Source organism: Quercus lobata, chromosome 11, assembly GCF_001633185.2.
Source record: "Quercus lobata isolate SW786 chromosome 11, ValleyOak3.0 Primary Assembly, whole genome shotgun sequence".
In the NCBI taxonomy this organism is placed as follows: Eukaryota; Viridiplantae; Streptophyta; class Magnoliopsida; order Fagales; family Fagaceae; genus Quercus; species Quercus lobata.
Window position 1 is genome coordinate 25,911,203 of NC_044914.1, and position 72,089 is coordinate 25,983,291.

General features: G+C 36.5%; 3 protein-coding genes across 4 annotated transcripts; 1 reads left to right on the forward strand and 2 right to left on the reverse strand.

Annotated features, from left to right (window-relative positions):
• Window positions 1-12,216: 12,216 nt before the first annotated feature.
• LOC115969273 (protein FLOURY 1-like) lies at window positions 12,217-13,604 on the reverse strand. Of its 2 annotated transcripts, XM_031088890.1 has the most exons (2): window positions 13,250-13,604; window positions 12,218-12,947 (listed from the first exon to the last, which is right to left on the reverse strand). In XM_031088890.1, the coding sequence occupies exon 2, from the start codon at window positions 12,872-12,874 to the stop codon at window positions 12,293-12,295; it is 582 nt and encodes a 193-aa protein (XP_030944750.1). In that variant the 5' UTR covers window positions 12,875-12,947; window positions 13,250-13,604; the 3' UTR covers window positions 12,218-12,292. The 2 variants fall into 2 exon arrangements, with proteins under 2 accessions (XP_030944749.1, XP_030944750.1); XM_031088889.1 differs by having other exon boundaries at window positions 12,217-13,604.
• Window positions 13,605-37,409: 23,805 nt separating this feature from the next.
• On the reverse strand, window positions 37,410-39,445 carry LOC115967491 (L-type lectin-domain containing receptor kinase IX.1-like). Its single transcript, XM_031086596.1, has one exon. It carries the CDS (start codon window positions 39,443-39,445, stop codon window positions 37,421-37,423), a length of 2,025 nt encoding a protein of 674 aa, XP_030942456.1. The 3' UTR covers window positions 37,410-37,420.
• A 14,517-nt stretch (window positions 39,446-53,962) lies between these two features.
• LOC115967489 (calcium-dependent protein kinase 16-like) lies at window positions 53,963-56,492 on the forward strand. Its single transcript, XM_031086592.1, has 4 exons — window positions 53,963-54,029; window positions 54,819-54,888; window positions 55,333-55,380; window positions 56,223-56,492. Exons 1-4 carry the CDS (start codon window positions 54,001-54,003, stop codon window positions 56,358-56,360), a joined length of 285 nt encoding a protein of 94 aa, XP_030942452.1. The 5' UTR covers window positions 53,963-54,000; the 3' UTR covers window positions 56,361-56,492.
• Window positions 56,493-72,089: the final 15,597 nt, after the last annotated feature.

Below are 72,089 nucleotides of genomic sequence, written 5' to 3' on the forward strand. Positions count from 1 at the left end.
AGTTCTCCTTCTCCAAAACCTCCATCCTGGATGCTAGAGACGCCACCTTAGCCTCTTGAGTAAGACACTCTGAAGCAAGGTGAAGACTCTCCCCCAACACCTGATGAAGGAAACTAAGTCCGTCAGTAAAAAAAAAAAAGGAAAAAAAAAAGAAGGGGAACAAAGTAAATGCAGAAGTATTTTACCTGGACGATCCTGTGCACGTGCTGACTCGCAACTGTGTTGAGTGGCACCCCGGAAAAGACCTTGAGGTCCTCATCATTCACAACACCGTGTGCCCACTCCACGGCCATACCCTCGTCATCCCAAACGGAGGAACCAACTCTCTCCTTTTCCTTCTCCTTACCTGACACTCGTTGCCTTTTCGAGGAAGGGGTAGGGATCTCTTCAACCGAGGTAGTCGGAGAAGCCGTCCTTACGTTCTCAACTCCAGAGACGATGGGAGTGGCGTCCGTAGCTGGGAGAACGGACGGACCCTTCCCCGTGACGCGAACCACCTTCTTCCTAATATTCGCCAAAGGCTCGTCCTTCTTGGACCTCATCTTGGTGTACATGTCCTTATTAAACCTGGTCATCATCTCTACACCCAAAAAAAAAAAAAAAAAAACCCTTAGAGATCCATACTGGCGAAGTCAATACTTACTCTTTTTTCCCTCAATGTCGATGTTGCGCAAGATGTAGGGAGATGGGTCCGGGCCTAGGCAATAGAATGCAAGCGTCTGTGGGTCTACAAGGTCCTCCCAACTTTCAATCGAACTGGCGTACTCTATCGCCTTTTCAACACGACCCTGGTATTTGCTTTTTAACTTGGGACGTCTTTTAACTGCCAAAGAAATGACTAAAGGGGTTAGAGACGACCACATAAGCAAAATGAAGATTAACAGACGAGGAGAAACATTGATGCACCTAAGTTTGGGGTTCTCCACCGATGGAGCAACCTTGGGATATCACCCCAAGCCTCGCTAGAAGGGGTCTCAAAACTGTCCCTGGACACAAAAAAGAAATGGGACTTCCAATACCTGAATGACGAGGGTAAACCCTTGACAATCCTAGTCCTCCTCGCCCAAGGGACTAACTCATAATATCCATACTCTTTTGACTCTTTTAGACGGTAAAGGTAGACGAGCTCACTCACCTTGATCATATCCTCGTTAGCGGGCAACCATATCTCCATACAGTTGATCACTATCCTCCATGAATTGGGCATAAGTTGCCCAGGAGCAATACCAAAGTAACCCAAAAGCTCCATCACCAACGGATGGACGGGTAGCTTAAGCCCACAAGTGAAAACAACCTTGTAGAAGCATACCTCATCAAGGAAGAAGTGGCAGGCTCAATCCTCACTACTGGGCCGACGAACACGAACCCGCTCAGGAAACTGAAATCTATCCTTGAACCTAGCTAGAGTATCAGCATCCAGCCCACACGCCTCCCCAAGGGCGTAAAAAGCCCTAACTGGACGAGGGGCGGAGACGGCCGTATCGCCCTCCACTGGGCCTTCGCTGGATGACAACCTAGTTTCGAGTTCGCTAGATCTCACCTCCGACATCCTCTTCGTTTCACCCTCAAACCAAGCAAGTGACTGGCCTAATATTGGAGATAGCTCCCCTAAAACTACACTCAACCCACAACCTTCAAAAATAAAGTCCTCAACCAAAGGGAAAAAGTCACCGGAAACACCCAAAGCCGCCCCTAAGCGAGCAAAAAAGAAAGAGACCGAGGGGCAAGCTACCCTAACCTCAGAAGAACTGACCATGAAAAGGGGAATAAAATCCTAGAAACCTGAAAATCAAACACAACAACAACAAAAGCAAAGGGCAAAGAAAAAATCAGGAACTCATAAAAAGATTATGAAGGAAAGGGGAACAAAAGAGGAAGAAAAGAGGAACGTGCCTTGAAGAATGAACGATTGAAACCAGAAAAACTTGAAAGATATCACCGGAGCAAGGTCGGAGTGGTCGCAGGAATAAACGGAAAAAATAAAACTCGGAACAAAAGATTAAAGTGAAGGAAAGGAAAAGTTTTGAAACCAAGACCCAAGAAAACCGAAAAGAAAAAGCGGGAAACCCAAGGGTCATGCCATTAACTCCACTGATCAGCACGTGCCACGTGGCCACATTGCGTGTAGCGCCACCACTACGCATTAAATTCAGAGCAAAACCCCAAGAGTCATAGACAGCTCAAGAAAACTTTTCATCTTCTATGGTTCTCATGACACGTCATAAATGACCACAGAACCTGGGGGGCAACTAATGGGAATGACGAGATTACATCCCATAAACGAAGCCAACACTCATGACGAAGTCGTCCTGAATGATGAAGAAACCAGCCATCACTGACGAGGACAGGGAAATCATTCGATGTGGTCAATCGATGACCTAGGCAGTTACAAAACCAGCTAGGCAGACCGTTGGGAACCTATTAAAAGCCCCATTATTGGGCAAGAGGCGTTACTAAGAAAGGCATTAACGACCACAACGGCTAGCAGCCAAAGCCACATATATAAAGCCCTCACATTGTCAACAGAAGGTACATACACACTCTAAGAAACACCTATTATTGTCTTGCTTATCCATTTCATTTCACAAAGTGCTTTTCTGTTCTAACTTTGGCATCAGAGGCGTTGTGGCAAGCACCACACCGGTGACCATCTTAGAGGATACATTTGCGCTGACAGGAGGCCGGTTCCATCTACCCATCTCGACTGACGAATTCACGCTTCATCATTATACAATACATTAGGAATACAATAATGTCGTACTTCCTCCTTTCATATGATAGTTAACATACTAATTAAATTCCTAGTGAGATTTACTATTTATGTAAGAGGAGAAAATATAATATTATTCTACTCTTAGAGTATTGTATATCTTTCTTTAAATTAATTATTAGTTCATGCAATAGTTGGAAACTAAGGTAGGGACTGCTTTGAAATTAGTAAGAATTTTGTTGGTATTTATTAGTAATAAAAAGTTATGCATGATTTCCCTAAAAGAAAAAAGAGTCATCAAATCTTTAAAAGAAATTTGAAAAAGATCTGTCTAATTGAGGTTTTGCAAAAACGCATGTTAAAATAGGTTAGTAGAAAAAAGAAAAGGAAACAGAAAAAGTAGCACCCTATAATTGAAAAATAAAAACAAAAAACCTATAAAATGGCACTATCATAGTATCATAAATTTAAATTCAGTTTACCGTACACATGAGATTTCACTCCCAACTATGATTGACAAGTGCATAATAGTATATGTGTGTGTGTGTGTGTGAGAGAGAGAGAGAGAGAGAGAGAGAGAGAGAACCCTCTTAGCAATTAGCATGCACAAAGTATATGCAATGGGAATGGTTTTATAATGTCTAAGCCTAGTCTCTACACACAATCTACATTCGTGTTCATAATTTTTTTTTTATATATAAAAAGGACATTTTAAAAAAAGAATTAAAAATTAAAATTCTTCACAAGTTAGATTTAAAAAATAATAATAAATAAATAAATAAAAACTAAACTAAACAATATATGAATGCTAACTAAAAAAAAGAAGAAGAGAAATCCCTCGTTTGCTCTAGTGTCATCTTAATCTTAAATACATATTAGAGGTTTTTATTTTTTATTTTTATTTTATTTTATTATTATTATTTTTTAACATAGATAGTTTAGATGAGGAAAAAAACCCAAAGATGTCGAATATGGACTATGGACACCTTTAGTATATATCTATAGATAAAATTATATCAAATTAAGGTGGGTTTATGTACATTAATATGCTTCACATGACTCCTTAAATTACTTAATAGATACGAATTCTGAAGCAAATTTGCAATTCAACTTACTATCTTTAGAGTTTTGTTTTTTATTTTTCATTTTTTACATCAATAGTTAGGAGTAAGGGGATTTGAGACCTAGCCATCTTAGTTGGAAACATAAAAAATTGCCAATGAAGTTGAACTACAGGACTCTTGACAATTTTATAATTGTTCATAAATTACTTTTTTTTTTCTTTTTCCCACTTTTATCCCCACCTGCATAGAATGGATATTTTTTACAATTTGGGCAAGTTTATTGAGTTTCCCAAGCTAGAAGTCTAGAGAGGATTACAACTAAAGACTCGGTCGCTCACTAAACAAAGGATCACCAACTACTTTATGACTATGCTTTGAAGCTTCCTCTAGAACTCTAGGGGAGTGTGGTACCTTGAACCATGAATCCCTCTTCTATTTATAAGGGGGACCTTTTGATGAGTTTTGGACGAGCATGGGACTCTCCAAACTAATTGGCTTGGATTTCAATTTCAAAATTTATCCAATTAAGAGTATCAATTAATATTCTACAAAGGGTAATTTTATAAATATTATATAGGAATAATTTAAAATTACCCACCTAAGATTAGGCTCAATTTGATGTTGTTTATCTCATTTGAATGAGTTAAGGGTGCCTCTATTTATAACAGTTTCTTAGATGCATCCTACTTTATTAGATCAATCTATTTGAAACTAGGTGATTAATTTTGATTGGTCCACAATTAAATAAGGTGGCAAGTTGTGACTGATGTATGATAAGAGTGATGTCTATGGTGGTCCCATGTAAAAGTGATGTACTAATTAAAATCTACCATCTCATATGTTGTGAAAAAGGTTGTCAACAAAATTTGTTGGGTACGTAGCATTTACAAACATCACCATAAATGATTGTCAATTTGGTCATATAGTTTGCTTGTAGATGATTAAATAGTTAAACTTTAAAGGCACCAAAAACAAATATAAGTGGTCACTAGACCTTTAATTAGGAAAGGTTTAAGCTTTTAAATGCGTAATAATGACATGATGAGTTGTGCCTAACCATTAACAATCATTTATAAAATTCTTATAAAATTATATCATTTTTTTTAATACAAGATAGAATTTCTACTTTAGCCTAATCTAAGTGTATATGTGTGTGAAACTCCCTCTTGGAGACTTGAACCCTAACTCTTACCCCCCACACCCCATAAGCATTTATACTTGTGGAGTGACCACTACACTAAGAGTGTGCAATGGTTATAAGTTAAAGAAAATAACGTTAGAATTTCCGGCCTTAGTAATGAGTCCAATAGGTTAAAAATAGCTATTATAATTATTAAAAAAAAAAAAAAAGAAGCAAAGATCAAATGTGTATATCTCAATGTCCATTGAATTAAATTATCCTTTGTTTGGTGCCTACAAAGTGTAAATTGGATTAGAATAAAGTGAATGTGGATGTTACTTGGCCGAAAGATGGGAAGGCAATTGTGATTGTGGCATCTTATAACCATATGGAAAAAAATATTTGTATTGAGATTCAATAGGTATAAATCTCTATTCGAGAATTAGATGTGCTCAAAGCATAGGCTGTGAGGAAGGTTATTGAATTGGTGACCCAAATGAATTTTGAAAAGGTGAGCATTGAAGAGTGATGCTGCTTAGATCATTAAGATACCCTAAACCTTAAAAAGAAAATATAAAGTAAAAAATTTAACCATTCAAGAGATTCAATTTCTAATTATAAATAAAGGATGTCTGATTAACAGGCGTCCTTATGACATTTGTCAATAAACAATTTTAGAAAAGTTTTGATATTATTTTTATGCGAAATATTAAAAATTGTAAAAAAAAAAATCAGTTACTTTTTTTCTTTTTCCTCAAAAAATTCCTAAAAATATTTTTTTAACTTTTCCCAATAAAAAAACAATTAAGAGTAGCGCAAAGAAAGTTTTTAACACAAAAAACATATAAAAATGACAATAAAGTATTGAAGATGGATTTTCACTCATTACTAATACTAATAAAAGAGTTATTTTTTCCATACTTAGGACAAAAGTTAACAGCATCCTAAACAACACTCTATATATTATTATTGTCTCAAATCATAATATGAACATATACATAATAATTGTTATTTTTATTCTTGATTTTTTTTTTTCAAAATATATCAGTCAAATTTTTTATGTTCCTTATGTATATACATGAACCTTGCGACTCACCCAGTCGCGAAACACCCAGAATCAACTTTTTAAAGAGCTTTTTCGTGAGAAACCTGTTTTAAACCTCTCCCATTCTCTTTTAAACCCCTCTTTCAATATTTTTACATCAAAACCCAATCAATTTGAATGGTTTTTCATTTCATTAACATCTCTAAGGTAATTATAAACTCTTTTTATTAATTTTGATTTTGAGATTATGTTTTGGAGAGTTTTGTGCTCTTGGTTGGGATTTTCATCATTGGGATTGGGAAAACTTAATTTTTGTCAAATTTTTTCATGGGATTGGTTTCTTTTGTTGATTTGCATTGGATGTTGGCCCCTTGTGGCATAAAGAACTTGTATTAAGGGTGGATTTCATGATGTTCATGCATTGTTTTACTTTGTTGTTCATATTGTGCACGTTAGGTGTTTGATAAAATGCCTCTTAGGCATTTTCTCACTTGTTTGGACTCCGATGAGTACCAAACATTAGGGTTTCTCATGTTTCCTTACTAGAATCATGTTTGGTTCATTGGTTGTGTATTTAACACACCTTGTCCCACATGTGCATTTTCCATGCATTATTCATGCATTGCACATAACCACCTCTTGCACACACATTTGCTACTCTTGTCATGCATTGGTCTATACTTTCTTCATCCTAGCATGTCATGTTTACCTTGTGCTTTGTAGCATTTTGATTTGTTTTAGGTTTGAGCTTCATTTTTTCATTCATCTCGCACTCCTCATGCATCATTATCATTGTTCGTACCTTCATTTCTTGCCCTCTTTTCTCCTTAACCCCTTTGTCTATTCATGTTAAAAAGGGGGAGAGTATACTCTAGAGTAGTATACCGGAGAGTTTTGTCATTTCTATATGACTCTTGTGCACATCCTTAAGGGAAGAAATTCTATTTCTTGTGCACATTTGTAGGGGAAGAGATATTTCATAGGGGAGATGCATATACCAAGTTGTTTGTTTTATGGTGCTTTGAGTTATGTTTGGTATCTATGTTTTGTTGTTTTCATTGCATCGTGTTTGTGTATCAAGTTGCTCACATGTTTCACATCATGTTTTACTTGATCGCAATTTATTTATTACATTATACTTGTCCTTTTATTACTTGCTTTACTTTAAGGGTTTAATGTGTTTTGTGCAAGTGTTTCTGGTTACAGGTATTTATGTTCCAGGTTCATCACAGCTCCTATGACTCTGATAGGGGGAGTGATATGATAAGGGAAGTGTTTATATTTGTACCCTTGCTTATGTAGCTTTTAATTTGTACCCATGTTGCTTTTGTAAGCTTTTAGGGTTTGTTTCCATGTGATTTGTAGGCTTTTATGGTTTGTATCATGCTTATGCAGTCTTTATGCTTTGTTGCCTAGTACTTCTAGCTAAATGTTATGCATTTCCTTTAAGTTCTCTCACTCTTGTGCCCTAGTAGGATCTTGTTCCTAGATGCATATACTTTTTGTATTGTGCATTGGCTGAGTGTTGGACATGCAAGTAATTTGCATTGAGCTTGTTAGCTTGTATGTCCGGATGTTCATTCCAAGTGTAAATGAGCATTGTGATCACTATTTTATAGTGATTGCTTGTATGGTCAAACCATGGTTTATTACTTAATTCCATTTTGCTTGATCACATTGTGCTTGCCTCATATGTATTGCAAGTTTTTCTACATACAATGATCATATTGTGTTATTGTGTTTCAGGAGATTCTTGTTCATATGATTCAAGAGCTACATAGATTCTAGAGTTAGGTGTGAGTGAGTTTTGTTCAATTGTTCCCAACTCACATGTTAAGTCTAGAGTTTGTTTTAGGGTTTTGTCACGGAATAGTCAAAGGGGGAGATTGTAAGGTTGAAATTTTATCAACCATCTTGTTGGCTTTATTCCGTGCCAAATTTGCTTGTATTTTAGCAATTAGTAATTCTGTATTTAGGTGGGAATCATGCAAGGGTAGTGTGTGAGAGAGTGTGAAGAAATGCTCAAGATTGTGCAAAGAAGCAGGGACTCGCGACTGGATCTCGCAGGTGGCTCGCGGCTTGCAAGCTGCTAGAAGTTGCACACGTACCAAGCATGCCAGAAGTTGAAGCGTAATGCCAGCTGGAGCATTACAGGACAAAAAATACAGACTGGCCATTTAGTTATCTCGCGGCTGGAACTCGCGGCTCAGTCAAGTCACGAGGCCAAACCGCCAGCCAGCTCTGTTTTGAAAAACCTTACTCTTTGCATTCCTTTTTCACCCTAGTATATATATCCCTTATACCCACGAAATGTAGAGAGCTTCCAGAGAGAATTTTGAGAGAGAAACCTTAGAGAAAAACAAGATTCACTCATCCCCAATTTTCACATAGAGACTCCTCAAATTCTTCTACTCTCACCCTCTCCATTGTTACATCCTTGAGAGGTACATTACCAAAACCTTTTTCTCATCATACTCACATCTGTGAGAAGGCCATTTGGTGTTTGGGAAGTAGTTAGGAAGGGACAATTTCATATTGATTGATTCTATGGGCTATAGTGGAATTCGGTAAGCTAAAGAAGAAATAGGTTCGGCATAACCTCGTTGGAGTAGGAGCTTGAAGGGCTTAGGTACACTGGGTAGATTAGGCTTGGAGGGTCTTCTGCTGTTCATGTATCCCAACTATATTCTTTAGTGGATTATTTACCGCTTGAAGGGCGGCGGAGAGGTTTTATGCCGAGAGCTTCGGTTTCCTCTTCAATAACACATCGTTGTGATTGTCCTTGTATTTGTATCTCTCTTCCCTTAATCTTTGCCATTTAATTTCTGTTGTGAATGTGATTTTATTTGGTTGAGATTGTTTATCAATTCTGTTATATGCTTATGTTCATATTCCGCACATTAATTGTTTAATAATAAGCTTAAATTGATAATTTGGAAATTGGGGTCTAAACTTTCATAGTGTTTTATACACTTATTGAACATTCATCCTTGTTGGAGTGTTGATAATATTCCCTTGTGTGTTGAAGACAAACACTCACAGATTGACCTTGGCCTTCACTGATGTTTGCTAAGTCATGGGAATGGATGTTTAGCATGTGGCTTTTTCTAAAGCCATATGTCAAAACCATCACATGCTTTAGGCTGCATAAAACAAAAGGAGAAGCATTATAGTTCATAGGAAACTTACCACAATTTTTAGTGTTCTTAAGCCGAAGTATCAAAATATCCACACTTTTTACAAAAGTATAACTTTTAGATCTTGATTTCTTTGAACCACAATTTCATGTACGAATTATTTTATTGAATATTTATATTCTATTAATCATGTTTATTTAAATAATTTTGTCCATTATAGTAGATTTTTCAAATTAAAGTGTTGAAAATAATTTCTAATATTAATACTGTATTTATTATTGAAAATGTATATAAACGTTTCTATATTTTAGAACGTGAAAATTTTAAAAATAAACGTATTATATCTATTGTGGGGGGTAAAAGACCAGTAAGCCCATGTCAATGCCTACATTGGGCCAATGGCCCAGTCCAAGGAAAAGTCCCTCCTCGGCCATGGGGAGAATCCTCCTCGGCATGGGTGTGGTTGAGGATAAAGAAGGCAACCCGCCATTGGTAGTGACACTCTATATCGTCCCACGGAGCAGGAAAAATACTAAAGACAAGAAAGGACAACGGAGAAAACGGAAGTGCCTAAGGGAAAGGCTGCCATTATTGCATTCAGTGCCTTGTGTCTGACACGGCCATACTTCTCTGTCCTTACAACCACTTCCAACAACTGGAGGAAAGGGCTGATGAGACAAGTACCTGTCCTAGGGACCCCATTCAGGAGGAAGGAAACTACTATAAAAAGGGAGTAAAGAGAGATAGGAGGGCGGGGCTGAGACCCCCCGCCCCCCCACACACACTAGAGGTGCCAGAAAAAACTCCTCGGATCGTACCGAGGACCAATTCTCTCTGATAAACTCGGTCCATGAAGAACACCGTGATGACTGTTGTCCATACACTAAAGCCTAGCTCTTTGGCCCACTCTCTACAAATTTATTATACCGGGCTCACTAGTCTAAAGTCTCATGCATCTTGGGCTTGGCTAGAAAAACGTGACCCTACACCTATACTATATATGTATCATTCTTTTTTCGTTTTCATTTTTTCTTTTGCCAAAAGTTTTAAATGCATTTTTTGTGAAAATGCCAAATTTTTTTTTTTTTTGAAAATGCCAAATTATACCCACTAGTATATTTACTGACATTACTGTATTATATATAACATATTTTACTAACTATGGTACTGAGTGTTGTTTTGGCTTTTCGGGATAGTTTTGTTAAACGATTTACTCATATAGTGTTGACGGTTGGGTTTAAAAATGAAGACGTTTTTTATTTTTTATTTTTTAAGTGGTTATGACTCATGACTCATGGAAAATTATTCGATACTCCTAGAGTACCATAAATGCGTACTCCCTCCTTTCACATGAATGGTAGGTCTCACCATAAATTTAATTAGTGAGACCCACCATTCATGTGAGAGGAGGGAGTACGTATTTATGATACTCCGGGAGTACACAATAATTTCCCCTGACTCATAAGTTTGCAAAATTTGGTTGGCATAATTGTCCTCCTCTCTCTTGAGGATTGGAAGAATGACACTCCACCACAAACCTGAAGAAAAAAAACATTCCCCTTCTTTGAAATATTAGTAATGAAATATTCTAAAAACATTCTCCTTTTTTTTTTTTTTTTTAATATTAGTAATGAAATATTCTAAATTTTTATAAGAATCTCTTTACAAAAATATAATCATGATTAGTAAAAAAATAACTGATAGATTTAGAATAACATGCAAAATTTATCAAGTGCCAAAACACTTGCAATGGAAAGTCTCTTCATAACTCGTTGAAAAAAGAAAAGAAAAGAGCAAAAAAGCAAAATTCATACTTAATATTTTAAAATACACTTTAATTAAAATTTTAAAACAGTGAATTTTAATTATGAAATAAGATAATTTTGGAAACTTGCCATTAAGTAAATGGGAGGTTAGTACAAAACATTTTAAATATTTTTTTTAAAAAAAACTTTTGTAATATTAATTTAACAAAGTTTGGTCAATTAGATGTCAAAGAGGAAAGATTTTTTTTTTTTCTTTTTCCCATCAAGTTTGGTGCGGTGTGTCATTTTTACACTCTCAAGAAATGAGAGTGTAAAAATAAATGCACTAATGTGAGGGTTTAAGTGATAATGCAATGGTAATAGCATGCTTGATGGTGTCCCATGTATCTAGTTCGAATGCAACCTCTCCCCACTTGCTATCTAACAAAACAAAAAGATTGCACGTCATCAAATTAAATCCGCTAGACTTGACTAGAAAATATGAACAAAATATTTGATTTGTGACTAAGCTGGTATCTATGAAATTAATTATTCAAATTAAAATTTCAGGAGATTAATTGTTAAAATCAAATGTTTATGGTCTATAAGCTGATAAAAAAAAGAAAAAGAGAGCAATGTTTCTGAGACCTCAGATTTGTTTGAGATAAAATTATAAACGGTATCAAGATATGAAATTTATTTGAAAGAAAAGGAGAAAAAAAAATGTCAAGGACCATTGGACCTAGTTAATGGCATTCTACCTATCTCCAAGGTTATAATATACTGTTTTTTTTTTTTTTTTTTTTAGAAACAATATACCATGTGTTTGAGATATAATATTATAATTGTTTGATTCAAAAACTGAATTCCCTTATGCTAATAAAAAAAACTGAATTCCCCGGACTTTCTTTCGCCAAAGTATAATTTTCTGAACTTTCGTTTTCAGTTCTCACTAGAAAATAATAAAGTAATTGTTCAAAATTCTTAAAAATAAGCCCTATTTTCATTTTCTAGAATCTACGTCCAAAATTTTGAGTTTTTGAGTCATGGAAACAGTCATCCAAAATCAAGTCAAATACTGTGTCATTCATAGGACCCACTTGGTTTGGATGATACATCATGAAAATTTAGTGGTACTTGTTCACAGTTCTTAAAAATAAGTCATGTTTTCATTTTCCAGAATCCACGTCTAAAATTTTGAGTTTTTGAGTTATAGAAACAGTCATCCAAAATCAAGCCAAACAGTTTGCCATCCATGGGACCCTCTCGGTTTGGACGATGATCATGAAAATAGAATGATATAATTTATTTTTCATGATATACAAACAAGCTCTTAGTCACACTTTCTAAAATTTAAATTACCGAATCAAAGGCAAAACAAAAGGAAGGCTAAATTTACATTTATAAACTAAAATTTATATTGGAAGAAAGGATACATCAATGTATTATTATTCAAGATATGCACAATAACTTACAACATTGAGGAATCCATGTCAAGAGAACTAATTAGCATATCATCAAAACCATGTTCTGTACTGGAATTCAAAAATCTCATACTTGCATCAACTCCTTCAGGTCCATGATCCACTTCATTTCCCTTCATAGTACAAAGCTTCAACTTTTGCCTACAAAACCTCAATTGATCTTCCAACAAACTCCTATTAGACTCGTGTTTCATCACAATCCATCGCAAAGATTGTATCACTTCTTGGTCATATTGCTGCTTCTGCTCAGCCAATCTGCGGTATTGATTGGCTTGAATTTCTATTGAGCTTTTCTCTCTTTGAAGCCGCAAAATCATGGCCATTGCCTCCTCTGCTGCTGATGCAGCCGCCATTCTTTCCTTCTCAAGCTCTGCATAAGAGCCATTTGCTCGCTGCCTCTCTATCTTCAACAATTTTCTCAACGCCATTACATCAAATTCTTCATCTTCACCATGGCATTCTTTTTTGTCATCATCATTCTCTTCCAAAGCATCACCATTTGAATTCACAGCCTGTTTCTGTGACTTTGAATTCTCCAACAATTTCAACGATTCACGCTCACAAGGCATAATCTTTGAATCAGATACTTCACCCGCACCACTTTTTAGAGGAACCCCATTTCTAAAACCACTTGATTTCCCTCTGAATTCACACAAAAATTGCATCAAATCCTTACCGTGCCAACCAAATTGCAAAAACTTCAAACACAAACCAATTATATAAAACAACCCCAAAAAATTGAAAACATGTGAGAAATACCCAAACACGAAAAACCCACAACCAAACCCATTTCCCTGATTCAGAAACGTCAAACATGAAGCGCAGTCCATAACCAGAAACCCCAAAAAGCTTTGCAAAAACCTCTTATGCAAATTAAAAACAGTGCAAATGACAACCAATAAACAAAAATGTCTCAGAATCTGCATGTGGGTCTAATGGCTTACACTTTAAGATCCTTGATTTCAATGTTGGAATGCTCAAACTTTTGGTATAAGCAAGAAACAAAAAAGAAACTTTATGATTTTCTTTACAAAAAAAAAAAAGAAAAAAGAAAAAGAAAAAGAGAATTTGGGAAAAAGGAACGAAAGACAAAGAAATGCAATACGAGTTTCTATTTGGAACCGTGGAGAAGGAAGGTACACAGAGGAGTAGAAGTATGGGACCACTAACATTCTACAGTAGAGAGAGAGAGAGATGGGAATGTATCTATCGTGTCAGTGAGGGAGAGAGTGTGGAGATATATATTGGACGGACTGCCAGGATGCTCCGACAAATCAACATGTTGAGTCAGTTCAGTTATCCAATAAGTTTGATATAGTATTTATTTTTTATTTTTTTTAGAATCTAGTATTTAATTTCTGAGTATCTGCATTTATTTATTTATTTTAAAAAATGTTGGTTAGAATGAGTGTTTTAGCCTTTTAGGTCCTGGTTTGGTTTGAGTGATTTTTATCATTTATTACTCAATTCTCATCATCAATAATTTACTTTTCATGAGCCTCACATCAGCTCTATCTGTTTGGTTTAATTTTTTTTTTCTCAATTTTCACCACCCATTACTTAAAAAAAATGAGTTTGAGTTATTAAAAATGAAAACAAAATTTTAGTGTTTTCATATTATGAAATATGAGTTATGATGACAAAGTTGTAAAAAAAACTAAATTGATAGGATCACCGTCTTGATTTAAGTCACAAGATATACGAAGATAAATTTCAAATTGACACTTTTAGTTTTTATTGTATATGTATACAAAATATTTAGGTTGTCTCATGCATTTAGATTTGGAGCTCATCTAAAATCCAAAAAAAAACTTATGTAGAGTAAACGTAAGAGTAAGACATCCTAAAATTTGATATATATCAAGAACAAGAAATATAAAGATAAAATTTGTAGAAAATAAAAATATGATATGTAAATAAATGACATAGATCTAGTCTAGTTATAAAAATAGAGATAGACCTAATTACATCAGAAATATCACCATAAAGAAGAAAATCAAATGTATTTGATGGAGATTAATAAACTTTGAATTTAATATTATTGCAGAGGTTATTATTTGCAAGCAATTAATCTATAATCTATGCCGAGTAATGCCATGTACACAAACTTTTTTATAATATTTTTACAAATTATTAACATTACAAATTATTAACATTACAAATTCTTATCGATTCCCATTTGGACTCACAATTGATATCATTTTTTTACTGTTCAATAACTATCCATCACTTCATCAGTTTGTAGAAAAATTTATATAATAGTTTGAGAATTTAACTATCCACAACATTTTTACAAACTATTGATGTGACAAATTCTTATTAGTTTTAATATGGGTCCACTGTTAACATCACATTTATGTTTACCAATAATTATTTGAAAATTACTAAAGTCACGTCAGCAGTTTGTAAAAATATTATAAAATAGTTTATGTCTGTACCATTATTCTTCCTAAGTGCAAATAGTCTTTTTAATCTTTGTTTTTACTTTTTAATGCCTTTTACTGTTGAAGGCTAGGAGTCTTGGCCACATAGTACAACGGTACACCCAAAGACGGGTATGTCATTAACTCCACTTGTGCGAGAGTGGCAAATTCGTTATTTTAGGGAAAGATCATGGGTACTCTGTAGAACAAAATTTCTCTTCAAAGAGTGGCAAATTCGTTATTTTAGGGAAAGATCATGGGTACCCCGTAGAACAAAGTTTCTCTCCAAACTAGTTTGGAGGGAAACTCTACAAACTCCTCATATATCTCTATATTGAGTGTAAATTTTGAAAATCTAACCGTTAGATTGCATGTTCTTATTATATTCTTCATGCATGTAAAATTTCAAGAAAATCAAAGATCAATTACTATCTCATCAAACAAATGTTAAAATTTCAAAATTTTATGATCTAAAATTGTATATACAAAATAAGTTTATTGATCGAATAGTAAATAATATCCAATTTGAACGAAATTTGATATGCATGTTAAGAACATAAGGAACATGAAATTCAATGGTTAGATTTTCAAAATTCACACAAATAAAAAAGAGATATATGAGAAGTTTGAAAAGTTTCTTTCCAAACTAGTTTGGAGAGAAACTTTGTTCTACTCTGTATCTCTACATGTGATTTTTTTAAGGCCACCAGGTTATGTAAAGTGTCTTTTGGCGGTGGCAAATAATTCTCTTTTCTTTTTTTTTTCTTTTTTGGTGCTATATGGTATGATAGGGATTGAGATTCAATGCACCATGCAATTTACGCTCCTTTCTCTCACAATATTTTTTGAGCAAAGATTTACTGCAACTTTGGCCTGCATAATGGTGGATGTGGCAATATATTAGAATGACATATGTCAATGCAAATTTAAAGAAATTTTATGTTAGTGTTTCTCACCCCTCTCTCTCTCCACTCACCCCTTTCTCTCTCTCTCTCCCACGTTTCCACATTATGCAGGATTTGCTGCAACCATCCTTGCCCATATTTTTTTTTACTCATCTTACTTTTTTTACTTTTTCTTATTTTTTTATTCAATGGTTGAGATTTAAAGTTACTTTTTGTAACTTAAAATCTCAGTCACTCACACCAATTACATTAGGTATAATACCCTAGGTATTGCACCTAATCTCAATCCATATTCTAGTAGTATCTTGATCAATCATATAGGCATGATCCCGACTGTTAATTGATTCACATCATGAGTAAGAGATCAGATAGTTTGGTGTAATTTTAGCATTCCCTTTTGTTGCTCTCAAGTGTTTCTTGTACAGTTAAAAAAGAAGAAGTGTTTCTTGTTATTTAACATCCTCAATCCAAACTAAAAAAACCATAAAAATGAATTGTTCTCCTAGCTAAGGCAAGGGAATTGTTTCTTGTAATTTGATACTTATTCTGTCCCATTTTGTAAGGTTTATTCAAAAATATAAATTTGTAAAGGAGCATCATTATGTATTGTCATTTACATAAAAAGTACTAGTTTTCAAAACTATCCTCCTTAAACTTTAATTTAGTCAAAGAAAAATATTGACTTTTAAAATAAAGTAAGAGTATATTAGGAAATTTATATATTAATTTTTCAAAGAGAACTTCATTTTGGGATATTTTAGATTGGAATATAAGAATATATTTCCATAAAAACAAAAAAGAATATAAAGAATATGTTGTGACAATGGAGGATGAGTTTAGGTTTTGTCCTGATCTTGGACTCTTTGATGTAATCTTTGAATGAGATGATTTGGTTTCAGTCAAAGTGATTCAGTCTAGAACAAACTCTATCACTACATATATGGTCATATTTTGGATGTCATTTAGGAAGACATGCATTTTAGTGATACTTTATTCGTATGTCAATCTTTTAATAGTGTTGCTTACCAAAAATGAAAATAACAAGCAAATAAGGCTAAATACTTGGTTGTTGAATATGTTTGATTGGAGGATTTACCTCCTTGTTTTATAACTCTTCTTGAATCTGATTTATTGTAATCGTGTTTTAATTATAAAATTTTAAAACCCTTTTAACCTTTTATCAAAAAAAGAAAACGAAAAAAAAGTAAACTTCTTTTTCTCAACTCTATAAATGATAGAGTTTTAATAAAGAATGCTCTAAGTGCATATGTAGAGGAATAATAAATAATTTAATAATGAATTGTAATGCAATTTTTTTAATGATAAAAAGAAAGCCAATTATAGGTAATAATTAATGTCAACCTAATTACATTCCTACTAAATTCAACCTTAACTGGTACAAATTAATACACTTTTATAGTTGACAAGAGTCATGTAGCTTTGCACAACCTCCTCTTCCCCCATTATTACAAATTACAATGTTTGAATTATCAAAAATAATAATAAATAACCACCGCACACCTTTGGTGTGTTGGTTACTCTACAAGTATAAGTGTTTGTGGGGTGTGGGGGGCAAGGGTCGGGGTTTAATTTTTCAGGAGAGAGCTTTACACACATATACACTTAGATTAGACTAGAGTAGAAATTTTATCTTGTATAAATAATAATAATAAATAAATAAATGAAGAAAGAGATAGTAGACAATGTGACAAGGAAAAGTGGAGTAGCGGAAGATTGTGACCATCTTGTTGTGATTGCATTTACCTTAATTAACATTTTCAACGGCCAAAATGGGGTTTTACCTCTTTCTCACAAACATTCCTGTAAAATGCCCCTCTGTCTGAAACTATTTAAGAATGTGCCCCTATTTTGAAACTTGATTTTTGGAAAATCGAGTTTCAATGTAAAATTCGATTTTTGGACAATCAAGTTATAGCAAAATGAAACTTAAAAAAAAAAAAAAAAAATTTGTGGAACTCAAGTTCATGGAACTCAAGTTCCACTTGAATATTTTCAAGGAACCCGAGTTCCACAATTTTTTTATTTTTTATTTTAAAGTTTCATTTCTCTATAACTTGATTGTCCAAAAATCGAGTTTTACATTTGAAACTTGATTTTTAGAAAATCGAGTTTCAAACACAGGAGCACATCCCCAAATAGTTTCAGATAAGAGAAATTTTGCTGGAAATTTTGTGAGAAATGGGTATTTTGCCATTTTGGCTAATTTTCAATGCTAAAAGTATTATAGCTCAATTGGAATTTTTTAATGTTTTCAAATCTCCTCTCCTTCGTTATAGTTACCAAACTTAAAAAAAAAAAAAAAAAAAATGCTACCTTCATTGAAGAAAGCTAATTTTGAAATTTCATGTGATAAAAAGGCAAATTGAGAACTTCAATAATATAGTAGTGGAGATATTGGAGTTCATCAATTGTCTTCTGGTTCAATGGTATATGTAGTTTGACTATAACCTCGAAGGAGAAAAGCACCAACTTTAATGATCAAATGGTTAAATAAGGTGTTTCTTAAAAAAAAAAAAAACAAAAAAGGAGGATAAAATAAGTATAGTACATTTTGAGTCATTGACTATGAGTAAAAATTGAAGTAATTAGTAATTACAGTATTTCTTTTTGTAAAGTTGTGATTTACAACTATGTATTTTGTTGGCTTTTATTTCGTGCCAAATTTGATTGTAATTTTATTTAATCTTTTGTATCTTGTATTTATTGTGGGACTTGATTGTAAGGGTTGTGTGATAGAGAGAGAGAGAGTGTGTGAAGACTTAAGCTATTGAAGATTGAAGAGGTTTTCGCGGATATCTCATGACTTAGCATCCCGTGAAGTAATGCATGTGCTCTGCACATGACTGGAATGCGAAGAGTTAGTACAGCTAGAGACAAATGTGTCTCGCGGGTAAGGCCTTCCTGTGAGACACCCACGAGACATTCTGTTTTGCCAGATTGTACTATCTGATACACATTTTCTATACCCACACTATATTTACCCACATTACTCACAAATGTTAAGGAGTGCTTCTGAGAGAAAACCCTAACCAAACACCTTGAGAGTTAGAGATTGTTATACCCACAAGCCTTTACATAATAGCTTGTGGATTTTCCTCAACTTCTATCTCTCCATTTTCATACTATTGAGAAGTTGATAGCCCAAACACTTATCACACCCTTTCAGAGTGTAAAGTGATCGTTGGTGCTGCTGGGAAATATTGGAAGAAGCCAAGGATGACAGATGCAACATGGAGCCTGTTGCGGGATCCGGAGAGCTAGATAAGACACAGTTTCGAGAAGCCTTGTTAGAGTAGGAGCTTGGAGGGCTTAGGTACAGTGGGTAGATTAGGCTTGGAGGGCCTCTTGCTAACCCATCCCAACTGATTGTTTAGTGGATCGATTATCGCTTGGAGGGCGGCAGAGAGGCTTTTTGCCGAGTTTTTCGGTTTCCTTTTCGATAACACATTGGCGTGTTATCTGTGTTTGCATTCTTTTTCCTTACTCTTTTACAGTTCATTTTACTGCTGTGATTATATGAATATGTGTTAGAGTAGCTTGTTTATTTATTTGCTCACATTTACATTATTCCGCACTTAGAATTAAGTTAGTGTAAAATCTATTGAGCTGTAACTTTTATTTGGGGGTCTAAACAGCTCTTGTGTTTTTAACACATTTTCGAGCTTTCAATTCTAATACAGGAAAGGAATGATGCATGGTTTGAGCAACAACAATCGATTAACATCTAATAATTATCCTAAAAAGAATTAACATCTAATTACGAAACTCATGTTTTTCAGATGTGTTCTACAGTTCTAGCCCAACTCATGATCAGATTACTTTTAAGATTTATCTGGTCAAAATAAGTTATTCCAATTACCAAACATAAAGCCATAAAGGGTTGTATTTGTGTGGGAAAAAGAAAAAGAAAAAGAAAAAAAATCAGAACTTCTGCAAAGGAAAAGGAAAGGACTTTTTTTTTTTTTTTAATAGAGAGAGAGAGAGAGAGAGAGAGAGTTGTAGGAGTGGTAAATGGTTTACATGGCAAGAAATTCAGTGCAATATAAAGCACGAGAAAATGAATTCTTTTTAGGCTGAATCCCAAACTCGACACCATAAACAAAAAAATGTCTCCCGTACTTATAGCAAGCATAATCCACCACATTTTGTTTTGGGAAGTGGATATTATCATCAATGTAAATGACAAATTCAACTTTACCTAGAAAGATATCTTTTCCTGTGCAGACTAAACAGGATTGACTCATCCACTGTGTAACCAAACCTAAAAAGAGATCAATTCCTATCTCTCTTTAAAGGAATGTAAATGATCTTATTTCGTTCATTTTAGTTAGTGCTCACTGCTGCATAGATTCGTTAAAGGTATTTGTTGATATTGAGGATATTCACAGTGAACTATTCGACCAAATAGAGTTTTGGAAGACTTGAATATAAGATCACATTATTAGAGTGATATGTGGTGTTGGCTTAAATGATTAGAAGTATGTGGTTAAATGATTAAAACTACTTTATTACAACAAATAAGCTTTTAAATAATCGGTAATTTAACATAGTATTAGAGCAAGAAGTTCTGAGTTTGAACATCTTTTTTTTTTTTTTTTTTTTTTGAGAAAAAGGTAAGAGAGGCTTTATTAAATAGAGAAAAACTCTTGACCAAATTACATCGCAAAATCACCCTGGAATACAGCATCCAGGTCCTCGGGTAGTTCTTCCACCCAAACATCCACATCTGCAGATAAAACTGCTCTACGAGCAAGGGAATGGGCTAACTTATTACCATCCCTCTTCACATGATGAAAACTACAAAGCTCTAAACACAAACCCAGTCGGCGAGTCTCCTCTGCCACATGACCAAACATAGTAAGGTAGCTGCCCTGTCCGCTCAAAGCCTGAATAACACGCAAGCAGTCTCCCTCAACCATGACCTTGAAGATGCTCAGTTCAGCTGCCAAAATGACCGCCCGCCTGGCTGCCAATGCTTCTGCGAGCTCCACCGATTGGGGCAGTTTTATCTTCTCACTCAAGGCTGCGATAACATTGCCACCTGAGTCCCGAATCACCACACCCAACCCAGCTAGACCCACATGCTCAAACAGGGCCGCGTCAAAGTTAGCCTTGTAAACAGGTTCCGGCGGTGGCGTCCACTTGACTGGGGGATGAATGATACTCTGTTTCATTGCTCTGTTCTGCACATCAAAAAACTCTTCCACCAGGTTGCACGCACGTCGACCCACATCCAGCAGTGGCCACGTTGGCTGACGTTCCCTCAAGCAGTTTCGTCGCTTCCATAGGCTCCACGCAATAGTTGCAAACCATGCAACGTTGAAGCTTGAATTCATCTTCTGCACGCTCGCAAACAGGTCCAAGAATGATCTGTGGTGTTTCTCGTACAGTACCACAAAACATCTTTCTGACCGCCACACTGCTTGGGCTTGCTCACAGAACCACAGGCTATGAAGAGTAGATTCCTGAGCTTCTTCACAGAGAGGGCAGAGAACATCTCCCACTACATGTCGTCGGCACAGATTCATCTTCGTTGGAAGCGAATCCTTTACAGCTCTCCACATGAAATGCCGAACACGATTTGGTGCACGGATTCGCCAAATTCCTTTCCACACCTCTTTAGCTCCCTCTGAAGATGACGAACTAGCTTTGGATTGCAGAGCGGCATTTGATAACCTGTGATACGCACTCTTAACAGAATAAACCCCACTTGGAGTTAGGGGCCAGGTAAGTTTGTCTTCACCCGTGTCTTCACTCACATAAATCCTTTTGATCTCATTAGCTTCCCAAGGATAAAACACTCTATCAATGAGGTCCATATTCCACTGTCTGGGATTATGCAGTAACAAGTCACTAACCTTATTAAGGTTGACATCCGGTCTAGGAGACATGACCAGCCCATGGGTATGTTCAGACAGCCACCTGTGGTTCCAGATATCGATCAAATGACCATTCCCTACTCGCCATACCGCCCCATGTTGGATGACTTCTCGTGCTTGCAAGATACTTTTCCAAGCGTAGGAACATTTTGGGTGAATAGGAGCATCCAATATGTTGCCATTAGGAAAATATTTAGCACTAAAAACTCGGAACAACAAAGTGTCTCTTTGGTGGAAGAGACGCCAAACTTGCTTAGCCAACATAGCATTATTAAATCTTTGAATATCCCGGAAACCCAAACCTCCCACAGACTTAGAGTCGCACAAAGTACTCCAATTAATCCAATGTATCTTCCTATTTTCACCTTGGCCCCACCAAAACTTCCGTATCATAGCTTCAATATCCTTACATAATCCCATTGGTAGCTTGAAAACACTCATAGAGTAAGTGGGTATAGATTGGACAACGGCCTTAATCATGATCTCCTTCCCGGCTTGTGAGAGCAACTTCTCCTTCCAACCTTGCATCTTGGCCCAAATCCGTTCCTTGATTTGTGTAAAACAAGCCTTCTTATTCCTGCCAATAAAAGAGGGCAAGCCCAAATATTTCTCGTAGTGGTGGATTGCAGGAACACCAAGGGAATTTTTTATTACTTCTTGTACATGCACATCGGTATTTTTGCTTAAGAACAGAGTAGTTTTATCTGTGTTCACCATTTGACCCGAGGCTTCCTCATAGCATGTCAATAACTCCTTAATTTTCTCACACTCCTCCAAGGATGATCTACAAAACAAAAGACAGTCATCTGCAAAAAATAAATGGGTTAATTTTGGCCCATTTCTGCAGATAGAAAAGCCTTGTATTTTACCATCCACCGCTGCCTTCTGAAAAATAGCATTGAGGCCTTCCGCACAGAACAGAAAAAGATATGGTGAGAGAGGGTCCCCTTGCCGTAAACCCCTTGACGGGGTTATCAAGCCTTTTGGTTCCCCATTCACCAAAATCGAATAAGTTACCGAGGTGATGCACTCCATAATCAAACTCACCCAAGACTCCTGAAAACCCAACTTCAGCAATACTTTCTCAAGGAAAGACCACTCCGCTCTATCGTAGGCTTTGCTCATGTCTAACTTTAGGGCCATAAAACCTGTCTTCCCTGTACAGTTATTTTTCATATGATGCAGAGACTCGAAGGCAATGAGAACATTATCAGTGATAAGCCGATCAGCTATAAAGGCACTTTGTGTATCAGAAATAATAGAGTTAAGCAAAGGTTTCAGGCGATTTGCAATCACCTTGCTTACAATCTTATACAGCACATTACACAGACTAATCAGTCTAAATTCAGTCACTTTTTCTGGATTTTTAACTTTGGGAATTAAAGTTATAAAAGTGTGGTTTATAGATTTCAAAACAGATCCAGAATTTAAACAAGATAATACAGCCTGAGTAGTATCCATACCGACATCTGACCAGTAGGTTTGATAGAACAATGGGGGCATCCCATCTGGCCCTGGAGCTTTTAAGGGTGCCATATCTTTTATCGCCCTTTCCACCTCATCTGCGGAATATGGTTTTGCCAAATCTGCATTCATGGAATCAGTCACCACCTTTTGAACCCCATCCACTACTCTGTCCATATTTTGAGGATTTGATGACTTGAAAAGCTTTTCATAAAAATCTATAAGCAAACCCGAAAAGCTCTGCTCCTCACTGTGCCAAACTTCATTTTCATCTCTGAGCCCTTTGATAAAATTTTGTCTCTTCCTACATGTGGCTGCACCATGAAAAAACCTTGTGTTCTGATCACCACATTGAAGCCATTGTACCCTTGAACGTTGATGCCACATTTTTTCTTCTTTCTCCAACAAGCCATGCAATTCGGCCTTGAGATTTTCAACTGTCCCTTGGTCACCACTTTGTACAGATTGAACCTCTGCCACCCACAACTTCTCTTTTACCACCTTTATTTGTTCCTTCACATTCCCAAAAGTTTCTTTACTCCATCTCTTTAGCCGCTTCTTGCATTCTTTTATTTTAGAAGTAACATTTAACATAGGTGTCCCTCTCTGTGGACTAGCCCAAGCTTCTGCAACAGTGACTTTGCAACCCGGATTTGACACCCACATCGATTCAAAGCGAAAAGGTTTCCTCCGCCACCTCTGCCGTTCTCCATTTGAGTCTAGAGAGAGCAAAAGCGGTCTATGATCAGATGTGTAGAAATGTAGGTGCTGCACTCTACCTGTGGGAAACCTGGCCATCCATTCGTAGTTCACAACTCCACGATCCAGCCTCTCCCAAATCATTTCTCCTCGCCTACGCCCATGCCAAGTGAAATCCGGCCCTGAAAAACCCAAGTCCACGAAGCCACAACTGTCCAGAGCATCTCGGAATGACTGCATTTGCGTATGGGATCGAGGCACTCCACCACGTTTATCACTCACCTCAAGAAGCTCATTGAAATCTCCAATACAACACCAAGGGAGTTTTGGCTTTGAGCTGAGCATACGGAGCATAGCCCAACCTTCATGCCGTCGACTTGTTTCAGGCTCCCCGTAGAAGCCTGTCAACCTCCACGCATTTTCTGACCCACCGTTCACAATGGCATCGATGTGATACTTAGAGAAGCTGTCCACCCATACAGTCACATTATTCTTCCATAATAAGGCTAGTCCTCCTCCTCCTTGGTCATCACTTGGTACAACAAATAAACCCATAAACTCCAATCTATTTCTAATCCTTGTCATTTGTGTCTTTCTTGACCGTGTCTCCGAGAGAAACACGATTGCGGGATCTTTAGCTTGTATAAGTTCACCAAGCTCATTCTCTGCGCGGCGGTTCCCAAGCCCCCGGCAGTTCCATGCTAAGGTTTTCATTGTGCTCGGTGGGGCTGGGAACCAGCCTCCACCGCTTCTGCATCTGTCGCCTCTGTTTTCTTTTTCTTCCCCTGCACACCAGCTTCCTCATCCTCGTAAAAATCACGTACAAACCTCTTGGATAAAATAGAATCATGTTGGATCAGCCCCTTATCAGTCCTAGACAGCCCACGTGCTTTATAAGTAGTTTTTCCTTTTGCTGGACCTGTGTGGCCAGCCTCCTTCTCATTAAAGCTTGGCCCACATGTTTTTCCTGAGGTTTGATGGCCCATTATCTCAGGCCCATGCAAATCCACTTCCTGACTTCCAGCTACATGTCCATGCAACGGCTCAACCTTATTATCGTATCTTGCCAGCTCACTGTCTATCTCCTCTAGCTGCGCCTAAAAATCTGCCCTATGATTAATCTCAGTAATAATTTCATTATTATGAGACGTTACCTCCGTCTTAACATCTTAACTTGACAATAAAGAGTAATGCTAAGTTTCAAACTTTAGCATTTTCCATAAAAATATATCTCCTCCGTGACCCTACTTTCCGTCAGCCTATTCTTTCTTTCTATTAGTTTTGAGCCCAATCTTGACTTTTGATAATTTTCTTTGGATTTATTTCATGACAAAGCCCAGCTAGGTGGAACTTTTTTTTAAAAATATTTTTTTTAAAGTTATTTGACCAGGTAGACGGGTCAAGCTTAAGTGCTTAATTTATAATAATATAAATTTAATACTTCATATTTAATCACAAGAAGCTTATCTGATCCGTTGGTCATGTTATTAGCCAAAATGCTAAATGGGGGTAAGAGCAATCACATTAGTTCGTCTAAAATTTTTCATCTAGTATAAGAATCTACTTTTTCTATTTTACATAACCATTTTGCAAAAGACCCACATCAAATTATCTATTGCAAAATTGGCTTACAGGTTTTGTTTACCAAAAAATGGCCATGGTTACCAAAAATGGTCAATGGTCCTTGATCAATGTTTTTATTTTATTTTAATTTTTTCCGAAAATGACCATTCATAGTCTCATCTCTCCCCCTCTTTTCTCTCCCTCTCTCTCTCTTGCCAATTTTTCTAATTTTTACAAAAATGGCTTATGGGTTCTGGTTACCAAAAATGGTCATGGTTACTAATCAAATGTCTCTTTCTCTTCTTTTCTCTTTTATTTATTTATTTTTTTTGAAAATGATCATTTGGACTCTCTCTCTCTCTCTCTCTCTCTCATTTACATTTTCGGCAGACATAGCTATGGGAGTAGCATTTTCTCTCTTTTGACTCTGTTGCCTCCTCCATGCAAGAGAATTGCAACTAACTCCTTTGGGTTAGAGTGAAGCAAAGGTGCCACTAAAACTCTGGGGATTGTGGGTGCTGTTGTTGTGGTCATTCTTTTGCTAGGGATCATCCACTTTTGTTGGAAGAAGTGTCACACCACACAACCTGAACATGCCAACATACAGCTTGTTCCTCTGCCTCCTTTGCCAAAACTCCCACAATGAGCTTTTTATACCAATGCAGGATTAATCACCAAAATTTCCCTATTTGCCTTGGGGAGTTTGTGGAGGGTGAGAGTGTTGATGAGGTTTTTGCATGTAGCCATGCATTCCATGTTGAGTGTATCCAGAGAGATAGGCTTGCAAATATAGATAATTTTGGAATTTGATTAATTGTATATACAATGCAAAGACACTTGTTCATGTTTTTTTTTTTTTTTTTTTTTTTTTTTTTTTTTTTTTTTTTTTTTTTTTTTTGAGAGCACTAAACACTTAGAAAAACCAGCCTATCCTACAAATGGGACAAGGATTATCATGGTTGCATTATATATACAATTAATCAAATTCCAAAATTTCCTATATTTGCAAGCCTATCTCTCTATTTCTAGCTTTATTCTTAATTATTGACCAAACCTCTCTCAAAATTTCGTTGAAGTAGAGTTTTGTTACAATAAATTTGTTGCAATTGTAGACACTCAATTTTTTACCCATGATTTAATCAAGGAGAATAACTTGAATGACCATCCATGTACCACAAAAATCATGATTGCATTACATGCATCAATTTGTTCTTGCATTACATGCATCAACTTGTCTTTGCATTACATGCATTAATTCATTCATTGCATATCATAAAAATGATCTTTTGATTCTAACGGTCACAACAGTGTTTCTGGTTTTCAAATTAGACCATTGAGTCGAAAGATATCGCATGATAGGGGTGTGCAGCCAACCCGCCGACCCGCCAAAACCGACCCGACCCAACCAGCCGGGTTAGGTTGGTTTTTAGGGCTTGGTGGGTTGGGTTGGGTTACAAAAAAAAATTTTGATAGCGGGTCGAGTTTGGTTTGGGTCATAAAATTTCAAACCCGCCAAACTTGACGCAACCCACCCATATATTTAATTAGATATTTAAAATATATTACATAATTAATAAAATTTTTTAAAATAACCAGCTCTTCCTATCTTATATAAAAACCAATTAGTTTATACAAACTTTAGTAAATTACTATTGTTGTTTAGTCATTAGTGTTGTTTGCCTTTAAGGAGTTACATTGATACTAATTTTTGGGTTTTTTTTTAATATATTTATATTTGTATTTTTTTCTACTCAATTTAATAATAATAATAAAAAAAAAAAATTTGTCCAACTTATTGGTTCAACTTGACCGAACCCGACCCATGTGGGTTGGATTGGATTTAAGTGATGGGTTGGGTTGAATATTTTTTGACCCACCATGGTGGGTTGGGTCAAAAAATCTCCTTAACTCAACCCATGCCCACCCCTATCGCATGATCAAGTTTGTATGGTCAATATGCACTGTGTCTAGGTAAGGTCAACTACACATGATCAGTTTAAATTAATTCTGATTGGTTAAGCCATTAAAATTAATTAAATAATTTTGTGATAGGTTGATAATTAGTGTTTAAAATAGGATTGCATGCATAGAAATGAAAGGGGTGACTGGATAACAATAAAATTGTTGGTAATTTGAACTTTATCAATATTTATTTTAGGGTATTCTAGGTACAAGGACTGGCCAAAAAACCCTAGAAGAAGAGTCCAAATAGCACCCGAACACGAAAGAGTGTTCAGTGCCAAAAGGCCAATTCGGCACTCTAAAGGGGCCAAATTTTCCTTTGTTGGGCTTTGGCCCAACGGCCTTCGGGTGATGATAAGACACAACCTTTTCGATCCTTTCGCAAAAGGATGCGTTCGGATTCACATCCTAATCGTTTGTGCATATTTTTTAGAGTCCTCTGACCTTTGTAAATAGAGACTAAACCTCATAATTCAAAAATTTTTTATTTTATTTTTTTTACGCTCTGAGAGGCATATGTTTTAGGCTCTCAAATCGCTTATATTTTCTGATCCCATCTCTGAGTGTTGCTGTCTAAATCAGAGTTTTTAGGTTTCAAAGAGAATTGAACAAATTTCTTTGAACCCTAAAACATCCTCTCAAGAACAAAGTGTGCGCATGCAAGAGGTTGTTTTCTAACCCTTTTGTTTTTATGCTTTTCTTTATCATGATGATGCATGTTTAATTGTTTTAGATATTCGTATTCTACCTTGTTAGTTTAGCTTATGAAAATATGGTTTTTTTTTTTTGATTCCTTTATTGTTGATATAATCTGTTTCTTAGTTTTAAAGATCTACATGTAGTCAACTCTTTTTCTTCAAAATAAAATGGATCTACATCTTCCTTAGATGCAGATCAGCATTTTTCTTCAAATAAAATATATCTGCATCTTCCTTAGATGCAGATCTGAATTTTTCTTCAATAAAAAATAGATCTGCATCTTCCTTATATGTAGATTTGAATTTTCTTTAATCAAAACTGATTTGTATCTTCCTTAGATATATATTTGATTTTTTAATAAATGCAGATTTTTGAAATAAAGAAAAAGATTAAACATGATTGTGTTTGTGTTTGTTTTGTTTAATTCATGATTGCTTAAATTCATGTTATGAGTGAAACTCTCTTCTTAAAAAAAAAAAAAAAAAAAAAAAATCTTTTTCATTCTTTTTAAACATATAAAAACAGGTCTGATTTTTCTGTCATTAAAAACCAATTTTTTTTCATCACAAAACAGATCTGAATGTTTATCATCAAAAACCACTTTTTTCTAAATACTACAAAAATAGATCTGGTATTTTGGCAAATCAAGATAATTTTTTCTACCAGTCAAAATAGATCTGATTTTTTCTTTAAACAAAAGAAGAGACTTCATCCATAAATAAATTTATGTGATTTAGTTTTTTAATTCAACATATCATTCATGACATACATAAAATGGTACATTGGTCACAAGAGTCTAGAAGATCAGAAGATTTGAATTTTCTTTAATCAAAACTGATTTGTATCTTCCATAGATATATATTTGATTTTTTAATAAATGCATATTTTTGAAATAAAGAAAAAGATTAAACATGATTGTGTTTGTGTTTGTTTTGTTTAATTCATGATTGCTTAAATTCATGTTATGAGTGAAACTCTCTTCTTAAAAAAAAAAAAAAAAATCTTTTTCATTCTTTTTAAACATATAAAAACAGGTCTGATTTTTCTGTCATTAAAAACCAATTTTTTTTTCATCACAAAACAGATCTAAATGTTTATCATCAAAAACCACTTTTTCTAAATACTACAAAAATAGATCTGGTATTTTGGCAAATCAAGATAATTTTTTCTACCAATCAAAATAGATCCGATTTTTTCTTTAAACAAAAGAAGAGACTTCATCCATAAATAAATTTATGTGATTTAGTTTTTTAATTCAACATATCATTCATGACATACATAAAATGGTATATTGGTCACAAGAGTCTAGAAGATCAGACTCTGTTTGGGTGGAATGGGTGCCTAACATCTTCCCATTCCGTAACCTAGCCTCTGGATTTAGGTTATTGGTTAAGTATATCTAGCCATGTCTTTACTTTTATTTTTGGTAGATTGTAACTGTGGGGCGCAAATGATTTATGGGCCAGGCCCCTCTACCCGGGGAGAGTCCAAAGGCCCAGGCCGAGGAGGATTATGGCCCAAGTTCAACGAAATAGCCTTTGGGTACCGCCGAGGGTAGTTCAGTCCTCAGCAGACCCACAGTACCTCCAAAGGGAAGGGTAAAAACGGTATAGGACTGGAACATGGAAGAAAGATCTAAAATATCCAGGGAAAGCTGCTGTTATTGCCATTTAATGTTCTGAACCCGACAGAGCCGCATTCTTTGGCTTTTACAACCATCCCCAACGACTTTGAGTATGGACTGATGGGACAAGTATCAATCTTGGAAAGTTTAACCCTACGCGTGGACGAAGGACAGTGGACGCGAGCTAGTATAAAAGGAAGAGTAAGTAATCTATAGAGGTGGTTGGGAAAAATGGCCAGAAACCAGGGCCTCCCAGCCCACCTCCAGGAGAAAGACTCCAGGGGTGTAGAAAAGCTTAAGTTCATACGAACACCGCGAAAAACCCACCGCCTATCGAACAAGGCCTAGCCTTCCAAACCCACGCTCTACAAATGATATTGTTAGGGGCCTTTTCACGTGCGAACCCGACACTGTTACGGTCCGTCACGAATCGCGTCCTTACAGTAACTAGGACCCAAAACTATGTAATTTTCAAGTTTTTCTAGATACGTAATTTTTATTCAATCAATAAATGGAACAATTTAGTCATATATTTTATATCTAGTTTTTCTTATTTTTTGTATAAAAAATAAGTGGTGACTCCATATCACTTACCCAAAAAGAGAAGCGCCCTAAAAGGTATCCGAATCTCTTTTTTGAGGGACACTTTTTTTGAGGTCTCTCATAGCAATAAAATATGATTATTATTAAAAATACTTTATTGAAACAAAAAATATTGTTGCTATAATTTGTGGCAACAAAATTTTTGTTGCGATAGGTTACTGCAACAGTAATATTTGTCCCAATAAATTACCTTTGGAAACTTATTGCTACAAATCTCTTTATTGCGATAGGTTATTGCAACATTAATTTTTGATGCAATAAATTATCTATGTAAACTTATTGCAACAAAACATTTTGTTGCAATAGGTTACCGCAACTAACTCTTATGGGTCAGCGCGGAGCAATGGGGCCATTGAGACTCTGGGGATTGTGGTGCTGTTGGTGTGGTCATTCTTTTACTAGGGATCATCAACTTTTGCTGGAAGAAGTGTCGCTCCGCACAACCTGAACATGCTAATGTAGAACTTGTTCCTCTGCCGCCTTTGCCAAAACTCCCACATTGAGCTTTTCATGCTGGTGCTAGATTCATTACCACAGACTGCACTATCTACCTTGGAGAGTTTGTGGAGGGTGAGAGTGTTGCTAAGGTTCCTACATGTAGCCATGCATTCCATGCTGAGTGTATCCAGACATGGTTGGCTTATAGCAACCATGCTATTCCTTGTCTCATTTGTAGGGTAGGTTGGTCTATCTTAAATATTTAGTGATCTCAAAAATGTCTTAATTTGCATTTTTTATAAACTATAATAAAATTCTAAACTTCCTATATTTGCAAGTCTATCTCTCTGTTTCTAGCTTTATTTGTAATAATTGACTATGCCCCTCTCAAAATTTCGTTGCAATAGTGTTGTGTTGCAATAAATTTTTTGCAATAAAATATTATTATTATTAAAAATATTTTATTGCAACAAAAATTGTTTTTGCTATAATTTATTGCAACAAAATTTTTGTTGCGATAGATTATTGCAACAGTAATATTTGTTGCAATAAATTAACTTTGGAAATTTATGGCAACTTGGGGTGGCAAATGGGGGGGGGGGGGTTTGGGGGGGGCATAATTGGGTTGGGTATATAAAACCCATTTACCCATTAAAACCCATTTAACTAATTACTTCTAACTCAAATCCAACCCAACCCAATTATTGTGGGTAAACCTCAACTCACCCAATTACCCAATTATCAAAATTACCAAAGTGCCACTAAAGTGAAAATGACCAAAGTAGCCAATTGGAGGAGGAGGAGAACGAGGGATCCAGATCCTCTCCATTTCTATTTGAAATGGAGAGTGTCCAATTAAGGGTTAGGATTTGCTTAAAAAGAATCTAAGGTCTACAAAGTGCCACCTCATTTAAAAGTTTTTAACTTAACCAAAGAACAAATAACTATGGTAACCAAAGTCAACTATGGTTCAAAAACAAAAAAACGCCCCAGATCCTCATCCTTGTATATGGATTTTGGATTGTTCACAACTTTCTCAATCCCTGCACAAATAACCAAAATTCCTCAGCCTCCAAATGCAGCATTGTTAATATCATTGTCACAGAACTTACACAAGCAAAAAACCAAAATTTTAGCCATGTGTCTGTGGAGTCAACGACGACATGGGAGGAGTGGGTGGTGACCCAAGCTGAGCTTGCCCTAACATCGTCCATGGCGAACCTGAACCACACTGTGTGGAAGCTATGAGAAACTTTTGTTTTGAACCCTAAAAATGAAAAAAAAAAAAAGAGAGAAGAAGAGAGTATTTATTTACAATGTTGGTGTGGGCGGCTTGACAATGTGGTAGTTTTTTTCCTAATTTGAAGTTTCCCACTTTTGTTGGTTTCTCACTTTCTTTTTCTTTTCTCACCACAAGTTCATCATATTCAGAAACACCAAAAGACTAACGAAGCATCAAAAGTTGAATATATAAAACAAGCCATAAATCACAACCACAGAACATAAAATAAACATGAAATTCACGTCTTGCAGGGGCCGATAGTAGCGCAATAATATCGAAGATGGTGGCCGGTGGCTGATGGGCAGTCGGGATTGAAGAATTGAGTCTTGAAGGGGATCCAAAATCTAGATACAAGGATGAGGATCTGGGGCATTTTTTTTTTTTGAACCATAGTTAACTTTGGTTACCATAGTTATTTGTTATTTGGTTAAGTTAAAAACTTTTAAATGAGGTGGCACTTTGTAGACCTTAGATTCTTTTTAAGCAAATCCTAACCCTTAACTGGACACTATCCATTTCAAATAGAAATGGAGAGGATCCGAATCTGAGAACGAGGAGCTTTTATCCTCCACCATGAGTTCCAAGATTCTCAAACAAGCTTTGGCTCAGCAGAAAGAGATTCAGGACAAGGCTAACCTCCAAATCCCTAATAGTACCTTGCTTTTCGCTCAAGAATATGTCACCCCCAAGGGTGCCGCAGCCGATGATGCTCAAACCAACGGCGATGACATTGATGGCTTTGACGGCTTCTCTGCAACTCCGAGTCTATTTGGCGCCAATGATGTTAGTCACTCACTCGCTTTACTCAAATTTTTTTTTCTTTGGTACTATTTGGTTACTGGGAATCTGTGGGAAAATACAATTTTGTAGGAGGGGATTGACGAAGAGGATGAGAGAGTGTTCGAGGCGTTTTTAGCAAAAGATGCAGGTCCTCAATGCACTCTAAGGGCTAGGTTTCTTTTTTTATTATTTTGTGTGTGTGTGTGGGAAGGGTTAGGTTGAATTTGGATATATTGTTTTTGGGTTAAATGGGCTTCAATGAGTTTTTAGTTAAAACCCAATAATCACTGGGTCTAATTGGGTTAATGCCCATTTAACCCAACTAATGATTGGGTGGGTTTGAGTTTAATTAGAGTAGGTGGGTTTGGGTTGACAAATGAGTTTGAACTTACTTTGTTACCACTTGGCAACAAATCTCTTTATTGCGATAGGTTATTGCAACATTAATTTTTTTTGCAATAAATTATCTATGGAAACTTATTGAAACAAAACATTTTGTTGCAATAGGTTACCACAACTAACTCCTTTGGGTCAGAGTGGAGCAATGGTGCCATTGAGACTCTGGGGATTGTGGGTGCCGTTGTTGTGGTTATTCTTTTTCTAGGGATCATTTACTTTTGCTGGAAGAAGTTCCACTTCACACAACCTGAACATGCCAATGTAGAGCTTTTTCCTTTGCCCTCCTTTGCTAGAACTCCCAGAACGAGCCTTTCATGCCAGTGTTGGATTCATGCCCACAAACTGCCCTATTTGCCTTGGAGAGTTTATGGAGGGTGAGAGTGTTGCTGAGGTTCTTGCATGTAGTCATGCATTCCATGCTAGGTGTATCCAAACATGGTTAACTCATAGCCATGGTTGTTAAAATCCCGATCTGGATCTTGCGATCCTACGATTTTACGATCCCACCTTCCCAAAACGATCTAAATCTTTCAAGCATCTTTGCGATCGTTTAGGATCGGTAGGATCGTACGATTCTGATGATCCCAAACGACCTTGGTTTCTTGTAATCTTCTTTAACTTGATAGAAGGTTCAGTTGGACCAAAATGAAAAATTAAATCCCAATAGACCAAGTTTTTCCACTCTAATATAGAGAGAGTGTCAGTTAGATTCAAATAAACAATATTCCAATAGAATGTCACATTTTGAGATTTTTGGCATCTTTAAATAATGCTACAAGTGAATGTAATGATGTATGGTAATTATATCAATGAATGTATAATTTATATGATTATTTAACATACCAATGTGTATTTTTTGTTTTTTTTCTCAAATAATGTAGGATTTTACGATCCACGATCCATGATCCCACCTACCTTCCATGATCCTACGTAGGATCCCGATTTTGACAACCTTGCTCATAGCAACCATGATACTCCTTATCCCCTATTGCAAAATTTGTTTTTTTGCCCACTGTTGAAATAAAGTCTATAACAATAGGATATTGCAACAAAAATTCTATTCCAATAGCGTTTTGTTGCAATAAAATATTTTTTTATTATTAAAAAAACTTTATTGCAACAAAAAATATTGTTGCTATAATTTATTGCAACAAAAGTTTTGTTGCAATAGGTTACTGCAACAGTAATATTTATTGCAATAAATTATCTATAGAAACTTATTGCAACAAAACATTTTGTAGCAATAGATTACCGCAACAGTATTTTTTGTTGTAAAAAATTATCTTTAAACAAAAAAAAAAAAAAAAAAAAAATCTATTTTGTTTTCCACTAAGCACGTCATATTTAACATGTTAACAATATAAACACATCTTCAAAAAAAAAAAAGAAAAAAAAAGAAAAAAGAATCAATCTACAGAAGATGCAAAATGTATAATACCTCATCCATAACATATATACACACACAACTTGATCAATTTATGTTCAACCACATAAATTTATAGCTGGTTTTCTATATGTTGAGATAATGATTTGCTTAATGTCACAGCATGCATCGCAGTTTTTCGTTTAGCAACTATTTTATGTGGAGACAATAAACAGAGCTTTCCCTTGGTAGTATATGATTTAATTTCCACCGTTTGAAAAATATGTTTCAGGCTTGCAATAGATCATGCTGATTTGATCCTGTGGTTTACCTTACCAGATCTAAATACTTAATTGTAAACACCAAATCTGACATTCTCATTGAGGTTTGACCGGCTCAAACATCTTATATGCACAATAAAAATTACAAATTATGGCTACCTCTCACTAAAAAAAAAAATATTACTACATATTCTGGAGTCTAAAATTATACATAATAAGTTTATGAATCGAATAGTAAATAATATTTAATTGATACAAAATTTGACATTTGTGTTAAAAACATATATAAAGAGTGTGTAAAACTAGATTTTCAAAATATGTAATCATTCTAATTTTACTTAGTGGGAGTTTTAAGCATTGACTAAAAATTAGTTTGTAGCCAAACTTTTTCCTTAGTATTGTGCCAACCTTTACTTTTAGTCTTTCTTCTTCTTCTTCTTCTTCTTCTTTTTGTTGTTGTTGTTGTTGATAAAGTAGTTTTTCTTTCTTTGTTTTGATATGGTTTATATGAAAATCAATTTATTTTATGGCAAATACCTAGGTGTGTTTTAATTTTTTTTTTTTTTTTTTAAATCTCGGTTATTTTTTAGTCCACTTCATTTACCAATTGAAATTTGAACTTTCTTTCTTATTGACCAACTAAAAAGAATTTGAATAATCTTTCCTATATATATAATGACCAATTCCAAGTAGATCGGTCAAGCTTGTTAACTTTGATTCATTTGATTATAATTGATCCGCGAAACCCTTTCGCACAATTTATGAATAAATTCAAATTTTGAATTAAGTTAGAATTCAGGCTATATTATCTTTTACATTCACTTTGGTTTCTTGGCAGATAGCTTTTTCGGGTTACCATGCTATTAAATTTAAAACTACAACTTTTTTTGTGTTGTAATTGTTAGAATTGTGTAGTTAAATAATTAAATTAATTATGTGGGGACCGGCTCAGAATAACAAGTTGGTTGGGCCTTGGGCCCGTTCGAGGACGATTCCGTCCGAGGAGACGTCGCGGCCCATAATCCCTGCCCAAGCTAACTGAGACGAAGAAAACAAGTCCGAGGAGTAACTCCTCCTCGGACATTCCCAAGTCCAGATCAATGATGCATCCCAGTTACTGTAGCCCTCACTCCAAACACGTAAAAAGAAAGAAGGCTCAAAATATCCCAGTAAAGGCTGTCACCACCACATTAAATGTACCACAACTACTCTCCTGACCGCATTAATGAAGAGAAGACCCCTGAACAGTGTTACCTTGGTCATTGCAACTCACAAAGAACTGGTAAGGGCGTCTGATGGGACAGGTGCTCAAGTGGGGGTTTGGATGATCGATAGGTGTAGAGCCCAGATGATAAAAGAGGGCCTATATCATATGTAAGAGTCCCCCAGAAAGGGGGACGGAAAGAAGGGAGGGGAGAAAAGAAAAAAGCAAGAAGTCATTGTATGAAGGCAGGTCCATGAATAAAACTTCCACTTTCACATACATTTTCCGGATTCACGTTTCTACATAAACTAAGGACATGCAACGAACCGTCTGAGCCAACTGGAACCAAGTTCTTCAGCCCATACTCTACAAATTTCATTGTGTGGGACCTCTTGGGCCAGGGCCTGATCGCCCAGGACCGGGTTAACGAAAATCGTGTCCCTATAAATTATATCCCAATAGTTTAAGTTTTTGAGACAATTGGTAATTTAACTGATTGTCAATCGGTATATCCCAACTGATTGTCAACTCATGGTGTTTTCAATAAAAAAATTTCAAGATTCAAATCCCCTCTTTCCCAACTATCATACCATTAAAAAAAATTCAAATAATAAGAACAACATATCAATATTATACTATAGTTAAAGATAAATTACACCAACCTTATGTGAGAGGGAGGTGTGATACACCTGGTATTTGGAATACATTCTCTGAAAAGAGGCTATTTGTGTGGAGGGATTAAGATGTAGTAATCACCTAATTAACCAATGATGAAAAGTGTATGAATAAGACATGATAACTTTAGGTGAGGAATAGTTTCCAAGTATTATCTGGATCTTATATATTAGAATGACATGAACTGATAGTAGGAGAGTTGTTATTGCTAGTGAGAATAATATATTATCGATGAATAAACCATTTCCCACGCAACCAATGTCTCATAATTGCTGAACACCATACAACCATAGATCCTACAAGTCATGAGACATTAATTGTATACAATCGACCTAACATCCTCAAACTATCTCATATAAAGGCTTCGTTAGAATTGCTAAGTTGAAATAACTAGATGAATTTTCCACCAATTAATTGGAATAGGATCCTCTATATTCAAATTGATCCATTTAAAAATTTAGTTTAAAAATTACAAATTTAAATATAAGTCTGTATCACGTTATTTATAATTTTAACTAACACAATATTATGTACACTATTTGATTAAAAAAAATATATATTAACGATGAATAAACCATTTCCACATGGAAGATGCAATCTTTTAGAGTAGTCTAAAAAAGATTAGAAAGAATAATTACAATGTATGAAAAAAAAAAAAAAAATTCGAAAGGAACATATATAGGAAGGCTCTCATGGTATTCTTGGCTCTTCCACTTGTCTGGTAAAAGAGTCTGAGAAATTCTATTTCAACTCAAAGCAAAGGGTGATATTAATCATAATTACTCTTCCATGTACACACTTTACAGAGGAAAATTGGAAGAAATTGCTAGGTACGACATGTTGAAACTTCACTAATTTATTGAGGGTGTAGCAGTTGTGCTCCTTTCCTCGCTTGTCAAAGTGAGAGAGACTTGGTTGGCAATGGTTATTCTTGCAGGGGCGTAAGAATACATAGGCACAGGCATTTGTGATGAAAGGCTAGGCAATGGTGCTTCAAAATTAAGAACCTTAATTGCTTGCCTTATAGAAGGTCTTAAAGTGTGATCTGGATGAGCACACCATAGCCCAGTAGTCATTAAACATGTCATCTTGTCAATGTCATAATCCCCATTTAGCGTCTCATCCATGGCTTCCAAAAGCCTTCCCTTTCCATATAGTTCCCACACCCAATTGACTAAACTAATCTTTAATTCTTCTGCTTTTGGCTCCACTACTCTCCTCCCACAAACAATTTCTAATGCCACCACCCCAAAGCTAAACACATCTGATTCCTTATTAGCCTTGCTTGTGATAAGATATTCAGGAGCCATGTAGCCCATGGTTCCAGCTACAACCGTTGTTTGTGAGCCAAGTTCATGGTCTACAAACCTTGCTAGACCAAAGTCACCAAGTTTGGCATTGAAGTTTGAATCTAACATCACATTGCTTGACTTTATATCTCTATGCACCACACATTGCTCCCATTCCTCGTGGAGATAGAGCAATCCAGAGGCTAACCCATGAACAATTTTGTGCCTCACTGGCCATGAGAGATGAGTTTTTTTGTGAAACAAATGCGAATCTAGGCTTCCATTAGGCATGTACTCATAAGCTAATACAAAACTCTCCCTTTTATGACTCCAACCAACAAGTTGTACTAAATTCCGGTGTCTCAAACGGCTTATAGTCATAACCTCAGAAATATACTCCTTTTTTCCTTGGTTAGAGCTGCTAGATATCTTCTTCACGGCAATTTCAACGTTCATTTCTGTCAAGAAACCTTTGTAGACGCCTCCAAAACCTCCTTGCCCAAGCTTCCCTTCCTCTGAAAAGTTATTAGTTGCCACAACTAGGTCTTTGTAGGCAAACCTTTTTGGTCCAGTTCCTTCTATTAGATCTTCAGCCCCATCCATCATCCCCATTTCTTCATCTTCATCTTCATCTTCATCGTCTCCTTCTACCTGCTTTCTTTTAGTGCTTCTCCACAAAATGCAATAAGAGCCAAAACTGATCCCTGCAACCAAAAGCACCACTCCTATTATCAATCCTACTAACCACATCTTAGAATTCCCTTTTGCTCCATTTTGAGTCAAAACCAGATCCAAAGTTGAACTGAAATTCCAACTTCTGATTGCTTGAACTCGGATTGACCTTCCAGTTGATGCTGAGAACCCCACTATCACTTTTTCTGGTAGAACATTTCTCAGCTTTACATTATGAGTAAGATTCAAGTGTTGGTTAGCTATCAGAGGAACATCTATGTATTTCAACAATAAACTGAGATTCTCGGAGGTTGAATCATAAGAGACTGTTGCCACCATAATGTCCCCAGAGGTGAAAGGGTCTTTAAAAGTTTCATTTACCTTGGAGACAATGGAGTTCACGTTGATACCGACATGGTTGTCATTAGGATCCCATGTATCTTGCCACGAATCAAACTCCACCGCTACCATCTGATTTGATGGATTGCCGTTAGTTGTCTCATTGAAGAGACCCAACCAACCTGCAGCGGAATTGCTAGGAGCAATAACAGAATCTTCTGAAGTGATAAAGAATGCAATTGCATCAGAGGCTGGTATTGACGAGTTCACAGCTGTCATTATGAACTCAAAGGAAGTTGTGAAATCAGTTGTTACATTTTTGATGGGATCCCACAGTTGAATGGGTTGGGAATAGTATGCTCGACTTGTGGCATCAAACAAATCACCGCCGATCTGGTCACCGCTGAGTCGTATCGACCAGACTGAATCAACTTGTGTTCTATTGGCTTTTCCAGAAGTAACAATGTTGTTGTCATCCAAGAAGTTAGGATAGGAAAATTTTACAGAGAAGGTGCAAGAGAAGCAACAAAAGAAGACACAAAGGAAGAGAAGGGAATATGAGGATTCATAATCCATAAGAAAATGGGCAAAAGGCAGATGGTTAGAATGAAATATCATTAGAGACACAAATATAATATAGCTAATAGAATGTTGTTTAGGTCTTGGTAGCGCGCTAGCGTGGTTTGACTGGCGTTGGATGTATATGCATCAATAAAAAAATGACATGGATGGTTTTTCTGCCTTTCTGGGATGGCTGTAAAGTTTGGACTTTGGACCTTCTATGTGCTTCTCCTGGCTTTGAAGCGTTCGTGCCACTTGTGTATGGCTAATTTTACATAGCACACACGGTTGCATTTTACAAAGAAAGTCAACTTTGGGTTACTATTTGCTAATTGAGAAAACGGATTAATTAAGAATTAATGGAAGAACTTTTTTTTTTGGTTAACCAAGCTGATAACATAAAACTAAACAACAACCATTCTTATACAAAAGAGCTCAACTTTGTCAAAAGCTAGCAAATCAACCACCACAGGCTGTGGTTCATACAACAAAAGGAAATCAACAGATTGGGTTGCTCCCATGTTAGCAAGCTTGTCGGCACATCCATTGGCTTCCCTAAATATGTGAATCACTATGCAACTAGGGAAGGTTTTGATCAGGTTCTTGCAGTCATTCAAAAGGGGTTCTAACATGAGATTATGAGAGGAGGGGTTATTAAGTAAGTGCACAAGCAAATCAGCATTAAGCTCTATATTAACATTGAGAATATATATCAAGTTGCCGAGCAAGTAAGAGGCCATCTTTGAGGGCCCAAAGCTCTACCAAAACGCTGGACATACTCCCAAGTTTCCTTATAAAGCCAACCACCCAATCACCATTGCTGTCCTGAAGCACACCTCCTCCTCCCACTTGGATCGGGTTACCAAAAGCAGCACCATCAGTATTAAGCTTCATCCAACCAGTCAAAGGCTTCTTCCAACTAATCTGAACTTGCACTCTAGGTGGTTTGTTAGAACAGTCTGGGATGAGTGCAAAAAACTCAGCACCCCTTTTAATGCCAACTTTTAAGAATTCTATTCTTTATGCTTATATTGATTTTCCAAATAAATTAATAAAGAGATTCTTAAGGAAGAGAGGTGGTAAATTATCTTTATTTTTTCTTGTAGATAATTGAATGGGGTTCACTTTAGTTAATCTTTTGGTTTTCTAATAACAAAAAGGATTATAGTCTAAAACTACAACTCCCACAAAAATTAGCATGCTTATATATTTTGAAAATCTAATTGCTGAATTGCATGTTCTTTATGTTTTTAACATCTCAAATTTCATATAAATTGGTTGTTATTTATTATTAGATCCATAAACTTATTTTTTATACATAATTTTAGACTATAAAAACTTAAATTTTAAATATTTGATTAATGGTATAGTTATTGATTTTTTTATTTTTTTATTTTATCTTTTGGAAATTTTGCAAGAATAAAAGATATAAGAAGAAAATATAATCCAATTATGGATTTGTCAAAATTCACATTCACTAAAAAGATATTGAGTAGAGTTGTAACCTTAGATTACAACAAAGTTTATTGCCAAACTTTATCATAATAAAAAATCTAAGATTTTATTGCTTTTTGATTTGATTTTATTTTTTTGGTCCTATTTTATTGTTTTCTTAGCAATCAAACTAGATCTACCTATGGAAAAAGTTTGGCTGCAAACATGTTTGGAGTTATTTTACTCCAATCTGTTATGTGGCAACTAAATAAACTATCCATATATAATTTTAGTCATATAAATTTTTTAACAAGTCATATGACTTGTTTAAATAATACATATAAATAATCTTATAAATCCTCACATAATGAATTGGAAAAGATAAATCAAAGTATGTACTTCGAACCAAACTTTGTACCTTGAACAGTGGAGAGGGAGAGTAGTTTGTAAAAGGTTGATGGGAAATGATTAAAAAAAAAAACAAGAAAAGGAGATGGGCTTGTTCTGGATGGGACGTAATGAGGTTATACGCTTACCCTACGAAAAAGAGGCATTCTAAACATATGTTGGCTGAAGTAATTTCCTAGTTGAGGATCGAATGGGTTTGGGATGGAAAGGAAAATGGGACCAAACTGAGACTAGGATTGGTTCATGAAGGCGTGAGGATAAACTAAAATCTTAAAATTGCGTATCATTTCCTTCAAATCTTGATTAAAGAGTTGCCAATTGTGAAATGGAGTAGGGATCCGATCCTAGTGTTATGTTCACTACCCTATTGATTGGCGTTGACTTGGTTACTAGATATATTTGAGATTGGGATGGGGTCGATTTCCCCTGTTGAAGAAATTTGTTGCTGGTTTCAAACAAATGAAGATCATCGAAGTTGAGGGTACACTTAATATATACTTGTACTTTGAAAATGTGAAAAAATTAAGAAAAAGTGAGTTTTAAAAAACTGTAAATAAAAATTAAAAAGCAAAAAACTTATTTATAAGTTGGTGCCAACACACCTGCCACAAGCTAGGTTGCGGAGGCCACGAACCCACTTATAATTAGGTCTAGCATAAACCCTTTGGAGAGGTTCATGAGTCATATTACAATTTTATATTGGTAAGGTTGTTCTTTTTGAATATTTATCACAATTTGGGTGGTGGGCCGGTGTTGCTTTGGAAGAGACCTGAAAGCAGAAGAGAATAGAGAATTAATTGATTGGTTTGTAATTTTTTGGGCTCTCATATACAAAAGAGAGAAAAATGGCATCACTGATTCACTAGGAGAGAAAATTGGTGAAGTGGATTGAGAAGGCACATGTAACGGGTCAAAGATGACTATTTTTTTAAGACCTTTAATTTTGTACAAATATTTTTAGAATCAAATATTTTTTTTGAAGAATGGTTTCAACCTATGGCGTCAGTGATGACTCTTTATCATTAGACTAAGACAATAATTGATTTTTGGTGTAGCGGAAATTTAATATCAGGTCTCTTATTCGACAACAAGATAATTTACTAGTTCAACTAATTGAAACTCACAATTTTGTACAAATATTTTAAATGTGCAATTTGTAGAGCAGTCTACAAATGTTTTAAATTTGAAAGTTGTCAAGCAATTTGTAAAAATCACTGGCAGTTTTGTTGTTTCTATATAAATCCAGAATGTAATGTTAGGCCACATTCCCAGCAACATGCTAGCCTTCAATTTTATTTTATGAGGTGTTTGTTTGTATAAAAACAAGAATATAAAAAGAAGTAATCAATTAGCTGTGAAGTTGGCAATGGAGTATAATCACTAGATTGAATCTAGATGAAGGTTGAGAAATATGGGAAGTGAGAAAAAGGAGAGAACGTAAGAGAGAAAGAAAGAGGGTAATTATTGAGTATTCCCGGAATACCATAAGTGCATAACTTCCTTCACATAAATGTGGGTCCCATTAATTAAATTTATAGTAAGATCCACACTTCATGTGAGAGGGTGTAGTATACATTTATGGTATTCTCAGAGTATTCAATAATTTTCCAAATAAAGAAATAAGGCTGAGAAGGAGAGGCCCATTGATTATTATTATTATTTTGAAAAGAAAGGTGTGGCGCGATTAATTGTTTATTGATGCTGAAGAATCCATCAATTTCTAAAACGTTTATGATATTGCCACGTATTAATGACATGGCCTTTAGTTTTTTTTTTTCAACCATTAGTAATGAAATATTTTAAATTTCTATGTGAATCTCTTTACACAAGTTCAATCATGATTAGTTAAAAAAAAACAATCTATAAAAAAAAGTAAAAAAAATAACTGATTAGTTTAGAACAAAAATGTAAAATTTATGAAGCCCCAAAACACTTGCAACAACAAATCTCTCCATAACCAATTGAAAAAAAAGAAAAAAAAAATAATAAGCAAAATTCATACTTAATATTATAAAATACACTTTAATTCAAAATTTATCCTAATAAATTTTAATTCTGAAATGGAGGATAATTTTTTTAACCTGTTTTTAAGCAAATGACAAGTTAGTAAACAATATTTTTAATATTAATATAAGAAAGTATAGTCAATCTAATGTTAAGGAGGGAAAGTATTAATGTTTTTTTCTTCTTTTTTTCCCTTCAAGTTTGAGGTGGAGTGTTCTTTCTCCAAACCTCAAAGGAGTGGAGAATAATAATTACCCCAAATTATTATTAACTATGTCAGTCCATTTTAATTAAATTCTTGACATTCGCAGCCTCTCTCTCTCTCATTAATAACATTTTCCACTCCGATTATAAAAGAAAATCACCTTCTCATCCAGCTCCCTTCTATAGGTTTTTATTCCTGTTCAATGAGGCCAACAGAATCAGCCCTTAAAATTGAAATTAAGAGCATTGTCTATAAACTTCTAATGAAATTTTATTTTATTTTATTTATTACTTTTTCCTTCTCTTGTATAATATTCTTGGAGATTAATATTGCAGAAATTCACTTATTGCAGCATTCGAATTTTTCTTTGTAGAATCAAAGACTCATAGTCAATTGCCTGAATATCCAAAAGTTACATTCTCGCCTTGCTGATCCGTTGTTGAACAGTCACATTCTTACATTTAAACGTTTTGAAAACTCTCATTTTCATTTTTCATTAGTGTTTTTTTTTCTTCTTGGCTACTTCATCAAAATAAACCAATTCAAAACAGATACACTGACCCCAAAAAAATAGCCATAAAATGGTCAAGGAGTGGTTTAAAAAACGTATTCATACAGTCTCAATTAAGGTTTGACCATCTCACACTGTGACAAATTTAGACAAATTCAGCATTTGGAAAAGTCTATAGCATGGTACCCAGCTATATCCAGCTATATCTCTATATCTTGAAGATACATAATTATTTGTTCCATTTCTCTACGTAGGCGTTACTTAAAAATTATGACAAAGCTTTGACTCAAAATTATTTTCAATTACTTTTAGGTCTCTCAGCTTCTATGTCGGTAATGCATACAATGGAACTAATGAATAATGCTTCTCCTACATACTATTCTGCAAAGCCAGGGCCGGTCCAAGAAAATTTGGGGCCAGGCGAAAATTTTATATTAGGCCTTTTAAATGACACATTAATTAAATAAAATTATATAATACTAATTAAATAAAGACTAATTTGATGTAAATACATAAATTGATAAATAATACCAACTAAACTTAGGTTAATTTCATATAGAGGATTGAATATCATAGTTGAACCATAAATTAAAAAAAAAAGGACTAAAAAAAATTATTTAAAAAAAAAAGAAATTAACTTTAACTTGGATATATGACTATGCATAGTTAAGTACAGTTGTAATCTAAATTTTAATTTTATATATTCTTTTTAAGAGAAAGAGATAGATTTTTTTGGTGTGTGGTTTTGTAGGAGATTAGTTTACTAAAATTAAGGTCTCAAACTATTAGAGGAGATTAGTCATAATTGATGATCTATCACATTTGCACCATCTTTTTTGAAACATTTTAGGGTTTTAATTGGTTTAAATTTCTATTGGTCTCCTATTTTGGAAGCCTTGTCAGAAATGAAAAAAAAGAAAAGACTAAAGGTATTACAAAATTTTTACAATATAATATAATAATGACTGTAATTGATGAATTTCAATAACTTAATTTATTTGTATTTGAATTATTTTTTTATGTGATTGGTGATATGTCAATTAAACCTATAGTAAAATTTGTGATATCTTTAGCATCACTTTTAAAAAAGAGTATCAATTATTTAAAAAATATTATATTTTTATAAAATTTTGCGCATTTTACGAAAGAAAATGAGGCATTTTTTTAATAGAGAATTTTTTATTTTATTGTGGGCCTTAGGCCTAGGCCTTGGGCCGGCCCTATGCAAAGCCTTTTATCATTATGCAAATATCAATTTCCAGCATAACGGTGCATCATCTAACTTGAACTCGGACAAGTTCAAAGTTGAGGAAACATATTGAGTTTGGACAATCCCCTTAGGCCCTTACCAATTCAAAAGCTGAAAAGTAAAAAAGGAAGCAGACAATAACTTCGCCTATATAAAATGAAGCTAGCAACTACTTAAAAATAGTCTCGCGTATCATATTTATCCTCTGTTTTCATACTACCAAAACTGCTAGTGCATTTCCTACCTAGTATGGATCTCATCAACCTTAGAACTCTTTCTTTCTATCACTGCCTCTTTGTTTGTTACTTGCTATTCCATCTTCCTTTAAATCATGCTCTATCATTCAAGTTCCCTGATTTTACACAGGATGGCAGGTTAAAGTTAAATGGTACTGCCTCCATCCAAAATGGAATTCTTGCACTAACAAGTTACTCCACTGACAATACTGCAGCGGGCCGAGCTACATACTTTGAAGATATGCATCTTTTCGATCCGATTACAGTTAAATCCACAGACTTCACTACTCATTTTTCATTCAAAATATCAACAACTAATTCACCACGCCAAGATGGGCTTACATTTTTCCTTGCACCAAATGATTCTCATCTTCCAAATGATGCTGGAGGAGGATGCCTTGCACTTATTAGCAAATGTAATGATTTCACTATACATAGAAAAGAATTAGATGCTGTTGAGTTTGACACCTATATAAATAATACATGGGATGAAACTAATAGTGAATGATAGGGATAAAATCCCTAAGTAGGCGAAAAAAAATAATAGTGACGAAGTGCGTCAAAAGAGATGACCTAAACACTCTACCTACCAAAGAAATAGTGGATGGGCTCATGACCTGGATGAAGAGGCAAGGCGACAGATGGACTCCTCAAAGTAAACAGGTCCAGGGGAGACGACTTGATAAGAGCCACGTGGCACAGACGTGGCATGAGTGGTTTTCAAGAATTCTAGTATGAAAATATCTTGCATTCTACGCTCAACTATGATTAGAGGAATTCCTACAAGGAAAGGATCCCGTAAAACGCGAGTATTAATGAGAATATTCCCCATGAGGAAATGCCTTCTCTACCAAGAAACTAAAGTTGACTCTACACTATTATAAAAATCTCAAAGCCCTCACAAATCAAAATATACTTAATTTTCCCAACTTTGGCATTTTAGAGTTGTAGAAATTTTCTCTAACTTAACCTTCGGAAGATATTTGACTAATACCACACTCACGTGCAACTCACTGGCGATTTTTAGTATCATAACTCCATAAAGTCAGCTGTAAGCACAGATTTGAGCCGAAATATGAAAAATGCATCTAGAATTGATGTTAAGGATCTGTTATGATTCTAAAACAAACAATTTGAGTGTATCATGGACTTTCCCTGACAGCCGATTTCTTGGTGGGAATACTAGTCTTCCACACGCTACTAATCTAACAGCATTTCTGCCTGATTGGGTATCCATTGGCTTTTCAGCTGGATCTGCTTTCTATTTTTAGACGTATGACATTCCTCAGGAAGTGGAATTGATTCTCAGTATCCCTCTATGCTATACGATTAAGGAGGACAAATTAATCTGGCCTTATACATCATTAGGTTTTTATTCAGTCAAGTCAGGCAATAATTTTATGGCAAATTAAAAGAAAGCTTTACAAATCCCATTGCCCGTGGTAATCCGATGCAGCAGCAACAGGGAGTTTGGAAACTTATCTGGAGCTTATCAGTTCCTAATAAAGTGAAGACCCTCATGTGGCTCTATGGTCTTGTGCTGCAAAGGTTCATGGCTCAACAAACTATTAGCACCACTGAGCACCGCAACAACAGATCGCGATTGGAGCTGATATTGGAGGTGGGAAATTGCCCTTTGCAAGCAACTTTGTAGAACATAGAACACATCATCTAACATTGAAGTTGTCATGCTATCTATCCGGCACCTCCTAGTCAATCCTTATCGCCTTCAACACATTCTCCACCATAAAGAAACCTTCTAGAACCACATAGAACCCAGTGATCTCTTGCACAACTTTGCTAAAGCTTCCACTCTGAAATGCCTTTGTGGCACGAATCAACTGAACTCAAGGCTTTTATCTTTCACACCATGAATTCCGTATTGCATCAACGATAGTATCTCTTCCAAGTATGATTCGATCTCCCTCGGGTCTGGACCTTCGGATCCTCCTCCCACTGCAAGCAAATTCTTTTTCTGCGCATTGATCTCCGGTGATAACCGGCCTAACTTCCTGAATTAATTCCATGTACTTCTTCTTCTTCAAGATCAATGATCCTATAGAGTCACATTCTTCTTGGAGCTCGCAAATGGCATAAACGATCCCATCCTCGCCGCATAGACCTCGCTGTTCTCTTCAATTGCCAAGACAATGTCCTTGAACAAATTCTCGTCAAGCACGAAATGAAATTCACTTGGCTCGTTTGGTTTCCTTTTTGTTCCATCAACTCCACCATGTGTTCGAACTCCATTCTCGCTCTCATTGTGATTACTTAATTTCTTCAAGTAGCCAACATAGACCTATAATCCCTCATCCTGCAATCCAAGCGGCAGGAAAATCCGTACCATTGGTCGTCTGAGTGTGTATATGATAGGACTAGCCGTACCATTTTGACCAACTGGTGCCCAGCGCACATGATTTGGGTTGGGAGGTACGTTATGTCCTAAGTAGCGGGAATATTGTTTAGCCTAACCTTCACCTCCAATAAAAGCTCATTTAGATCCTTCCATTATGATAGTTTAACGTGTTAATTATTGCATTCATATTTGCTTGTGTTAGGCCGTTGTTTGCTCTTGTTTTAACCCTTGCTTGCTTAAGGCCCAAGTCCACCGCTTGCCGCATGTTTGACTATAAAGCACAGGTGCGTTTCAAAACTTGGGTGTGGGTGTGGGTGTGGGTGCGGGTGTAGAACTCAGCAATTTTTGAAAAAGGTGGGTGCGGGTGCAGCGGGACTCGACAATTTAAAAATTATTAAAAATATTTTTATATAGTGAATTTAATATTTTTATATAAAAAAATTCAAATTTTATTATTAAAAAACAATTATTTATGATTTGTTTTTAATAAAATCAATACTTTTGGTAATTGTAAACAAAAAACCACATTTCAAGTAAGTTCCTTTACTCATTTTCCAATTCCCAAGCCCACCCACATTAAATAATTGACTTTCCCACCTACTTAATTTATATTCTTTTGTTACATACCTTTATTCTTCTTCCATCCATTTTTGTTTTTATATTTTTTTATATTTTTGTGTCTTCTCATCTTCTTCTTCCTTCTCCTTTTTTTTTTTTTTCCTCTCACAAGGCCACATGAAGCTGAAGAATGGCAGCCACTGCCCATTTCGGCCTGTTTCGGTGGCTGTTCCAGCCGAAATCAGCCCTATCGGCCTATTTTGGTGGCCATTTTAGCCGGAATCGGCATGTTTCAGTGGCCGTTTTGGTTGTATTAGTTCTTGTTTCCATTGGAATCGGCCCGTTTTGGCCTGAATCGGCGCGAATCTGGTCGAGTCGATGCGAATAAAAAAAAAAAGGGAGAGTCAGTGAGTCGGATGCCGGACGTTGCGTTGAGTTGCGTCGGACTCCGGTGCGGTGACCTTGGAGCCGCATCGGTGCTTTCTAGATGTTTTAACGCTAGTTATAAGAATCTAAAATCAAATAATGTGAAGGCTTAAGTTCAATTCTTATGCGCATACTTGAAACTTGAAAGATATCTTAAGACCTAAAACCAAATAGACCGAAGGCCTAAGTCCAATGCTAGATGCCCTTATAATCAAAGAATTCAAAAGAGTTAAAAAAAAAAAAAAATGGTGCAGGATTATGCTTTGTAAAATTCACATAGGTGCACATACCCCATCAAAAATTCAAAATTCAAACCTAAGTTAGAGGATTAATAGCCCAAGAATCAAGTAGTCCACACCTTTGCCCAAACTCTACAAATCCAACATCTAACTCCATTCCCTCTCTCTCCTAGCTCAGTCTAACCCTAACTAACCTACAAAATGTTAAGTCCATAACCTACTCCGTAAGCCCACTGTCCATCTTTAAACAGTCACCCTTTCACCAAGACCATGCTACAAGCCCAACCTCAACTTCATCATCAAACCCAACATATAGCTTTGCTAGGCAGCCTGGTTAATCTGACAATGATATCTGCCTTCTAAAAGACTCTGCATGATTCACCTAGATTTGAAGAAATGCCCCAGCTTTAGCATAAGAATTAAGAACCTAAATGAAAAAGAAGAAATCACGGCACCCAACAACAGTTCTTCAAAGCCAATACGGTTCATTCTCACGTCTGTCTACATAGCAGTCCTATGCCGTGAAGGAAGTTTGATGAGCTATACATGCCTTTGGACAAGGTTTTTAAACAACTCAAAGTCCAAGGGTTATTGAGCCTATTGGAATCAAGACCCACAACACCAAACTCTTTGCCAAGAAACCATGATGTTAATCAATTTAGATGACTGGTCACAACTCTGATAAATGCATCCCCTTAAGATGCCATTCAAGATGTTGTTGGCCAAAACACTAACAATGAAAATAATGCTACAGACACAAACTTTTTTACAACAATTTTACGAACGGTTAATTAATATGATAAATTCTTGTTAGTTTTCAGTTAGGCGCATCACTACCTATCATCACTTTTTTATTTTTCAATAAATACTCATCACATTATCCATTTGTAAAATAGTTTGTAACTCTAACATTTTCCTTTGAAAGAATGAAAGATAAAGGGTTTAAATCATATTAGAAATCTGTATCTCCCTTTCTCTTGTTTGATTCCATTTTTCACAATTGATCAATAAAAGCTTTCTTAATTTTTCAACTGTATTGATGTTGTCTAATATAATACTCTAATCTGTGGAAACTTGCCAAATGAACAAACCTCTTTCTTTACCTCTTATCATAAAAATTATAAATTAAAAAAGGGCTGATTTTTTTTTTAATATATAGAACATATAATTTTTTTTAGAGAATATAGAACATATATATTAAAATAAAAACAAATGGGAAATAGCCACCATACTCAGAGAAAAACATCATATAATTATTCTCAGTCACTTTCTTTCACAGTAGGAGGTAGGGGGAGTCATGTCCCCCCGACCTCCCAAAAAATATCCTATATAGTATTGCAATTTACAATACCTGCCATTTTGACCTCAAATGTTCCATACTCGGAGAACAAATAACACTATTTTGTCTTTTTCCATATATAGGTTCCATAAGAAATAACATAGACGCTCTATAAGTTCATCTGTCTTCTTAAACAAAACAATGTTTTGTGGGGTCCCACTTAAAAACCATATTCCTTTTTTTTTTTCCTGCTACATGTTCTCAAGCGATTGCAATTTTATTTTCCCCGTGGTGCCTTTGTCACACAATTATTTCCTTTGAATTAGGGCATCCACATCATCATAATAATAATATAAATAATATTTAAGACCTTTTATATCAAACTAAAACCTTAGGGTATGTTTAGTAACTATTTTTTCTCCTTATTTTTTGTTTTCAAATTTTTTTTTTCTATTTTTGAAACTAAAAAACTTGTTTGACAATCCAAAATAGACAGAAAACAAAAGCTGTTTTCAGAACTCAATTTGTGAAGGAAACTGAAAACATGTAAAAAACTGTTTTCAGTATCTAGTTTTCAAAATTCAATGAAAATATGCATTTAATTTAATGAATTTGTCTCATTTAATGAGTTAGCATTAAAGTTCAAATCTTAATAACAATATATTTTAGTATTTTCTATTTTTTTCTTCAAAAAACTGTTTGTTAATTTCAACTAACCAAACATGTTTTTGATTTCAAAAATACAAGAAAATTGTTTTTTTCTTTATATTCCCAAAAACAAGGTTTTGAAAATAAAAAACAAAAGCGGTTACCAAACATAACCTTAGCCTCTTGATTGTTTTCTCTTCTATCTTAACTTTTTCACATTTTCAAACAATTTGGCCCATTAGATTTCCATCATGCCAAAATATCAAAATCCACAGTTCTTGGCATTAAATCATCCTCAAGGTAATGGTCTCCAATTTAATATTCCCACCCCTTTTTTTCTAACTAAGATATCTTTCAAAGTCTATAAGGGAGTCATTAAATTATGGATCCTCTCCCACACAAGGGCCACGAGTACCTTCCCTACCCATTCTCCCAGAACTGTAGTCACGAATCATTTCATAACAAATATCTCTAACCCTTTGAATTTCATTATCAGCTTCATCACCGGAAAATAATATTCTAACAATTCAATCTTATATCTTGGGTCTAAGATGGTTGCCACGGACATAACACCATGAATCACATTTTTCCAACAACATGAATCACATTCCAATAACAATAAATTTTTTCCAACATTTTAAATGCCATACTCCTAATCACATCACTTGCGCTTTTAAACCAAGAATTCAAAACTATTTTTATTTCACACACCTTAGGAAAGAAATGATTAGCTATAGGGTATGAGGTAGCCAAGAATAGCTTTGTAACCTGCCAATCTCTCACATATATTACTTGTCATCTCTCATTCTTCCTCCATTGGAATGCACTTATAAGATGACTCACATATGTTCAATCAATAAAAGACATTTTGATACTTTATAGCAATAGAAAGCATGAGATAGGGAGAGTTCCAACGAGTCTTACAATCAAGGATTAGTTCTTTGATACATTCAACATGTGCTTGTCGGGATGTCTCTTCAAACTTTTGCCTTCTCTTTGTTGATGTAGTCCAAAATCCCACACTTTCTCGAACCTTTTTAATGCATGATCCAATTACATCCAAACCATCCTGAACAATCAAATTAAGAACATGTGCTGCACAACACATATGCAACATTGATCCATGCATAATAAGTGCACCACATTGAAGCTTATCTAAGATAATTTTTATAACTGCATCATTGGCACTGCAATTGTCCATAGTCACAGTAGATAACTTCCTATCAGTATTCCACTCCAACAAAGTATCTAGAAGGACACTAGAAAGCGCTTCTTTTGTATGTGGAGATGGCACATAAATAAACCTTAAATGAGAAATTTAAATAATTAGAACCAACAATGATATGAGTTCATAAAACATTTGAAAAGAATTTAATTAAAATATAAAAATGAATATATACTTTTGTATGGCCACTACAAAACGCGGGGGCCTTGGGCCGCGTTTTTTAAGCCGTGGCTATAAAAAACGCGGCCCAAGATAGACTGAAGCCGCGTTTCATAAAAACGGGGCCATAGACGGGCTCTTAGGCCGCGTTTTTTAAGCGGGGCCATAGACGGGTTCTTAGGCTGCGTTTTTTTGAGATAAAAACGCGGCCTAAGGACCTCCGTATTTTATTTTTTGACAAACCTTTTTTTTTTTTTCTTTTCCTTAATTGTGGTCGCATTTTAAAAACGGGGCCATAGACGGGTTCTTAGGTTGCGTTTTTTAAGCGGGGCCATAGACAGGTTCTTAGGCCGCATTTTTTTGAGCTAAAAACGCGGCCTAAGGACCTCCGTACTTTATTTTTTGGCAAATTTTTTTTTTTTTTCCTTAACTGTGGCCGCATTTTAAAAACGGGGCCATAGACGGGTTCTTAGGCCGCGTTTTTTAAGCGGGGCCATAGACAGGTTCTTAGGCCGCGTTTTTTGAGCTAAAAACGCGGCCTAAGGACCTTCCGTATTTTATTTTTTGGCAAACTTTTTTTTTTCCTTAACTGTGGCCGCATTTTAAAAACGGGGCCATTCAATAGTAATAGCACACCAAAAAGAAACCCAAAGCCACAAAACATTTCAACCCAGAGCCATTTCGGTCGAAAAAAAAAAAAAAAAAAAAAAAAAAAAAAAAAAAAAAACACAAACCACAAACACCGTCGCCGTTGAGCTCAGCCGTCGCCGATGAAGCTCAATGGCGACGCCGAGACTCCAACCCACACCGATCGCCAGCACTGAAGCATCACGATCAACGTCGATCGCCAGTGCTGAAGCGTCGCGATCGGCGTCGGTCGCCAGCGTTGAAGAGTCGCGATCGACGCCGATCGCCAGCGTTGAAGAGTCGCGATCGACGCCGATCGCCAACGGCGATGCTCAAGCGTCGCGATCAGCATCGATCGCGACGCTTGAGCGTCGCTGTTGGCGATCGACATCGATCGCGACGCTTGAGCGCCGCCGTTGGCAATCGACGTCGATGGCGACGAGGCACCGATGGTGACGATTAAAACGTCGCCGTTGGCGCCAATCGCGACGCTTTATCTCGCAGAATGTTCGCGATGCTTCAGTTCGCACCATCCGGCGACGCTTCAGTTCGCACCATCTGGCAGCGCTTCAGTTCGCACCATCTGGCGACGCTTTCGGCAACCTTTCGCCTCCCACCACAACCTGCAACGCATCAGTTCGTGTAATGGGTATTTTTTACATTTTTTTTTTCTTTTGAGTTAATTTTTGTTTAATTTTTTTGTTAATTTTTTTTAATGATCCAAATTTGAGTTTGTTTTTCCATGTTGGAAATACATAATTTGTTATTGTTTCTTTAATTTTTTATCGAAATTCTGAGAATTGATAATTTTTTTGTTGATGTTGTGGTTTTAGGTATCAGTTTATGTAGGGTTGGCACGTGTTATGTGAAAGTCGAGGATGATGGTAAGTACTAAACTCCTTCAGTGGATTAAATCTATGTGCATGTTCAGTTTCAATATTATTTGATGTTGAAGATCGGAATTTCACTACTTGGTCGGCTTTGCCAAATCACATTTTTCGATTTCATGAAGTGGGTGGAGGTGACAATTCTGAGGTTGGTTCTCTGATCTTTTATGTTATGAGATTTTAATTTGGTTTGTTGGAGTTTTGCTATGCAATCTGGATTAACATGGACGCATTTTTTTTTCTTTGTTCTGTTTGGCAAAATTCGTGTTTGTTGGGATAAAGATAGTTTTTTCCCCTTCTGTTTTGATAGTTGGCAAAGGTTGATAAAAGATGAGAATTTTGAGTATCTTGAGCCGTTTGTTTGTTTGTTGATTGAATGAGTTGTTATAGCTGTACCCTTTCTTTGGTTGCAGGGAAAACGAACATGATAAGACAATCAAGTTTTGATTTTGAATCTGTTGCAAAAAGAAAAAGAAAAAAAAATTAACGAGTAGTCGAGTACTATTACTATTGAATAATACTAGGCTAGGTAGCATAGTCTTTTTATTTTTCCTAGAGGATGGATTGAGTTTGGTTAGGCTCTTTTTTTTTTCTTTTTCTTTTTCTTTTTTGTTGGATAAGTAGCTAATAGCAGGGTCCCTGACAGTGCTCCGCTTTTGCAATGAAGTTCTCATTTAGTTAGTGGTATCCCAAGTATTTAGGTAAATACCAATCATGAATTAGTCGATGTCCTCTTTTACGCTACTTTTTAGTGCAATTGTGACTTTTATCATGTCATAATTCTCATTATTTCTTGATTTTTGAAGTTGGGTTTTATGAATTTTTATTTATGGAAAACCACATTTATTAAGGCTGTTATGTCCTTGTAACCTGGCTATTTTGCTGTCAAACTTTTTTTTGTGCACACTGTAATATATATTTTCTGGTTTCTTTTTAGACTTTGTCGTCATCATGGAAGGTGCCACTCAAATCCTGGCTATGCTGTTGGTCTCCTGATGGGTAATAAGGTACGTATTTATTGTTTTGTGATATTTATCCTACTATATTTATGCTTTTGAGTGTTGTTGAAATTACATGAACTATGATTGGTAGATATTCTAGTATGTTTCAGAAGGTAGTCACTTGTGTGTTTTTAGGCTAATCAAAATGGTTTGTTATTCTTTATTTTAAAAATAGGTCCAATACCAATTTAACAAGCCCAATATAACGTTGAAAATGGGTTTACTTGAAAATCAGTAGGCCGAACATAGAAAAAACCCAACTTCAACTTGACTATGTCACTTGAAAGTGAACTATGGTTAAATCTCATATGGATAGTATAATATTGACGGAATCCATTTCATTGAAGCCAATTTTGTTGCCTATTGGGTTCTATTTATGCATATTTACCATTTTCTCTTGATATTTAACTATTTTTCAGTTCATTTATCAATTTGTTTTCAATGGCTTAGAACAAGCGGATGGAGCCTTCAACTGAGAAGAAAACTGATGATGAAGAGGTATGTTGGTTGAACAAGAAATATCACAATTAATTTTAGATACATTATTTTCAGCTTAGAATAAAAATTATTTATCTAAAGCGGTCAATTAATTAGTATGATATCAAAAGACAATAACAAATTTGATTTCCTAATTAATTAGATGATAGAAAATAATCGATGCTCAAGCCCAAGCCTATTTTTAATTAACAATATATTTTGTCCAAGATTGAAGTTCATAGCAAGCCCAAGCCCATTTTTTATCCCAGCCAAACTCTAATAAGTAATAATTAATAGCTACAATTAACCCATGCACAGAGAACAACGTAGTGCCTTTGAAGTTCTCGCTCATAACACAACTCTCTCTTTATGTCTCTGACTCTTACAAAATCCAAATGTCTCCTCAATTACACAAACTCATAGCTTTCTACCTCTTGCTATTCTGACTTTTGGCCTTTCACTTTTCCGTTTCAATCTCAATCTCAAATACACGACCAAGATGTTATCCATGCTTGGCATCAATATTTTGCCAGATGCATATTATCAATTTGGCTGTTAATACTTAGTCTCTAAAAAGATTCTATAAACTTGAAAATTTTTAATATTAGTTCTTATCCTTCCAATCTTTGAACTTTTTTTTTAACCTTAGTTCTGTGTGTGTGTGTGTGATGTCTTGGGGTGAGGGAGAGGAAGAGAGGCAATGAAGTTGTGGAAAACCCAGTTTGGTGAATTTGTAGAAAATGAGTTCAATTGTCGAGCCTTTTCTATCTCAATCTACCATAAAGTTTGTGTCTTCAATATTGCTTCTTTTTTCCCCCCATAGTTTCCTTTTGTATACTTATCTAACTGTCTCACTTTTGCAGGTCTTACGAAACAAGCCTGATTTTCACCGCAAACCATGGCCAACCATAAGCAACAGTGCGAAAGATTTTGTAAAGAAGTTACTGGTGAAGGATCCTCGGGCAAGACTAACTACTGCCCAGGCCCTATGTATGTATTGAATTTGTCTCTTAGTAAATATCAATTTTGATTACTTCTGGCCTATTGGAATTGGCTAATGCAATTACAAAAATTTTTAGGCAATAGAGTTGTGACTCAAACTGAGATTCTTTTAGTTTTCTTTTTATTTTACAATTTAGTCCTTGAGAATAGTTACTGTGTTATGTTCTTCCCCCCTTTTATAATCATAAACATTTGGGGGGGGGGGATATATGAATATCTTTCATTTCATTTTAAAGCTTTTTTCTTTGGTTTCTTTTATATCATATTCAGATATGGATTTCTTTTTTGTTATGTTTGGTTAAATGCCTATTTTGATTTACTAAGCAAAAGGTTAGGAGTCCCAACTTAAGTGTTTACTGTGTGGGTGGAGATCTTGTAAGGAATACAGTAAATTGAAATTGAAAACAAGGATTTCGTTTGAGGAGAGTTACATTGATAAAAATTTGATGATTTATTTGACAGTGAATGTCTTTCTTCAGCATTGTGCTGAAGAAAAAAGGGCTATAGGAAAAAAAAAAAAGAAAAAAAGGGCTATAGCCGCGTTTTTAAATGTGGCTAAAAATATGTCCTATAGCCACATTAAAAAAATGCGGCTATAGTTGTCACCTATAGCCACGTTTTAAACGCAGCCATTGGTCCGATCCTATAGCCACGTTTTAAACGCGGCCATAGGTCCTGGTCTTAGGCCACGTTTTAAACGCGACCATTGGTCCAATCCTATGGCCACGTTTTAAACGCGGCTATAGGTCCTGGTCTTAGGCCACGTTTTAAGCGCGGCTATAGAATCTGGTCTTGGGCTGCGGTTAAAAAGTGTGGCCATAGGACCGTCAGTCCTATAGTCACAGGTTTTAGGCCACACTAGAAAGCGTGGCCTAAAAAAACGCGGCTATAGGCTATAGCCACGTTTTTTTGACATATAGCCGCGTTATAAAAACGCGGCCATAGAACCTTTTTTTTGTAGTGGGCACCGAGGTGCCCAGATCCAATTGGGCCTTGGATTCAGGCTCGGTAGCACGGCCCCGTTTTTCAAATCCCCGTTTTATTCTACCCTCATAAACTACAAGTCTAAGTCTCATCCCCTAACCATTGCTTGGCGTAAAGTGCCTGAACAATAAAGAAAGACTAAAATCCGAACATACCATAGGGTGCTCGGTAGTTTCCAGAAACATCACTACCGGGCATATGTGCTTGAGTTGGAACCAAGTTCCAAAGCCATAATCTCAGCACTCCACTCTCACCTAAGCATCCACTTATAACAGATAATATTAGACCTACAATTGCACTAACAATGGCAGTAATCATGATCTCCCTACTAACTTAGAGATATAAGTAGGAGAAGTTGGGGAAGAAAGAGGGGTTTAAAAAAAAAAGAAAAGAAAAAAAAAACAGTTATTTAGGAAGAGAGAGAGAGAGAGAGAGAGAGAGGATTTTACTTTGAGTTTCTGTGTCAAGAACGACCTAAAGTAGGAAATCCTAAAGCCCACTTTATAAATAAGTTGTGAGCCCAAGTGAAGTTAAGCTCAATAATTTCATTTCAGGCACACACAACTTTAAAATAAGTACCTTGTAAAGTTGTTATTTATAACTATTTTGTGTTGGCTCTAATTTCATACCAAATTTGATTGTAATTCTATTCAATCATTTTTTCCCTGTATTTATGTGGGATTTTTATTGTAAGGGTTGTGTGTGAGAGAGAGTGTGAAAACACAAGCTCATATTGAAGATCAAGAGGATTTCGTGAAAAGCTTAGGAGAGGCTAACTCGTGAAGTAGCCACGTGTTGAGCATATGACTGGAATGCGAAGAGTTGTGATAGCTGGAGTTTTTGCGAGTGTCTCGCAGGTAAGGCCTTCTCGCAAAATACTCACGAAACACTCTTATTTGCTATTTTGTCATTTGTGCTCCACCAAGTCTTTACCCACAATATATACCCTCATTAACTATATATTGAAAGGAGTGCTTTTCAGAGAAAAAACTCTAGCATACACACTTGAGAGTTAGAGATTGTTATACTCACAATTATCTACACATTTCCTTGTGGTTTTCCTCTACTCCTACCTTTCCATATCTAAATCCTTGAGAGGTTGATAGTCCAAACACTTACCACACCTAATCTGAGTGTCAATTAAGGTTTTGGTGCTACTGGGAAGCATTGAAAAAAGCCAATTGTTGGTGGATACAATCGGGCTGAATTGTGTGATCTGGGAAAGCTAGAAAAGACAAGGTTTCGTCAAGTCAGTTGGTAGTAGAAGCTTCGAGGGCTCAAGTACATGGGGTAGACTAGGCTTGGAGGGTCTTTTGTTATTCGTGTACTCCAACTTATTCTCTAGTGGATCAATTTACCACTTGGAGGGTGACAGAGAGGATTTTCGCCGAGTTCTTCAGTTTCCTCTTCAATAATACGTCTCGGTGTTATCTTATGTTTGTATTCTCTTTCTCTACTCTTTAAGCTTTTCTTTTATTGTTGATATTAAATGAATATGGCTTAGAGTAGTTTTTCGGTTGTTTGCATGCATTTAGTCTTATTCTGCACTTAGTTTAAGTTAGGTAATAGCAACTGAGTCGTAACTTTTAATTAAGGGTCTAAACAAACTCTTGTGTTTATACACGAATTCGAGCTTTCATACCTCATAACTTGACTTTGTAATCTCCACAAACCATCAATGAAGTGTGCTGTTACAACCATAAACCCTCACTTTTTGTTTTGTGAAGTCCACATATCAATGGTAATAGAAATTCTACCTTGATTCTTATCAATTTCATGCTTTGATTTTTCTCTTTCTTTCTCATAGATGCTCAAAATGTCCTTCTTGATTGTGTTCCTAGAAACCATCCTGAAAAATGGTTGAAGAGAAGTTGAATATTTTCTAAAACCAATTTGGTCAACCATAGAGAGGGGATACTCATGCAAGATTGTAAGGTTGAATTTAATCAACCATCGTGTTGGCTTTATTCCATGCCAAATTTGCTTGTATTTCAGCAATTAGTAACCCTGTATTTAGGTGGGTTTTTTTAAGGGTAGTGAGTGAGATAGTGTGATGAAATGCTCAAGAGTGTGCAAGAAAAACAGAGACTCGCGACTGGGTCTCGCGGGTGACTAGCGGCTGCAAGCTGCCAGAAGATGCACATGTGCCAAGCATGCCAGAAGTTGAAGCGTCATGCTAGCTGAAGCACTACAGGACAAAATAGAACAACTGGCCGTTCTGTTATCTCACAGCTGGATCTTGCGACTTAGTCAAGCCGCAAGCCAGCTCTGTTTTGAAAAAAACTTGACTCTTCACATTCCATTCTCACCCCAGTATAAATACCCCTTATACCCACAAAAGAAAAAGAGCTTCCAGAGAGAATTTTGAGAGAGAAACCCTAGAATAAAACAAGATTGATTCATCCACAATCTTCACATAAGAGACTCTTCAAATTCCTCTACTCTCGTCCTCTCTATTGTTAAATCCTTGAGAGGCCTTTTTACCAAAACTTTTTCTCATCATATCCATTTCTGTGAGAGGGCTGTTTGGTGTTTTGGGAAGCAATTAGGAAGGAACAAATTTCACATTGGTTGATACTATGGTCAAGTAGCGGAATCTAGGAAGCTAGAAAAGAAATAGGTTCGGCGCAACCTCGTTGGAGCAAGAAGCTTGGAGGGTTTAGGTACACTGGGTAGATTAGGCTTAGAGGGTCTATTACTGTTCATGTATCCCAACTACATTTTCTAGTGGATTACTTACCGCTTGGAGGGCGGCGGAGAGGTTTTACGACAAGGGCTTCGGTTTCCTCTTGAATAACACATTGTGTGTTGTCCTTGTGTTTGCATCTCTCTTCCCTTAATCTTTGCTTTTTATTTTCTGCTGTGGATGTGATTTTAATTGGCTTAGATTGTTTACCAATTTTGTTTATAGCTTGTGTTCATTTTCCGCACACTTATTGTTTGTCATAAAGCTTGAATTGGTATTTTTGTTATTGGGGGTCTAAACGTTCATAGTGTTTTATACACTATTTGAACTTTCAAAGATGATCATACGAGCAAATTCATTTCTTGATACATTTGGATCAAAATTACAGGCATTCACACCTGCCATTGAATCCAGTTTATTTTGATCCCTCGCCAAAACTTTTTGATTCATATCCCTAGTGTCTTGAAACTTTCTCCTTGGACATATTTTCACGTGGTCATGCAAATGTTTAGTGCCATAATTGGATCCCCTTATTAGAAATTTCTTACAATAATTGCACTTAGCCTTGTCTTTCTCATCAACTACCTTTCTCTTAAAAATGATTCCAAACAATTGATTTGTACTTCCCCTCTTCTTCAATTATTTCATTGCTAGGCTGGACTGTCTGGACATCTTTTGGCATATTCAACAAAGGTGATGACGGGGTTGCATTATCTTCATCGACTATCAAAGGAAATTGATTGCTACCAGATGGATTGGAACTACCAATGTTTTCATGTGAAGTCATTTTTTTTCCTGATGTTAATTTAGCAACTTAGTAATGAACAAACTATATTTCTCTAACAAAGATAATATAAAATAATGGGAAAGAAAAAAAAATGAAATGAATAAAATGAAACAATGAGTTTTAACCTAATCTGGAGCTTTTATTTTTATGAAGGAGCTTTTATTTGTGATTCATAAATATAGCTTCAGACCATACTTTTATTTGAAACTAATCTGGACTATATATATTTTGATCAAATTGGAACAAATTATAGCTCCGGATTAGGTTCATATATATTTGAACAAATCTCATTCTTGTAATGCTTATAATTTGAACAAATCAAGAAGGACATTTTGGATATATGGCACAGTAACAACTTATAGGATTTGAATAGATTATAGCTCCGGATTAGGTTCATATATATTTTGATCAACTTGTTCGAATATATATTGTTCAAATTATAGCTTTGGATTAGGTATGCCTTACTGTGCCATACCAACAAAGATTAGATGACCCTTGATGTTTGGATTTGAATAAAAAATTAAATTAGAAATCATAGCATCGGCAGCACATACACAAATGGGTATTCATTGGCCTAAAAAACACTAAAACAAATCTCCTTTATAACTTTCTTTTCCTCTTTGATAGGTCTAATTTTTTTTCAAACCATCCATTCAATGGAAGATAAGAATAAAGCCGCATTCAAGATGCGTCTCTTTTACCCAGTAAATGTTATAAATTACTAAGTAGTGTGCATTATTTAATTCCTCCCATTTTGTGACTATTTCATAGAGAAAGGGACAAATGTCCAATTATGAATAACATTGACCTGTACCTCAGAGTCTACCTTAGAGTCTCAAAGTCTCAAACCTGTACCTCATAACAGCTAAATGCCCACACACAAACACAAACATTCAAAGTCTTAGACTTGTACCTCATTTTAAAATAATTATATTATGTCATGATGAAATCTAAGTTGAGAAAGACGCATGAATGAAATCAGTAATTCAATTATATACAAATTTGTTTCTAATAAAGACAAAAGAAACGTTAAAATTGGTACCTTATTTCCAACTTTGTTAGAGAAAAAAAAAAAAGGTAGAGAGCCATGTTAGATAAAATAAAGTAAGCTGATGATATTTTTGTTTAAATAGCAGGGTTTTAGAATATGAAAAAAATTATAATTTAACCCTTATTAATGTAGGGTGGGGTGGGTCTAAAAAGCGTAAAACCATCCCAGCCCCATCTCGTGGTGCAGGTCTAAAATCTCGCCCTATCCTCGCTCCACTACCTTTGCGGGGCGGGGAAAACCCACACGGGCCGAAGTGGGGAGGGGTGGGTTAAGGAGGGCGGAGCAAAATTGCCATCCCTAATTAGGTCTAGCATAAACCCTTTGGAGGGGGTCTAATAATAATGGGATTGACTACAACATTTTTACCTTCACGGTTTGATGGTAATTGGGTTAAGGTGGTGGTTTGTCCATAGAAAATGCCTTTTAAGGGTGAGACGCAGCTCAAAGGATTTAAAGAGAGGTTCATGAGTCATATTACAATGTTATATTGGTAAGGTTGTTTCTCTTTGAATGTTTTTCACAATTTGTTGGTGGGCTAGTGTTGCTTTGGAATAATTGATTGGTTTGTTATTTTTGGGCTCTCATATACAAAAAGAGAGGAGAATGGCATCAATGAATAATGATTCGTTAGGAGAGAAAATTGGTGAAGTGAATTGAGAAGGCACATGTAATGGGTCAAAGATGACTATTTTTTTTTTTTTTTAAGATGCTTTATTTTTTGAGAATTTATATTTTCTTTTTAGAAATAGTTTCAACCTATAAAGTTTACTTTTGATGATTGTTTTTTTATCAAATAGTTTCAACCTATGACCAAGACACTAATTGGTTTTTGTTATTGGCAAAGTTTGAAACTCAAATCTCTTATTCGACAACAAATTTTTTTATTAGTTGAGTTAATTAGAAGCCACAATTCTATATAAATGTTCTAAATGTGCAATTTTTAGAGCAATTTACAAATGTTTAAATTCAAAAGTTGTCAAGTAATGTGTAAAGATCATTGGCAGTTTTGTTGTTTCTATATGAATCCAGAATGTAATGTTTGGGCACATTCCCAACAACTTGCTAGCCTTCAATTTTATTTTATGAGGAGTCTGTTTGTATAAAAACTAGAATATAAAAAGAAGTAGTCGATTATCTTCTTCTTCTTATTTATTTATTTATTTATTTTGCTTAATATAAAAGGGAGGTTTTTGGTGTGGACTCATCAATCTTATACCATGTGACGGTAATGGGTAATGTAAGGACACGATTCCTGCGCGGCCCAGTGACATTTTCGGGTTCACGCGGGAGAGATCCCTCACAATACGATTTGTAGAGAGTGGGCTTGAAAAGCTTGGGCTTGGTCACGGGGGGATGGTCCGGTCTGGATTTCAGAAAGATCCCTGTGGAAAATGGACTGGGCCTAAACGTTTAAAGCCCCGCCATACTGCCACCTCTGAGAATGGGATCCTCGGACTTGATCCGAGGACCCTTATGGTCCTTTCCGGCTGTCCAACGGAGGACTTTCTCTGTTCTGTGCATGGATCGTTCCGGCGATCTTCCTCATGAAGTCTCCTTTTTTTTCTCTCCCCCTTGCTAGATCCACTTACTTCTTCTTTTATACTAGTGAGCGTTCGATGTCCTTCGTCCACGTGTAGGGTCAGTCTTTACAAATACTGACATTGGTCCCATCAGTCTAATCCCGGAATTGTTGGGGATGACTTGATAAAACTGTAGAGTACGGTTCTGCCAGGCATTGGGCCTTATCCAGAAGGGTATTTAGGGTAATCGCCCCAAGGTATTTTGGATTTCCTTACGAATTTATCCCTTTATTCTGGGCGGATTATGGGCCTGCTGAGGACTAGACTGTCCTCGGCTGCCTCCCAAAAATTGGTCCGTGCTCGGCGTCATGGAGCTTGGGCCACAGTTCTCCTCGGATTGGGCCCTCGGACTTTCTAAGGGCAAATAGGCCTGGTCCACGAATTGCTGGGCCCCACAATAGCCCCTCAAAACCCTTCTATCCGAATTCCGGATTGGAAAGGAGGGTTTTGGCAAACCCGGGCCCTTGATATGGCCTATTTAGCTTAATCCCGCATTTATGTGAGCTGTTTCTCAGGAAGTCAGGCGGTTTTTGAGGGATTCCTTTTAATCCGCTCGGAATCTGCTCCTGCCGCTTGGATGTCCCAGACGCGCCCTTAATGAATTCCCCTTAATGAGGCTCATTTATGTCCAGCGGCTCATTTGATAAGGTGGAGAAGTGGAACGGACGCCTCTTTTTTCTTCAGATTCTTTGGGAAGGTTGAATGCATTTAATGCCATCCGTTCTGCTCTTCCTATAAGAAGGCAAGCAGGAGGCCATCACTTTCGTACTAACTCCCTTCTATTCTTCTGAGATCGCACCAAATGATGAAGAAATCATGCCCCTCCTCTAGACACCATATTCTGATAAAGCTTGAAATGGCTCGATCAGGGCAAGGGTGGCGCAGACTTAAGATCTGTCTCGCCTCTCTTTCAGCCAAAATCCGAAGCAGGGACTCGTCGTGTCGAACTCTCGGCGCGACTGAGTCGAGAACAACCAAAGACCAGCACCACCCGGCTCCTCATGAGCATACCTAATATGGCACCAACGTGTTAGGAGTCAGGGCTGAGGCAGGGGCTAAGTGCTTCTGCTTCTCCCTCTTTTGCTCCTTGGTGCCCTCCTCCGCTTTCCTCTTATAGTCTTCCCAGCACCAGTTCCGTCCTGGTGCCTTCCCTTTTCCCTCTTTTGCTCCTTTTCTTTCTTTTCGTCCCTTCTCTCTTCTTCTCCTCCTTCTTTACTCATGTCCTCCATCTTCCTCCTTCATCTCCTCTATCTTCTTCATTGATTTCTTCCTTACTATTTCCTTTTCCTTCAATTCTTCTTCCTTCTCCTTCAATTCTTCTTCCTTGTCCTTCATCCTTTTCCGAAGAAGGTTCTTGTCATGATATGAGCAATGTTGAGGCAGAGACTGAAGAGACCTTGAAGATGAGTTTTAGAAGAAGCCTGACTGTTTACTTCTCTGTATTGCGAGTGTTATCGTTGCTTCAGCAGTTCTCCTTTTGTATAGGCTTGTTTGAGCCCTTTTTCGTACATTGTAATAATCTCTTATATTAATAAAAGTGTTTATTATTTCATTTTGCATATTCCGTTTATGTTTTTGTATATTGGTAAATGCTGCTCGGCTTAATGAGAAAGTATCTAAACCGATGACAACTAAGACCAAAATACTTGATAATAAAAAGATGTTGCCATAACTCTAATATAAGTGTTTGGCCCAATAAGGCCGACCAGTGAAAAGTAATGATTACCCATGCTGGCCGAGGAGAGAACTGGAGGCTTGATGCCGTGTTTGGGTCCGAGGACCATACAAGGCCTTGATTCTATACAAAACTCGTAATAATAATAATTTTTATACTCGGTTTCCCCATAGGCTTGAGTCCGAGGACCATGCAAGGCCTTGGTTCAGTCCATAACTTGTAATAATAATAATTTTTATACTTGGTTTCCCCATAGGCTTGAGTCCGAGGACCATGCAAGGCCTTGGTTCTGTTTTATTCCCTCTCCTTAGGTATCCCGTACGCGGCCGGGCAGGAGGTTGTCCTCGGCATTAGTTATTACCCGGCGTGGGCCGTAGTCCGAGGGCCATCATGTAGCAAGGGCATGGGCCGCGAATTTACTAGGCCCACTGATCATGAGATATTTCCATAATCTTTGGCCACGCGGTACTTCTGGGTGTCCCGATGTTCGAGGTGCACCTCGACGAGGCTCCTTTAGTCTTGTCGTTGCAGAGGTTTGTTGGAAGTCGAGCTGGAGACGTTTTGTCTGTAGCGTTCCTCGGGAAGCTGCGCTAATTAAATGCCACCACCCTATCTCCTCAAATAAATAAGAGAGCAAGTTTCTTTGCCTAGGCACCAGCTCCTTAGTCTCCTCCTTCAGCTTCCTCCCGCAGCAAGTCATGTTTGAGACGAGGGTCGGGGAAGAAAAACTCTCTCCGCCGCAAAGGCGCCACGTTCTCCTCAAGCTCAAAAGAGTGATATACGGGCAACGAAGGCATAGATTCAAAGAAATATTCCCTTATGACAGAGGGGTGAGGGTGTTTCCCACGCTTTTAGTCAAAATCCGAAGCAGGTTCTGGTCATGCCAGATTTTTGGTATGTCCGAAGAAGGAATTTCCACCATCAGCACTGTCTACCTTGCAGCCGGCAAATTTCTGCGGGGGCTTCCCAACTTTCGGCTCCCTGCATCTTCTTTGTAGATGGTGTTAGCCTGAGGTCAGGTTCTTTTGCTGCCTGAGTTTCGGGCACGTGAAAGCGTTGAGGATGAAACGAGGTCTTGAGGCAGTAGCCAACCTCTCCTCTGTGCTACCTGCATCCTCCCCACTGCGGCGTGAGGCTCAAGTTGGGCTCCTTTGCTGCCGGAGCTATGGGCATGCGAAAGCATGGGGGAAGGGACAAGGCCTCGAAGCAGTAGCCCACGTCTCGTCTGTGCTACCTCCTCGGCCTTCTCTTACTTCCTTGTAACTTTCCTTTCTATCATGTAGCAAGTTTTATCACAAGTTGATTTCAGCTTTTTGTTGTATGCTGTACTGTTTCTTTGTTTTAATAAGAAAGGAAATTTTGCCTACTTATTTTGAATACTACTCTTTTTGCAACATTATTTTGTGGAAGGGTGTGCTCCCTGTGTCTGTTTCTTCAATGATACTTAGAGCAGGAAGTTTTGAAACATAATCCAATCAGTTCTAATGTACCAACACTACCAAACCTTACGGCGATAACTCATAGCAGGTTTAACTCAGGAAACTAGCAAAAATAACAATTGAATATTCTGTGATAAGTATGAGAGTACCGTCCAAGGAGTTGACGGAGGGTAAAGAACTCAAATTGTTTCTCAGGTGACGTATTGCCCTAAGTCGCATCGATTCCCTTGGTGCTGCAGATCTAAGAGCAGACTTGCGAATCCCCGCAGTTTGGGAACTGTCCCAATGGCGAGTGGGGAGCTTTCCTCAGATGAATCCAAATTCTACGTAATGTAGTTTTTCCTTACGAGTAGTTGGTTTTCTCATAGGTTTGAGTCCGAAACTTGTGATGTTTATCTCTTGTACTTGGTTTCCCCACAGGCTTGAGTCCGTGGACCATGCAAGGCCTTGGTTCTGTCCAAGACTTTTGGTTTTCATCTCTTGTACTTGGTTTCCCCATAGGTTTGAGTCCGAGGACCACGCAAGACCTTGGTTCTGTCCAAAACTTACGAGATTTATATTTTTTTTTGTGTTTGGTTTCCCCACAGGCTTGAGTCCGTGGACCATGCAAGGCCTTGGTTCTGTCCAACTTTTGGTTTTCATCTCTTGTACTTGGTTTCCCCATAGGTTTGAGTCCGAGGACCATGCAAGACCTTGGTTCTGTCCAAAACTTACGAGATTTTTTTTTGTGTTTGGTTTCCCCACAGGCTTGAGTCCGTGGACCATGCAAGGCCTTGGTTCTGTCCAAAACTTTTGATTTTCATCTCTTGTACTTGGTTTCCCCATAGGTTTGAGTCCGAGGACCATGCAAGACCTTGGTTCTGTCCAAAACTTACGAGATTTATTTTTTTTGGGTTTGGTTTCCCCACAGGCTTGAGTCCGTGGACCATGCAAGGCCTTGGTTCTGTCCAAAACTTTTGATTTTCATCTCTTGTACTTGGTTTCCCCATAGGTTTGAGTCCGAGGACCATGCAAGACCTTGGTTCTGTCCAAAACTTACGAGATTTTTTTTTTTTGTGTTTGGTTTCCCCACAGGCTTGAGTCCGTGGACCATGCAAGGCCTTGGTTCTGTCCAAAACTTTTGTTTTCATCTCTTGTACTTGGTTTCCCCATAGGTTTGAGTCCGAGGACCATGCAAGACCTTGGTTCTGTCCAAAACTTACGAGATTTATTTTTTTTTGTGTTTGGTTTCCCCACAGGCTTGAGTCCGTGGACCATGCAAGGCCTTGGTTCTGTCCAAACTTTTGATTTTCATCTCTTGTACTTGGTTTCCCCATAGGTTTGAGTCCGAGGACCATGCAAGACCTTGGTTCTGTCCAAAACTTACGAGATTTATTTTTTTTTGTGTTTGGTTTCCCCACAGGCTTGAGTCCGTGGACCATGCAAGGCCTTGGTTCTGTCCAAAACTTTTGATTTTCATCTCTTGTACTTGGTTTCCCCATAGGTTTGAGTCCGAGGACCATGCAAGACCTTGGTTCTGTCCAAAACTTACGAGATTTATTTTTTTTGTGTTTGGTTTCCCACAGGCTTGAGTTCGTGGACCATGCAAGGCCTTGGTTCTGTCCAAAACTTTTTGATTTCATTTCTCTTGTACTTGGTTTCCCCAATTAAAGGTTTGAGTCAGAGGACCATGCAAGACCTTGGTTCTGTCAAAACTTACGAGATTTATTTTTGTGTGTTTGGTTTCCCCACAGGCTTGAGTCCGTGGACCATGCAAGGCCTTGGTTCTGTCCAAAACTTTTGATTTTCATCTCTTGTACTTGGTTTTCCCCATAGGTTTGAGTCCGAGGACCATGCAAGACCTTGGTTCTGTCCAAAACTTACGAGATTTATTTTTTTTTGTGTTTGGTTTCCCCACAGGCTTGAGTCCGTGGACCATGCAAGGCCTTGGTTCTGTCCAAAACTTTTGGTTTTCATCTCTTGTACTTGGTTTCCCCATAGGTTTGAGTCCGAGGACCATGCAAGACCTTGGTTCTGTCCAAAACTTACGAGATTTTATTTTTTTTTGTGTTTGGTTTCCCCACAGGCTTGAGTCCGTGGACCATGCAAGGCCTTGGTTCTGTTCAAAACTTTTGGTTTTCATCTCTTGTACTTGGTTTCCCCATAGGTTTGAGTCCGAGGACCATGCAAGACCTTGGTTCTGTCCAAAACTTACGAGATTTTTTTTTTTGTGTTTGGTTTCCCCACAGGCTTGAGTCCGTGGACCATGCAAGGCCTTGGTTCTGTCCAAAACTTTTGATTTTTCATCTCTTGTACTTGGTTTCCCCATAGGTTTGAGTCCGAGGACCATGCAAGACCTTGGTTCTGTCCAAAACTTACGAGATTTATTTTTTTTTGTGTTTGGTTTCCCCACAGGCTTGAGTCCGTGGACCATGCAAGGCCTTGGTTCTGTCCAAAACTTTTGATTTTCATCTCTTGTACTTGGTTTTCCCATAGGTTTGAGTCCGAGGACCATGCAAGACCTTGGTTCTGTCCAAAACTTACGAGATTTATATATATATTTTTTTTGTTTTTGGTTTGTTTTTCGGATGTAAGCCCCTAGATCAGGGCGGGGAGAGCCGGCTTGAGGCCAAGAGCCCCTAGGGCTGCCTACGCCATGGGCGCTGCAAGGAGTAGCCCCTAGAAGAAGTTTATGTCGGAACAACAGCTGCACGTCAAAGGAGACGGAGGAAGCTCCGTGGATTTTTGCTTAGTAGAGAGTTGACTCCACCGCCACCTGCGCCAAGCGCGCATGCTTCCCACAGACGGCGCCAATTGTAAGGACATGATTCCTGCGCGGCCCAGTGACATTTTCGGGTTCACGCGGGAGAGATCCCTCACAATACGATTTGTAGAGAGTGGGCTTGAAAAGCTTGGGCTTGGTCACGGGGGGATGGTCCGGTCTGGATTTCATAAAGATCCCTGTGGAAAATGGACTAGGCCTAAACGTTTAAAGCCCCGCCATACTGCCACCTCTGAGAATGGGATCCTCGGACTTGATCCGAGGACCCTTATGGTCCTTTCCGGCTGTCCAACGGAGGACTTTCTCTGTTCTGTGCATGGATCGTTCCGGCGATCTTCCTCATGAAGTCTCCTTTTTTTTCTCTCCCCCTTGCTAGATCCACTTACTTCTTCTTTTATACTAGTGAGCGTTCGATGTCCTTCGTCCACGTGTAGGGTCAGTCTTTACAAATACTGACATTGGTCCCATCAGTCTAATCCCGGAATTGTTGGGGATGACTTGATAAAGCTGTAGAGTACGGTTCTGCCAGGCATTGGGCCTTATCCAGAAGGGTATTTAGGGTAATCGCCCCAAGGTATTTTGGATTTCCTTACGAATTTATCCCTTTATTCTGGGCGGATTATGGGCCTGCCGAGGACTAGACTGTCCTCGGCTGCCTCCCAAAAATTGGTCCGTGCTCGGCGTCATGGAGCTTGGGCCACAGTTCTCCTCGGATTGGGCCCTCGGACTTTCTAAGGGCAAATGGGCCTGGTCCACGAATTGCTGGGCCCCACAGGTAATATTATGTGTAGCACACAAGCCTTGTTGGGACTATCACTTGAACTGCTCTTCTATGGGTACTGGGACAAGGATTTCTACCATCAAGCCACACCTCGTATGGTGAAGTAGTTGATTGACTGTGGAGCTGAGAATGAATTATAATCATTAGATTGAATATAGATAAAGGTTGAGAAATGTGGGAAGTGAGAAAAAGGAGAGACGTCTGACGAAACCAAAAAATTAAGGGTGAGGAGGAGAGGCCCATTTATTTATTTTTAGAAGACTAGTTAGGGCAGAACATGCAAGACACATGCTTGTCGTGGAAAAAAAGTAGTGATTAAGGTCAATTCTAGATTTTATTTGTATCATAAAACAAATATATAAATTATTTTATTTTTAAAGTATATAGAGATTTATATTAATTAAAAGAGACATCAATTTTAAGAATTTTGATAATTATGTCACAAAAAGTTAATCTCATTTGTATAAGAATTTTGATCAACCACAAAGTTAAAGTTAGGGTAGCTATTTAACATATAAATATTTATTTTACTATAATAGTTTTTTAGTACCTACTTGCTAAAGACAATATATCTACTCTTTAAAAACTTCTAAGAATGATAACGAATATCATCATCTTCCAACAATAAACAACTAAGTTTTGCTAAGAAAATAATAATAATAATAATAATAATAATAATAATAATAATAATAAGATAACAAAAGGCATGTGTCATCGAATTTTTCATTAAATAAATTATAAGTTTTGAAAATTTAAACCTAGAAAATCAATATTCTTTAGATAACAAATAAAAAACCTTATATCATTATTCCAACTTTCTAAGAATTTCTACAATTTAAAACTCAAAATACGTAAAGAAAACTTTTTGGATGCTAAAATATAGCGGGAGTAATTTAGATATTATACAATAAAATATTTTAAGAATCATAAGTTTTCATTAGAGTTTAATCAAGAGAATAACAATATGACATATTTTCTCTTTTCCAAAATATTAAGGAAAAAATTGCTTTATTTTAAAGTTTAAGGAGCAATTGTAAACTACCCCAAACATAAAGGATGAAAAGTGTGTTTTTCCTAAGTTTTTGTTTTTGCGTGTAAAACTATGTGTTTTTACTTAAATGGTGTGTAAAGAAAAAAAATATACAAAAAGTCAACCCAAGAAAATTGTACGTGGAATAGTGAATTTTGGTTTAACAAAGTTAATTAAACCAACAAAAAATTTCTAAAAACACAACATAATGATGCAACATTTTCATAATACCTTTATAATTTTGTTACATTTTATTTTAATTTGTAGAGAATTGACAGTTTAGCAGTTCTGAAAATATGTGACGATATCAAGATGTCTTAATATTTTTCACACAAAACAAATTTTATGTCCATGATATTTTCATAACAAATCATAAATAGTAGATGTGGGGGGTAAAAGACCAGGAAGCCCATACTAATATATACATTGGGCCAAGGGCCTAGTCCAAGGAAGAACCCCTCCTCGGCCATGGGAGGAACCCCTCCTTGGTCATATCCATGACCGAGGACAAAGGGAGCGGCCTACTACTGAGAGTGACACTCCAGGTCATTCCAAGGAATAGGGTAAGTACTAAGACAGAAAAGGACAACGGAAGGAATGGAAATATCCAAGGGAAAGTTGCTATTATTGCATTAAGTGCTTTGTACCTAGCATGCTTTTCAGCCTTTACACCACCCCCAACGACTTTGGAGAGGGGCTGATGGGACAAGTATCAGCACTATGAATCTGAATCTACACGTGGATGTTAGGGGAAGGAGGGAAGCTAGTATAAAATGGGGGGCAGGAGGCAATCTAGAGGGGGACCGCTACTGCTCAAGAAGAACTAGAAAAAAGCTCATTGGATTGTGGCGAGGACCAACCTTCTTTGATGAATTCAGTTTAAGTCATCTTTACTTGATTGTCATGAACACCATATTAACTGTTATCCATGTACTAAAACCTAACTCTTTAACC

Excerpts from the sequence above, each read along its gene's own strand:
- LOC115967489 (XM_031086592.1), top strand. The coding sequence starts at position 54,001 with ATGAAGTGGGTGGAGGTGACAATTCTGAG. Across the intron at positions 54,030-54,818 it reads GTGGAGGTGACAATTCTGAG|ACTTTGTCGTCATCATGGAA; the intron begins GTTGGTTCTCTG and ends GTTTCTTTTTAG. Across the intron at positions 54,889-55,332 it reads GTCTCCTGATGGGTAATAAG|AACAAGCGGATGGAGCCTTC; the intron begins GTACGTATTTAT and ends TCAATGGCTTAG.
- LOC115969273 (XM_031088889.1), bottom strand. The coding sequence starts at position 13,231 with ATGCAGATTCTGAGACATTTTTGTTTATTGGTTGTCATTTGCACTGTT.
- LOC115967491 (XM_031086596.1), bottom strand. The coding sequence starts at position 39,445 with ATGGATTATGAATCCTCATATTCCCTTCTCTTCCTTTGTGTCTTCTTT.